This window comes from Camellia sinensis, chromosome 6 (genome assembly GCF_055761805.1).
Source record: "Camellia sinensis isolate YWXY chromosome 6, ASM5576180v1, whole genome shotgun sequence".
Taxonomy (NCBI): Eukaryota; Viridiplantae; Streptophyta; class Magnoliopsida; order Ericales; family Theaceae; genus Camellia; species Camellia sinensis.
In genome coordinates this window covers 19,111,287-19,183,375 of record NC_138966.1, presented here as the reverse complement: position 1 = coordinate 19,183,375, position 72,089 = coordinate 19,111,287, and the positions used below count along the sequence as shown (strand labels likewise).

The following is a 72,089-nucleotide window of genomic DNA, read 5'->3' as shown; positions in this document are numbered from 1 at the left end:
TTGGCTATGGAAGCTTGAAGAGCAATTTTTCTAACCCTTGTAGAGGAGGCCATCAGCTGGTTATATGGACAAAAAGAGGGTGTAAAGGTGGGGCAAAAAGGAGGGTAAAACTCCCCCACAAAATATCCCCCGGACACAGAAAATATCTGGGGGATATTGCCCCACAGCTGTAAAGTGCACAGTGCAAGGAACACGGCCGGCCTATCACTTTTTCTGCAAGTGGCCGGCCAGCCACACCCCCTAGCCGGCCAGCTACCCCTCCTAGCCGGCCAGCCACCCCTCCTAGCCGGCCAGCTAGGGGTCAAAAGGGTCAAGTTGAATTAATGGCCGGCCACCACTTTTTAGTGGCCTCCCATGTGTGTACATCACAAATATGTGGTTCAAAGTTTAAGAAAAAAGGTCCAAGGGGTTCAACATTAGCCCGGAAGAAAGGGGTCAAAAGGGTCAGGTGACCTTAATGGCCGGCCACCAACTTTTAGTGGCCTCTCAGGTGTGTAGATCACAGATATGTGGTTGAAAGTTGGCAACACTAACCCTAGGGTGTTCAACATTAGCCCGGAAGTGCGAAAAACGGGCGCCGGGAGGCTCCGGAGGAGAGATAACTGGTTGCTGCAACAATTACTAGCCTCCCACCCTTCAGTGACCTTCCCTGTGATAAAACAGAGGTACCTGCCAAAAATGAACGAAAACCGTTGCAAAACGAATGTTCCGGGGCCAAAACACGCAGTTCGGGGTCCCGAAAATGGGCTGTTAAACACCGAAAGTGGCGTTCGGCCACGAAGTGGGTTTCTCAGACCCCAGTGTCCCTCAAAAGGGAGAAAATAAGAAGTATGCCAAAAATCGGGGCAAACGGAGATGGTTAGGCGGTCCCGAACCGAGGCACACGGCCTGACGGCTCTGGAAACCGGAAACCGGACTCCGAAATGGGAAAAATGGCCTACGGCCACCAAATGTAGCCTACGGACATTGAGAGATGGTCCGCTGGACCTCTCCCTCCCCTCAGGAAAAGAAGCAGAGAAAACCGAGTATGGTTCGCAAACCGAGACAAGGCACAGAAGAGGGTTCGGAAGTCCGGAGGCAGGGCTCACGGCCGCGACTCTGAGACTTCTGAACGAGCACATCATGCAACATCACCAAGCGCTCAATCGGTGACGTCTGAGTCTTAAGGTCGGTCAAAAATGGGGTGTCTACAGTTGCCCCTCTTTGACAGAACTCGGAAGTCACAAGTGACGGGAGTGAATGTCAAAGCCCAGAGACGACCCATTTTTGACAAGGCCGAAGACTTAGACAAACATACAAAATAAAAAGGTGTGCCCGCAGGCATGCCCGCAGGCATGGGCAAAATGCAAAATGATATGGGAGAAGATTTTGAAGATTGGACTTATACGCTACGCGAAGCCGGTTTTTGAAAGTTGGACTTATACGCTACGCGAAGCCGATTTGAAAGTTGGAGATTCATGCAATGCACTGTAACGTAGTGGCCAAAACGCAATGTAATAGCTAAGAGGTAAAGGTACCTTAAAGGGGCAATTGGCAATGACTTACCTCATGCTGCTGGGGATCTTCCGCTTCTTCTTGGTTGAACTGCAGGTACTACTTTTCTCCCTGACTATGGTCGCAGCTTTCCCTATTCTCCAACAGGGTGACAGACTAGGTTGGATCAGTATCCAGAATTGAGGCGCATACAGATGCTATCTCAATCTATGGGGCTGCCATACAGATTTCAAGCCGAGGATATACCCCTGGGTATTTAAACCAGACTTTAGTCTCGGAAATCCCGAACCTTTGCGTTCTAGGCATAAGCCATTCAAACTCTAGTTTCCACCGTCTCAGTTGGTCTCCTAGGAACTCACCGCAAACACAGGCAGGTGGCTATACCAGACCACCGAAAGTCGTTCGGGCACGACAAACACCAAAGGAATTGCACCTTCAGAAGATTTAAGGTCTCCTAGACCAGGGGTGCTCAAGACAGTGCGAATAAAGATGCAGGATTTAAGGTCTCCGCAGACCGGAGGATTTAAGGTCTCCTAGACCAGGGGGTGCACAAGACAGTGCGATGCAGAGTGAATGCACAAAACAGTGCTAAACATATGCACAAAATAGTGCGATGCTAAAGGTGTACAAAACAGTACGAGCAAGGTGAATGCACAAAACAGTGCGATACCAATAAGGTGCGCAAGATAGCGCGATACAATGCACTAACAAGTACAGGTGAGATGCGCAAGATAGCGCGATGGAATGCATGCAAAATGCAAGTAAAGTGCACAAAACAGTGCAATGCGCAAGAAAGCGCGAGTGATTTGAAATGCACAGGACAGTGCGATACGCTAAACATCGCGATTGAAATGCACAAGACAGTGCGAGTGATTTGAAATGCACAAGAAAGTGCGATTGAGGTGCGTAAAATAGCGCGAAATGTAAACTGCGCAAAACAGCGCAATGCCCAAAATGGCGCGATTGAAATGCACTAAACAGTGCGATACGCTAAACAGCGCGATTGAAATGCACTAAACAGTGCGATACGCTAAACAGCGCGATTGATTTGAAATGCACTAGACAGTGCGATACGCTAAACAGCGCGATTGATTTGAAATGCACTAGACAGTGCGATACGCTGAACAGCGCGATTGATTTGAAATGCACTGGACAGTGCGATACGCTAAACAGCGCGATTGATTTGAAATGCACAAGACAGTGCGATACGCTAAACAGCGCGATTGATTTTGAAATGCACTAAACAGTGCGATACGCTAAACAGCGCGATTGATTTGAAATGCACAAGACAGTGCGATACGCTAAACAGCGCGATTGAAATGCACAAGACAGTGCGAGTGATTTGAAATGCACAAGAAAGTGCGATTGAGGTGCGTAAAATAGCGCGAAATGTAAACTGCGCAAAACAGCGCAATGCCCAAAATGGCGCGATTGAAATGCACTAAACAGTGCGATACGCTAAACAGCGCGATTGAAATGCACTAAACAGTGCGATACGCTAAACAGCGCGATTGATTTGAAATGCACTAGACAGTGCGATACGCTAAACAGCGCGATTGATTTGAAATGCACTAGACAGTGCGATACGCTGAACAGCGCGATTGATTTGAAATGCACTGGACAGTGCGATACGCTAAACAGCGCGATTGATTTGAAATGCACAAGACAGTGCGATACGCTAAACAGCGCGATTGATTTTGAAATGCACTAAACAGTGCGATACGCTAAACAGCGCGATTGATTTGAAATGCACAAGACAGTGCGATACGCTAAACAGCGCGATTGATTTGAAATGCACTAAACAGTGCGATACGCTAAACAGCGCGATTGATTTTGAAATGCACAAGACAGTGCGATGAGATACAACCACAAGATGCACAAGACAGTGCTAGTGAGATACAAAGTGTAAGTGCACAAGATAGTGCGAGTGAATGCATGTTCTATGCAAATGAGGTGCATTTTCTATGCAAGTATGGAAGAGTGCATTTTCTATGCAAAAGATATGAGCATTTTCTATGCAAGAAACAGGAGCATATTCTATGCAATATTGAAAGCAAATTCTATGCAGAATCGAGAGCAAAGCATATTCTATGCATGAATCATAACGATGTGTGGCACGCATGCAACAATAGTGTATATGAAAATTCACATTCTATGTAGTTAAGGAGTATCAAATATGTACTCTGATGCCTCTGATTTACCTCTTAGAAGACTTTGCAACACACTTAGCTCAAAGGGGCACACCCTGTTCATACTGGCGAGAGGTAACATCTGCTGCTGCTGCTTTAATTACCGTTCTGGCTTGAAGCATGCTTAAGCTTGGAGTAGAGGCACGCTCATTCTTCAGGGCATTGGCAAGGCCTGAAGAGGTACATATGGAATGCAATCTTAGAATTTTCTGAAGGTGAAACACACTCAGATGCTCAAAATTTTCCCTATTTTCTTTTGCTTCGCAGTCCGGAACTTATATAGCTTCGGATAGGTCCTTGTTTTGCTGTTCTGACATGACTTGGGCTGAACCCTGCGGTTTTATGAAAGAATGAATCTTGTTTTGCACCAATGTGGAGAATGGCACAGCACTCTGAGCACAAGATGATTTTTTTGGAAATTGAGAAATGAGTTCTTAACCGGGTATTGAGCCGACGACTGGCCACAGCCAAAACGACTCGACAAGGAAAAAAAACAAAGGTAAACAACCTAAACACATTGAGTAACACTCGAAGCGACTTAAAACAATAATCGAGACAGACAAAACAAAAGACACGACACACAGACGTGCACAGGGAGCCTGTTTCACCGGGTATTATTCCCACCCTTTCTTATTTGTGATTCTCACATCACTCGACTCTCAAGCTCTTTTTTTTTTTTTTTTTTCTCTCAAAACCCTTTTCTCGCTTTTTCTCTCAGCGCACATCTCTCTATTCTTTAATCTCTCGTTTTTCATCCCTCCCCTGGGTGGTTGATGGATAAACAGCAAATTGTGGGCTCGTGCCCTTAGCATTCCGCTAGATTCTTCTTCTTGTTCACAAGAGTGAGTTTCTCCCACAGAGGGGTTATGATCAGATCTGTCCAGATAAGGGAGTGGAATGTCTTGTCCCATTCCAGTTCGTGCTTCGCACTTAGCTTGATACCTCGTTGCTTGGAGGATGAGAGAGCTTTCAGCCCTTTGTTGTTAACTTCAGTTGTGCCCTCTTCTGGCAGGTAGAATGCCCTTCTTGGCAAGAATGCTGACAATGGGAAAGACAGGAAGCCTGACTCAACTGAGCCCCTAGTTCATCATTTTGACCATTTTTTGTTTTAGTTTTCTCCTAAAAAAATTTGACCAAAATGAGAGTTAGATTAATCATGCTTGTTCAATTTTCTGATTTAAAATCATGCAAGTTAGGCTATGAGCACTGAAAATTTTCCTCTTTTGGGTCCAAGAAATGGTCCAGTTTTGAAAATGGAATACTTTTCGAGAAGATTAGTCAACCTCAGTAAAAATTCTCAAAAACTATTTTCGTAAACGACCACTGCTCAACGAGCATGGGACCTACTCTTGAGATGCGCAACCTCGGATCCATGGCAATGGAAAATGGCCCCTTGTCTGAAGGACACTGCATGGCAACGGAATGTTGCCCCTTGTTTGAAATGGCACCGCGGCGTTCTGAATGGCAACGGAAAGTTGCCCCTTGTTTGGATAGCACCGCAGCGCATTGAATGGCAACGGAAAGTTGCCCCTTGTTTGAATAACACCGCGGTGCATTGAATGGCAACGGAAAGTTGCCCCTTGTCTGAATGGCACCGTAGTGTATTGTAGTCAGTCCTCCGAGCGACGAACGCAACCAGACTCTCAGATATAGTGAAGGCCAAGATTGTCAGAACCATTACATGGACATGATTGAGTTTGAAGTGTTTTACGGCTGGACTTCAGAATGAAGTTGCCTACGTATCCCAAAGATGGGAATCAAGCCTCACGTAGTTCGGGGTTAAGGTACACTCGGGTATTAACCTCTCCTTTTTAGGCTCTAACTTTTGCCAAGGCGCCCGTTACGGGTTTTCGACCTTGCGAGCTTTGTTCTTCTTTTCTTTTCAATTCTTTTCATTTCTTTTTCCTTTTTTTGATTTTTTTTCGTTCTTTTCTTTGCATCTTTCTTTTTTGTTCTCTTTTTTTCTTTTTTGCATTTTTTGCTTCTTCTTTTTTGTATTTTTCTCTTGCTCTAACTTTTGCCTGGGTCGCCCTTCCGGGTTTTCGGCCCAGCGAGCCTCTCAAGGGTAAAAGTATAACAAGTCCATGCCAAATGGTTTTGAGATCCTGGAGTCATCTGAATCCAGGAGAATGGCTGCTGCTTTGCTTTGTAAGCTTCTTCTGATGAGATCTGATCTTCTTGACCTGACTTTGGTGCCTCTTGTTCGAGGGCTGCTTCAAATCTAGCCACACAGGCCTCACATCGTAGTTGACCGTCGAACCTTCTGATTTCAAGTTCAAGGTTTGGAAGCGAAGGGGTTGAGTCTCAAGGCTGAGAGCGATCCTAGGCTGCACAATCTCAAGAGCGATTCCACACAGGTCTTCGCAAGACCGCGCAAAACATTTTGTTTTTGAAAGTTTTTAAGAAAGCGACAAATCGCTCGCGCTGAAGGTAGTGTGAAACCAGTCTGGATCAAGCCAGGGTCCTTCTCAGTACTCACGCTAACAAGCATGATTTCATTCATTAAGGGCTTAGCATGCCTCTCTTTCTCTCAAATGATCAAAGTTTTGCGAATCCCGAGGAATTCCTTCCTCTTCGTTTTCACCGCAGTGTTCAAAAAGTTTTGAAAAACTAAGGTCAATGCAATGATTTTGGGGTGCAGAAAAGTAAGCGAAAAAAGTACTGTCGTTTCATTCAAACTTTCTAGCACAACTGGCACATGGCAGAAGCAAATATGAGAGTGTGGAAATCACTGCTGTTTCATTCAAAATCTGTTGGTACAACTGGCTCCCTGGCAGAAACAGACCCAAAACAAAACGAAAAGACAAACACAAAACAAAATGATGATGCCCGAGGTAACACCCCCCGGGACCACCTGACTCCTATACAACAGGACTGACTCGATACAACAAGACAGACCCGAAACAAAAAGAGACTGACTCAAAACAAAAAGACAGACTCAAAACAAAACAACAAGACTGACCCAATACCCGAGTCAGAAACTGGCATTCGCAAATGCTCAAAACAGTGCATGCCCTTCCCACATCTGAAGTAAATCGAGTGCTGCCCGCAGGTGGTTCATCCCTCCAATCACATCACATTATCCCCCCAAGTTCACTGATCAAGCGCCGATAGACTTTGTAGGGCCTGGTGCGGGGATGACCCTATTGTCGATCAGATCTTGTATTTCGTGGCGGAGACGAAAGCACATGTTAGTGTCATGGCCAGCTTGCTGATGGAAGGCACAGTAGTCGACTGGGTTGTGCGAGAGAGGGAGGTTCTTTGGTAATGGCTGCGGCTCCAGGGGCTTCAAATCCCCCTCTCTAACCAAGATCCTAAAGGCCGCTGATAGAGACATGTATAGTGGTGCGAACACCCTCTGGCCTCGAGGTGGGTATTTTGAGGTTTGTGGATTTTTACTGGGTGCACCAGCAAAGGGATTGGCAGGTGCTGGCCTGGTTTGCCGATCTCTTCCGAGTAAGGGTTTAGAGCTGAAAGGAACATTCCTGGTACAGCGGCCCTTCTCCCGGATTGCCCCTTGATTCAGACTAATCTCATGCTGAGTGGCGAAAGTGTTATCTACAATTTCTGCAACAACTGCGAGTACTTGCTGCTTGTTCAGCCCTTCGGCTTTCAAAGCCTCAACAGCCAACAGAAGATGTTCATTGGGCTCCATGTCCGCCGCTATCTTGTTCCTCCCACTCACCTCCATTCCTCCAAGGGATTGGCTTTCCTCAAATGCAGCCTGTCCCAACATCGGGGAGTCTCTTGACATGAAGTTCTCGGTATGTGGTGTGGTCGATGATGGAGCCAATGTCCCGGAGGCCAGATCCGTCACGGTTTTTTGAAGATCTTTAATCATTCCCATCAACTCAGAAGTAGTGGGTTCACGGGTTTGAGATGGTTGAGGTTCGGGTGTACCCATCATGCATAAGTCCATACTTTCTGGGATAAACACCTCAGGCTTGGGTAGATGGGCCGGGGTGATGTATATGCTGGGGTCAAAGGTGGATGGCAGTATGTGGATGTGATTGAGGTAGGCAGGAGATGTTTGGTCATTGGGGTCCGAAGGTGGAGCTATCGTCCGGTTGTCGATGAGATTTTGGATCTCATGACGAAGGCGGTAGCAACGGTCGGTGCCATGACCGCGCTGCTGATGGTACACACAGTACTTGGCGGGGTTATGTCTGGCTGGGAGTGGGTTGGGAAGAGGTTGAGGATCGAGGGGTTTGAGATGCCCTTTTTCCATCAAGGCTTTTAGTGTGCTAGTCAAGCTCATATAGAGGGGGGTGAAAGTTCTACCCTGAGTTTGGACTGGGCCAGCTGTTTGTAGGCTCAGTTTGGCAAAAGGGTCGGCTGTGGTGACCGTATTGATTTCGGTGGGTTTGGGAATGCTACTACCAGCGTTGGTACTCCTTGAAATTACCTTCCTTGTCAGTTCCCTTGTCCTGGGAATGATCCCGCTGTTGAACGCATTCTCGACTTGAACCCCCAGTTCATGCAAATTTTTGAAAGTGAATAGTGGAACGACTATCAACTTTTGCAACATATCATGCTCGAGGTTTCGGACCATCATCTGCACTTGATCCTTCTCAGAAGGGCGACGATCTGTCATTTGTGCTGCCTTGGCTCTCCACCTTGCAATGAATTCCACAAAAGGCTCTGTTGGGTTCTGGCGGGTTGCTTCAAGCTCTTGGATGGTCATTTCAACTTGGGTATTGTAGGAATACTGATCGACAAAGGCCTCAGCCAGTTCTTCCCAGTTTTGCTTCACTGTATCCTCCAATTTGGTATACCAGGTGGCTGCTACACCCGACAGGGTTCTTCCATACAGAGAGAGTTTTTGTGGCTTAGTCAGACCCATCGGCTTCAGGACATCCAAAAAAAGTCGGATATGTACCATTGGATCTCCAGACCCGTCGAAACGGTCGATATATGGCATTTTGAATCTGTCTGGGAGCCGGATGGAAGCCTCGGTGTGCCCATCCTCAATGCCAGGAATGGAGTTAAGGCCCTGTGCCTTTTTGAATTGCTTCTCAAGGTTTGCAATTTTCACTGCGGTCAGATCGGGGTCATTAGCATCAAGGGGATAACACCTCTCATTAGGCTGCACCAGGGGTCTAAAAACTTGAGCTTGAGCCAACCCTTCTCGAGGATCTGGATCCTGCAAATCTTCAACTGGCGGAATTGGGTCAAAGTTCGGCTGGGGTCCCAAGGCTGGATGTGAGGCAGATGCCCCAGATGGGCGCTGCGTTTCAATACTGGTCTCAGCCTGCATGGCAGTTCCCTGACTTAGCGCTGCTGTCATAGCCGCAAACTCCTCCGAACCTTGTGCCATCATGGCCTGTTGAGTCTGAACAAAGGTGATGTGACTGGCGACTGACGGATTAGATGAACATATGAGCCCTGACCGGCTTTTCTTTACCTTGCCTCAGCGAAAGAACACTGATTACCCTTGAACTGAATCTCTGACCTGACAAAGTCTATAAGCACAAGTTCGATGAACCTCGGGGGATATCGGAGCCTTCTGAAGCGACAGTTCCAAGACTACCTAGCAAAAGAGAAAACAGACAGCACCTCAGCCTGATTTCACCTGAACAGATACGAGCATAGTTGAATGAGTGTGCCCTCTACTGAATTCTGCCCAAAATTCGGCCTCAAAATCTGAGTTTGAAACCCACGGGTAAAGCTGACTCCCAAACACTGATAGTAATGCCCGCAGGCCTGATGCCAAAATTCGCAAACTGGTGCCCGCAGGCCTGATGCCCAAACTCATATACTGATACATGCATTCCTGTAGAGACGCACTCTAAAGCACATAACAGATAAGTGAGAGCCAAAACACCCCTATGTTGGGGTAGGGTTTCCCTGTCCTATTTTGTCAGGAGCTAGGGTTTCATTACGCACACAGCGGCTTCAAACAACCTATAAACGGGTAAGCAACCTGTCCTAATTTGGAATGGTCACTATGGATCCGAATATGCACTAGGTCGAATGGTCAAAGAGAGTGCCCCGGTAAAACCGGGGTTTGTGTTCCCATACTGGCAGAGCCCACAACCGGTCAGCCTTATGGTCATGCCTTGACAAGACAAGCCTCTGGCAAACCGTTCAGGAATAGCAGATGGCAAACACGGTGTCCTAGGCGCACCAATGCAAATGCAATGCAAAGAAACACACAAGTGTAGTCAAAAACAGATATCAACAGTTCGAGTCAAGTTCTCTAAATCCCCAGCAGAGTCGCCAGAAACTGTAACAAGCCCGCGGGGGACCTCGCTACAGCTCGGACTCGACTTTCGCAGTCACGGTTCTTAATCTGAACCAAAGAGTCCAAATCCGGCAAATCGTTTTGAGAAAACAGATTTTTGAAAGAAGTGCCAAACATGGACTGCTTTGCCAGATACAGAGTCGCCACCTAAATATTTTATTTTGGGAAATTTAGGAAACCCTGACTCGGTGCCAAAAGGCCACGTGTCCGTCATCACCAAAGTTGCCTCGGCTCGGGAACTTGGGTACGATTGGGGAAGGTCACTTCGTGAGCACCCCCGCTCGCCCGGTCATAGACCGGCCTCTACTAATCATGATATCAATTTTTGAAAACATTGTGAATTCTTATTCCGGTTATTAGCCTAGGTCACTATGTGATGCTCGCAGCATATAAATATAGACTGGGTCGCCCGAATTGGAACAAAACATTTCATGTTTGTTTTTGAAAGTGGTTTGCTACCCGCAGGTAAGTTTAAAACATTTGATGATTTATTCCAATTTAAGTAACTCAGCCTTCACCCACAGGCATTCAGGCAGTTATATCACATAAGCACATAGCCTCATGGTAAGCATGCTATTCATGGCAACACTCACACGCATGCAAGGATGCTAAAGCATAAAACTCACCGAGTACTCCAAGCCAAAAACAGAAACTACATTAGAAATCATGCATGATCCTAAGTATACAAAAATGCTTAATGCAACACATGCAAAATGCAACTATAGTAGGCTCGGCTATTCTAAGATGGCATACGAAATGCTACAACTAACATGTATTCAACTTTGAAATTGAAAGTACAATGCAGTTAGTATGATGCGCCGAGCCCGGTGCATGTAATACAGATGAATGAATGCAAACATGCTGTCATACTGTATGCCAATTTAAATATGCCCTAATCTAACCATCGTAAGCGGATAAATAAAAGGGAGAAAGACGTGGGGTTGGAAGACATACATCACACTCACGCACACTTATTACAGTTGTGCCCTCACTCGGAGGGTCCGATTAAATAATACAGTCCAAATATTACAGTCCCCAAAATAAAAGAATATTACAGTCCAAAATATTACAGAATTCTAATTAATTAATGAATTAACTAGAAAGCAAATAAACTGGCGTGCAAGCCAGGGACTGTCTTGCTTCTGGTGGATGATGCATGTCCGGGTTGTCTTGCGCGGAAATCCACCGGAATGCCCCAATTAGCCTCTGTTTACATCTGTTCTTGAAATGCGTGCCAAGTCCTGAAAAATTGCTGATTCTTCGTCTTGCTGCAACAGAGAGCAGGAAAGGGGCATAGCAATGTATTTGCACATATATATGCATGTCTCGATCCTCGTGCCACCAATCACGTATACCGAGGCATGATGGCCGAAGAGTCGAAATGCACAACTCAATATAGGATGAATGCACATGAAGCTACAGCTAAAACCTAACTCCATCATGGATAATCCGGAGTGTTGGTGACTGGGGGAATTGAGACACATTCCGTCACTCGGAGTACGAAATGTACCTCGTTTCCCGTGCCCGGGCTAATTCCTATTCCGGACACGATGCAATATGCATGATATGCATGAAATGCAACTAAGATATAATCCTAACATACAGAATGCTATGGAAATGAGATGCCTCGAAATGCGTGCACACAGGCACGCAAACCGAGAAAGTGACGGGATGTTGAAAGTGAGATGCCTCGAAGTGCGTGCACACGGGCACGCAAACCGAGGCGGTGACAGATATAATGAAAATGAGATGTCTCGAAGTACGTGCACGCGGGCACGCAAACCGAGGCGATTGACAGAATGACAATGAAAATGAGATGCCTCGAAGTACGTGTACACGGGCACGCAAACCGAGGCGATGCTAGATGCACTGAAAGTGAGATGCCTCGAAGTACGTGCACACGGGCACGCAAACCGAGGCGATGACAGATGCACTGAAAATGAGATGCCTCAAAGTACGTGCACACGGGCACGCAAACCGAGGCGATGACAGATACAATGAGAATGAGATGCCTCGAAGTACGTGCACACGGGCACGCAAACCGAGGCGATGCTTGATGCACTAAAAATGAGATGCCTCGAAGTGCGTGCACACGGGCACGCAAACCGAGGCGATGCTAGATACAATGAGAATGAGATGCCTCGAAGTACGTGCACACGGGCACGCAAACCGAGGCGATGCTTGATGCACTGAAAATGAGATGCCTCGAAGTGCGTGCACACGGGCACGCAAACCGAGGCGATGCTTGATGCACTGAAAATGAGATGCCTCGAAGTGCGTGCACACGGGCACGCAAACCGAGGCAATGATAGAATGATGAAATGATAAATGGGCTTATACCAACATGAGTGAGCCTCAGCCACACTCACATCGGATGCCGTCGGATAAAAATGGAGCGCCTCGAAATGCGTGTACACGGGCACGCAAACCGAGGCGATGCTAAAATGACATGGAAATGACAAATGGGCTTATACCAACATGAGTGAGCCTCAGCCACACTCACATCGGATGCCGTCGGATAAAAAAGGAGTGCCTCGAAATGCGTGCACACGGGCACGCAAACCGAGGCAGTGATAAAATGCAATGAAATATGGCAAAAATGATATGCAAGCATGCCAATGGAATTTCAGCAACAAAATATGGGGGAAAACAGTCCCGAAATGAAGCGAAATGACATGAAATACAAGGAAATGTCCCGAAATGCAACATTAGGCACCCGAAATGGCCTATAGCTATGCTAAACATGCACAATATGGACATGCAATGCAAAGACAGAAGCTAGACAGTCCCAAAAGATGCACTTTCACAGTTATAAACATGGTCAAACTGCAAGTATGGGTAGGGGAAAAATAGCATGCAAGAATAGGGGCCAAAAGAGGGGTAATGAAGCAAGTGGTATAAGAAAAACCCAAACTGAAAAATTTCCTTCTACAACACTGAATATGGACCAAAAATATGAACATTTACAGTATATGGCAGCCTCAAAATCAGTATAAAAACATGCTAAAAATATGATGCAAAATGAGGCTCAAAAGGTGCTAAAACATGAAGTATACAAAATAATCACCAAACAGAAAAAAAGTGTGAATGAAACATGAATTATAGGCCAAAATAAGACCACTTTCAGTTCGGACCAAGGTCCAAAAACAGAAGCAAAGAGGGCTACCAATTTATGCAAAAATGGAGCCAAACAAGGGATATAACTACAAGTGACACATGGAGACACCAAACAATGTTGAGCCCTTCTCCAATGTTGAAGAGGGGCTCAAAATAAGCCTTACATCAGTTTATAACATGCTCAAAAACAGATTGCTCATGGGCCAAAAATAGCATGCAAAATCATGACATACAAGATGATCAATGAAGCAAGTATATTATGGAGGGCTCAAACAGGGTTGAGCCCTTAATGAGAAGTGAAGATGAGCTCAAAATATGGCCCTTTTCAGTTAGGGTCGGAGCTTGAAACCAAAAAGAAGTGGGGCTTAGAAATAGATCAAGGAAAAGGGTCAAAAGGATCAAAGTGTAACTTACCCTTGAAGATCCAAGCTTTTGTTGCTTCTTGGGTTGATTTGCAGCTTCTTTAGCCTTCAAGAATCCTCCCTTGCTGCTGGAAATGAGATGGTGGTGGTAGAGCTTGGTGGTGTAGAAGGAATGATGGTTAGGGAGTTAGGGTTTTTTGAAGAATTGAGAAGGAAGAAGATGGAGTTGGCTATGGAAGCTTGAAGAGCAATTTTTCTAACCCTTGTAGAGGAGGCCATCAGCTGGTTATATGGACAAAAAGAGGGTGTAAAGGTGGGGCAAAAAGGAGGGTAAAACTCCCCCACAAAATATCCCCCGGACACAGAAAATATCTGGGGGATATTGCCCCACAGCTGTAAAGTGCACAGTGCAAGGAACACGGCCGGCCTATCACTTTTTCTGCAAGTGGCCGGCCAGCCACACCCCCTAGCCGGCCAGCTACCCCTCCTAGCCGGCCAGCCACCCCTCCTAGCCGGCCAGCTAGGGGTCAAAAGGGTCAAGTTGAATTAATGGCCGGCCACCACTTTTTAGTGGCCTCCCATGTGTGTACATCACAAATATGTGGTTCAAAGTTTAAGAAAAAAGGTCCAAGGGGTTCAACATTAGCCCGGAAGAAAGGGGTCAAAAGGGTCAGGTGACCTTAATGGCCGGCCACCAACTTTTAGTGGCCTCTCAGGTGTGTAGATCACAGATATGTGGTTGAAAGTTGGCAACACTAACCCTAGGGTGTTCAACATTAGCCCGGAAGTGCGAAAAACGGGCGCCGGGAGGCTCCGGAGGAGAGATAACTGGTTGCTGCAACAATTACTAGCCTCCCACCCTTCAGTGACCTTCCCTGTGATAAAACAGAGGTACCTGCCAAAAATGAACGAAAACCGTTGCAAAACGAATGTTCCGGGGCCAAAACACGCAGTTCGGGGTCCCGAAAATGGGCTGTTAAACACCGAAAGTGGCGTTCGGCCACGAAGTGGGTTTCTCAGACCCCAGTGTCCCTCAAAAGGGAGAAAATAAGAAGTATGCCAAAAATCGGGGCAAACGGAGATGGTTAGGCGGTCCCGAACCGAGGCACACGGCCTGACGGCTCTGGAAACCGGAAACCGGACTCCGAAATGGGAAAAATGGCCTACGGCCACCAAATGTAGCCTACGGACATTGAGAGATGGTCCGCTGGACCTCTCCCTCCCCTCAGGAAAAGAAGCAGAGAAAACCGAGTATGGTTCGCAAACCGAGACAAGGCACAGAAGAGGGTTCGGAAGTCCGGAGGCAGGGCTCACGGCCGCGACTCTGAGACTTCTGAACGAGCACATCATGCAACATCACCAAGCGCTCAATCGGTGACGTCTGAGTCTTAAGGTCGGTCAAAAATGGGGTGTCTACACCTATGCATAACACGGGTGATAAGCTAGTATCTATCTATACTATATATTAAGCTAAAGGGAATTTTTAACCCCCAAGGCCTGTGGGAGCTTCAATGTCCCAATCTGAAATTTCTAAATTTTTTATTTTTTTAAAAAAAACTCAACATTTTCAAAATCTCCTGATCAGCATTTATTAATTTTTTTTCAATTAATCTTAAAAAACATAATTTATATATTAAAAAAAATCTAAAACAAATATAAATATTTATAATTATCCCGTGCATAGCACGGGTGATAGGCTAGTCTATACTATATATCAAGCAAAAGGGGGAAAAGATAAATACAAAACATGCAAAAATCCAAAGCACTTCAATTTACGACCCCTGCAGAACCTTCCTATTCTGACTATTGTCGGGGAAAAGATAAATGCAAAACATCTCTCTTTGGTCAATATGACATGCCAAGGTAACCATTTTTTTTAGTCCAATAGATGAGTACCACAATTTGCCTACAAAAATTTAGATGCAGCATGAGTTGTACAAGCTCAGGCCACTAAAGTAGAGCATCAAATATTTAACATTACATGATAACACAAAAAAGTAGAAACCTAAGTAGTGGTCTTCTGCTTAGGAACTGCGTCAACACTTGAGTAGGCAGGGTGGAGTAATGGCCTTCCTTGGGCTCAACATGCACCCACTTTCCTCCACTCAACTTATGCCGTTCAAACTTGACACAACCTTCCTTCATAGCATAGAGGGTGTGATCCTTCCCCATTCCGACATAGTTTCCTAGATGGAAGCGAGATCCTCTTTGGCGAACAATGATATTCCCAGGAATCACTCTCTGCACAATGATAAGAATATACTTAATGACGTGATAAAGGTTTATACGAATAGGAAAAATATGATATCAGTATTTGATTCACCTCTCCACCAAACTTCTTCACCCCAAGATTCTTTAGTTTTGAGTCTCGCCCATTCTTTGTGGATCCTGCTGCCTTTTTAGTAGCCCAGTGCCTGAATGTCAAACTCAATCCTCCTCCAGTAACATCTAAATTAAATGTAATAGAATGGTCAATAAAGCAACAAACCAACAATTTACAGAAATACCAAATTCTACGAAGTAATAGGAAATGTAACGCCCTCAAAATAAACCCATAATTTTATTTCATTTTAGATACTGAAAAGAGATATTATATTACAAACATTAGAGTATTCTTACAAAATGTATTACATGTTGACATCAAAAGTAAATGCCCTATGGGCTTACAACTTTCCAAGCCAACACTTGGTTACAACAAGAGAGTACTAACTCTACACAAAAATAAGCCCTTGGCTTGGTATACATGTAATACAACCACAAACACAAAAATGGTCCAACAATCTCAAGCCTCCCAAGTTACGTCCTTGGAGGTGGCATGCTACCTGTACCTGAAAATGATGTCCCATATAGGGTGAGCCACAGCCCAGTAGAAATATACTAAACCAAGCATAAACAATGACTAAAATAATAGCATTCAACAGATGGTCCACACCTATATTCCAACTTATATCATATTACGGTTTCATGACAATCATGTCCAAGTTACATTTCAGTTTCCATTTCTTATTCAACTTTAAATTTGAAAACAAGGCTCAGAACCTGGCCAAATAATTTAATGAGATTATAGCTCATTACCACAATACTTTCGAAATTCATGATGGATACACATTTTGGTGCTATATCAATAATACATAAAAATCACTTCCATACTTCACAATTGATACACATGGTAGTGCTGTATCAATATAACGAAACACTTCCATACTTCATAAATGATACACATTTTAGTGCTGTATCAATGTCAAACAATTTCCAGTTTAGAGGTCCATCCCCTATCTTCCCCTAAACCGTGGAGTACATCCCCTATCTCCTCCCACACAACACAATGTATATAAACACAGATCATATACATAATCAATCAATACATAAGGTTAATGTATTATTCCACAGTCATATTCGATGACACATTCAATTGATTAGTTTTAGTTTGCCTAATCATCATGCATTGTCTATAACAATCAAGACTATCCTCCACCGATAGCCCAAAGCAGTTATTTCTAAACAGAAAATAAATGCACCAAATGGATAAAATATCAACATTTTACCTAGGTGAGCGATAAATTAATCCAACTACACCCTTTAATCCCATACCTTTCCAATTTGAATATCTCCTATTCAATTTCTCGTTTCCCAAAATTAACTATACGAATTAATTTATCATAGCAATTAGGGCTTTTTCCCATATTCACAATACCAACCCTAAGGTTCCATTTTTCCATCAATAATCCAACACCAAGTCCATCTTCCAATGTATTACGTACATAAAGGTTTATATGTTTGAAACCCCATCTTTTGAGAATTACACAAAGACCCCAAAACCTTCTCAAAATTACCTAACAATCCCCAACATATCAAAATGCCAAAATTTAAAGACAAAACTCATAAGATGGAGTAGGATATCTCTACCTCAAAAGATGAAACCCAACGAAGGAGATGAAGAAAACGAAGATGCTTCAAATCCCAAAATTCTCGGATCAAAATGTAGCCCTCGACGATCAACACACTTTTTACAGAGGCCAAAGGGTTAAAGATTACTCTAACTAGATCAAACCATAGAGAGAAGTGGAGGTTTTAGTGAGAGAAGCTCTCCAATGGCTATTTTGAAAAGTAAGAGAGAGAAATGGAGTTGAAAAAGTGATCCAAAAAGGTAAATCTCTGAGTGATATACACGTCTCCCCGCTCGAGCGTGGAACTCCTCGCTCGAGCGTTAGACACAGACTCACGCTTGAGCCTCCAAACCCCAGCTCGAGCGCCGGATACACGCTTCCAGAACTTTTGCAGAACCAGGTCCCCGCTTGAGCGTAAAACTCCCCGCTCGAGCGTCGAAACTCCCGCTCAAGCGTCAAACACTGCAGAGGAAAGTATTGGGAGATGGAAATTTACGCTCGAGCGTCAAAACTCCCGCTCGAGCGGAGAAGTAACAATAAAGGGCCCGCTCGAGTGTCAAAATCCCCGCTCGAGCGTGAAGGCCAAATTCTGGGCAACTACTTTTGGTTTCAAAGCACAACCAACCTGTTTCAAACCTGCCCAACACTACCCAAGACTCAAATACGAAGAGTAAAGGATGGAAATGAGAATGAGACAACAACACATCCGCGGAACCGAGTCCGGAATACAATAAATAAAGAGAAGCAAACCAGGATCGCTATAGGAAAACTTTACCACTAGCAGAGTTGTAGATAGGAACATTTGCAACTAGAAATTGGAGGGTGTAATCAGTTTTCCTGTCTACTGAGGTTTCTAGTAGCCAAGGTTTTGTAGAAACAGGAGGGCTGATTAGTGGTTTTGCAAGGGTTCAGTGTAATGTGGGTGTTGTGTGTTGCTCTTTTCTTTCTTCTTTATCTTTTTTTTTAAGCTTTAAAACAATGTTGACCCTTATCTCCCCATGTGCATGTCTCTCCCTCTTTCTAACCTTTTTATTTATTTATTTATTATTATGTCTATCTCTTTTTCTTTTAGAGATTCTTTCTGTTAACCACTCAATTTCCTTTTGATCAATGCCCATCTGTGAGCTCCCTCAAATCATCATAATCTATATTCCATCTTTTGTTTATTTTTTTTTCCACCATCGAAACATCATCATGCATGTATTCTCTTCTTTTATTTATTTATTTTATTTATTTATTTATTTTTATTTTTTTGAGTCATTATAACCTATCCTCCTTAAAGAAATTTCGTTCTCGAAATTAACTCAAGTAATGTAATGCATTCTACAGTCACCCACAAACTATCTCAGGTACTTACCAATGCATCAACAAAAATTCTTCGACTATTACATGAGTCTTAACGAGTCACACTGGTAACGAATTAAACCATTACTTTTGCACTACAATTGGTTATAAAAACCCTTACTAGTATAAACCATCAAGTGATTCTTATATCCACATCAATACCCTAAAGTAACAAAAATAGGATCTAATCCCTTAAGCGTAGCACAAATTTTGACAAAACGTCTCCTCAAAATACTAAGACACCATACCTTATTGGTGATAACCCAACTTCAACTCAATAACATATACAATGTACATCCTAATATCAAAATAACATTTCTATCACGATTCCCAAACATCGATAAGAAGGTCCGGATACTTCTCACGGACTTTAGCCTCACGTTCCCAAGTTGCCTCCTCAACCCTGTGGTGTCTCCACAACATTTTCACCAAGGGACAAATACAAACAAAAGATGCACAGGCACATTTGAAGAATATGCCGTTACTGGCAAGGAATATTCTGTCTACGGACGTCAGTGAGCATATGCCGTTACTATGACGGAATATTCTGTTAGCTGACGCCATCGCGCGTAAGCAAAACATGCAAAAAGGAAATAAAACACGAATGTAGGGATACGAGGTTTTGAACCCCTGACCCCTGGCTTTGTCCCTTGGTCCCTCAACCATTGAGCCAAACCACTAAACCTAAGTCACTCTTGTGACCAGATATAGTCGAATAAATGTATATAATGAGTAAATATACAATATAGATACATATATGTATACAACTTTCCCGCTTCTCTCTATTCCTTCGAAAACTGCATCTGATACGCGGCCTTGCTTTTGTGTCAGTTGGCCGACAAAAGCAGACCTTCTCAATTTGTAAGCTTGCCTCGGCTCTCTCTCTCCCTCTTGTCTTCTTCTCTTCTGCATTCTTCTGAATCAGTATCTTCCCTCTTCTACTTATTCACTCATTTTTCCTTCTTCTTCATCATTCTCTTCCATTTCCTTCTTCTTCATCACTTTGCTTCTATTTCTTCTTCCTCATCGAGAGAAAAAGAGAGACTGAACAAAGGAGAAAAGTTGTCCCCAAACTCAGTCTATTCTCTACTATTTCTCTGAATCTCCTTTCTTTCTCTTTGCATCTCTCACTACACATGGCCTCATCTCGTCTTCTCACTCTCTTTCCAGACCTCAATGATCCAAGCTCTCCTGGACCGAGTGCCTCTGCTCCTACTCTTCCTAACCTTCCTGGACCGAGTGTCCCTGCTCCTACTCTTCTTAACTTTTCCATGATGTCAGTTGAACAAATCATGGCTGCTCAATCTGACATTGAGGCCAACCACTTCACACTGAGCTCTTGCATGGAAATAGTGACTGCGGTTACCAAATTATCTCACTGGTTATAGAATAGGACCAGTGAAGTACAACAGTTAAATTCCCAACTTTCTCTGCTCCAGTGCATGTACAAAGATGTGCGGGCAGAGATTTGTGCCCTGAAGGCGGAGAATAAGGAATTGAAACGAAAGACTACCGTCTTGACTCGATTCGGAGCACCTTCGTACTTCGCCTTTGACAACCAGCAGGGAGTCAACTCTCTCGGCAGTCCTGTACACACTAAGGCGGAGCCTTCAAGGGTCTCCCAAGGCGACAAAAAAAGGAAGAGCTCAGCGAGAGAGTCGAGTAAGTGAAGTCGGCATGTGACTGTTATCAAAAACAAGATCCCTCTCGCCTTTTTTTTTTTTTTGCCTATGTAATCGGGATGTCATCCTTGACTTCAATAAAATCAGTTTTCTCTTTTTTTTTTATTTATTTATAATCTAGTGCAATAATTTACTTAATATCCATCCAAAGTGATTATCTTAAGACTCTTAACCAATGAGAACACCCTCCCTTTAAAGACACAATTCAATGAATTATTTTTGAGACCCAAGCAAAATCTCAAATGAAGGCTTTCACATTTAAATACTAATTTAAATAATTATTATTTAATTTTTTTATTTAAATATAACTTTTCTTACTTTTCAAGATGCAAAATTACTAAATTTTTACAAATGAAAATTTTATAATATAATTTTTAGTTTATAATATTTTTAATTGATTTACTTCTATTCCTTTTTGGGGCAAGAATATTAATAAAAACTGTGAGAGAATGAATGCTCTAGGAGTGAAGAATATAACAACTTGTTTGAAGGCTGCGGTTCAACATAAGAAATTGAGGAAGGAAAAACAAATACCAATTGAGAAAAATGACGATGATCATCGACCGTCAGAGGCTGAAGATGGCAGTGACACTGAATCCTATGATTCATTTGAGTATGAGGTACTATACATTTATGCATTGTGAAATATATTCTTTCTTGTTACTTTCAATTCATACACACATAGACACGTATATCTTTCTACATATGTTCATATTTTATTATGTTATTCAGCTGTTAGAGATACCATCGAGAGCCCATTCACAATCTCATCATGAGGCATTGACCCACGCATCAGAAGAGGGGGATACCTCTTCATGTCCTGAGGTGGCTAGCCATCCACCATCACCTCTCAATGTGGAACCTCAACTTGAGGTGATTGCTGGAAATACTATTGGTAAGACACTCTTTATTTACATTGATTTGAGATCTTAATTAAATTTGTTCACATATTATTTCAATATTATGGCTTCACAATATCAGTTGCGAAGCGTGTTCGTGGCCCGACTCGAGGCAAAGAGGTTCAAGGCCTTGTTGATAGAGATGGAAAGTTTAGTGTGCCTATCCCTCCAGAATTTTGTGCACCAGTAGGGGACTATGCCTCAAAACTAGCCTCAAAGATTGGTGTAGAAGTGCGAACTCGTTTACCAGATCCAAGTGTTCGTAGGTGGAAGTATATTGATGCCTCCGTTAAGGAGGCGATGTTTCAACCCTTGAATGTAAGTTCGTTGTCTACTCTATTATAGGATATTTTACTCATTTTTATAATAGGTTAGAAATCTTAATTATTTATTGTAATTATTTTATTTTTTATAAGAATTATCTATGACTTATCTATTTTTTGCAGAATCAATTTGATTTACAAGAAGACCCTGTTGATATAGAGAAGGCAATGAACATAAAATTTGGTCGGAGATTGAGTAATCATACCTATAGGCTGCACAAACAATTCATGGAGCTGAAGGAGGCTAAAAGGGAGGAGTATGCAAGAAACCACCCACCGAAGAATGTTGATCCTGCCAAGTGGATAGATCTTATTGATAAAAACTGGAACACTAAAGAATTTCTGGTAACATTTTCATCTTTTTTATTATATCAGCGAAGAAAGAATTTGATTAGAATAGGGAGAGATTTTAAAAAAACTAGAAAGAACACAATCAATTTGCTGTGAAATTCCATGTCTTCTTTTCCCTTTATCTTCTAGGCATGTAAGTGGAACATAATAAAAACCAAATAAGTGGGAAAATGAGAAAGGGAAAATATTAAACATGGATTGGAAGGCTTACATAATCGGAGATTAATTTATGGTTCCTTAAAGTGCATCTTTCACATCATAGAATAAAGAACTAAGATTTCAATTTCTATGATTGTATTTTCTATTTGTTCTTGTGTTTGGTCTGAAGTTTCATGATAATGGTAAGCAACTAGTTAAGTAACTAATATAGGGTATTGAGACAGAACTTTAGATTTCATAGAGTTGTGGAAGAAAGAAAGGGTTTTGAGTTTGGCATTAGTAATTGTTCCATATCTTGTGAAATGTAAATGGATAATTTCACAATCTATCTTGTCCATGATTATATGCCCCCTATTTGTGAACGTTGTAAATTACTCGTTTTTCTTTTTTCACCCAGAAAAACTGTAACAACCCTCGTCACTATTTACCGATTAACCACTGATTACTGCTAAACTGAGACTGATTATGATTGGTAACTGAATTGATTGAAGTACTGAACTGACTGACTGAAATCTGGAACTGAATTGATTAAGTATATCTGTTTAATTGTATGTCTATCTGTTGACTGTTTGATTATCTATTCATGCCTTTGTATTTAAATTGCGAATTGAAGGCCTTATCGGCGGCTGAATCTGAAACTGATTGATGATTTGTGTTCATTGGAATTTATATGATTTTATGGTGTATTTATCTAAAATGTGATTTGGTATGATTAAATTGGATTAAAATGAGTTAAATTGTAATAGTTGGCTTAATTACCAACATGCCACTTAGTGGACCACTTAGGCAACATATTTGAGCTTTATTATACATTCAACACAACATTTCATCAGCCTCTTTCCTTGTTATTGCCGACCAAGAGAGGATAGTGAGAGGTTTGAAATGAATTCAACTTGATTTTGTGCATTAGCTTGAAGAATTTGAATATAGGTTGCAAATTAAGCTTCCTCACCTTGTATTGGAGACCTAGGTAAGGGAATTCAGCCTCTCATTGTTGTGTTTAAGCTTGTTCTTGCATGGTTTTTGAGCAAAGTTGAAGTCTAAAGCCAATTTATGGCTCAAATTGTTGTATTGGAGCTTAAGTGTTGCATGCATGTATATATATTGAAGTTTTGAGGTTGTAGTCCATAATTCCTCACATGCATGTCCATGTTTTGAGTGTAGACCATGATTTCATCTTGTCTTTGAAGATATTGACTCGTTAGAGCATGAAATTGAAGCTTTGAAATGGTTTAAATTCATGCATGTTATGTTTGAATTATGTTCATGAAAATTCGTTTCAAATTGAGTTGAATTGATATTCCTTTTGGGCCTTGATTTTACAAATTGAGCTTTGAATCATGTTATTCTATGTATTTACAAATGTTTTCCAGGGAAAAGGGCCCAAAGGAATTGGTTTTAATGCATTTGAACTTGGTTTGAGCTTGGAAGTTCAAATTTGGAAATTCCAAATTTTGAACTTCTGCTCGAGCGGGGGAAGTGGCGCTCGAGCGGGAAATTCATGCTCCCAGTACTTTGCACTGTTTTGATGTCCGCTTGAGCGGCTATCGAGCGCCCATCGAGCGTGATTTTCATACATCCAGTACTTTTGCCTTGTTTTGCAGAACGCTCGAGCGTGAAAGTCTACGCTCGAGCGGATACCTTTGTCTGCATGTCCGCTCGAGCGGGTAAACCTACGCTCGAGCGGGACCTCTGTTTTCTGAAAATTTTGAAAATGTTTTCTGAATGCATCTTTGCATCCTTATCCCATCCTAGGCATTCTTAGGCCTAGTTTAAGACATCTTAATGAGGATATAGATGTAGAACACACCGAGGCAAATTAGGGATTAAGTTACTATCTTTCCCAACTGTGTAGCTTAGTGTGTGTTCAATCTGTAACTGTATAGGGTTGGCGACTGGGGACGCGCTCTAGCTTTACTGTAGCCCAGAACTCTGTGAGTAACAACTGTGTAAAGATATGTTCAAAATGATTATCTTCTGAACAATTGAACTGTATTGCTTTCTGAACTGATACTGTTAATTGAATGAATGTATGTCCTATATTCTGAACTGTATTGTGGCATCCTTAGCAACTACTATTTACTGTTACTGTTTCAGAGATCTCTGTCGGTTCACTTGTTGGAACCACTACTGTTTACTGATTGATGGCCATCATTTACTGTTCGGTCCTTTAAGACCTACTGTTTACTGTACTGTTATGCTAATGGATGTACCACATATGACTGAATGACTTATATACTAAATTAACGAACTGTTTTCATTACTGTAAGGACATTCATTCTTAACCTCTTTACGCATTACGTTATTCACTGGGCTTTAGCTCACTGCTCATATATATATGTAGGTGTACAGGCACCAGACCGTGGCTGGAAGCTTTGGGGTAACTCCAGTTTTGTCAAGCCAACCACTGTGCCTCACTACGAGGTTCCGAGCCTGTCAAGTTATGGCTTAGGGGTGTTTTAATTTCCTCGTCTGTCTCTGTATCTATTTTGTATAACTGTATTGACTGAATGCTGTTGTACTGTACTGTATAACAGGGATTAAGTCCCTATCCTGATCGACTATAGATGTTATACATACTGTTCTATACTGTTCATGTATATGTGTATGAAAAATCTTTTTGCATACAGACTCACAGCCCATTGGACATTGTTTACTTACTGTATCGGCTTCCGCCAGCCCCTGTACTCTGTATTACTGTTCTACTGTTAAGCAGGCCTTTGGTAATCTCAGATTACTGGCCGGTTACGGTACTAAACCCATAGGGGCGGGTTTGGTTCGTGACAGAGTGGTATTAGAGCGATACTTACCACGAGTTATACCGTACACACGTGTCCAAATGAGCTATAGGATGTCCTAGAAAAGCGATTAAGGCATTACATGAGCATGATAAGTGTGCGTGGCTATGACATGACTGAATATATGCTAATGTGTTAATCTGTTTAAACAAATGACTGCTTATGTTGATAACTGTTATAACTGCCTATAGTGAAATGGATAATGCGAGAACTGCAAATGAATCTGAATCCTCATCCTTTGAGGCAAGAATGGCAAGACTAGAAAGAATGATGGAACTAATAACTGAAAGACTAGATCAACAACAGAATCAACATCCCCCACCTCCTCCTCCGGTATAGCCAGAACAGAATGTGAATGTTAATGATGGGGACATAATTGCTCTCACCCATAAGTTCAGCAAAATGAAACCGCCATCCTTCCAGGGAGGCCTTGAACCGTTAAAAGCTGAAGCATGGGTTCTCGAGACAGAAAAATTGTTTGAGGTTTTTCCGTGCTCCGAAGCACATAAAGTGCTATTGGCCACCTTAACAAGGCAAGAAGAAGCTAGAAGGTGGTGGATGCTTATCCGTGATGACAATACTGTTATGACTTGGGCTCAATTCAAAGTAGTTTTCTTTGAAAAGTACTTCCCTCAGTATGTTAGGGACAGAAAAGTAACTGAATTTGAACAGTTGAGACAGGGCACAATGTCCGTTACTGAATATGAAACGAAGTTCACCGAGCTTGCTAGATATGCACCACATATGGTTGACACTGACTACAAGAAGGCCAGAAAGTTTGAAGGCGGCCTTAATGTTGCAATACTCGACAAAATAAATGTTCTGAAATTACCGAATTATGTAAATGTTCTTGACCGAGCCTTGATGGCTGAATCGAACATCGAGGCACTGAAAACTGAAACACCAGCATCTGAATGGTGTGGTAAAAGGCAGGGTTTTAAATTCAAGAAAGGCAAGCATAACCCATTGAACAAGAAACAGAATACGGGGTCAACAACTAGCCTCATCCAAGGGAGTGGTTTCATACCACCTTGTTCTGAGTGTGGCAAGAAGCACAAAGGGGTCTGTTACAAAATATCTGGAGCCTGTTACAGGTGTGGCAAGGTGGGCCACATGGTTAAAGACTGCCCCTCCGCACCGCAGGCCAATAGTAAAGCTGCACCAAGCGTAGCAGCATCAACTGTTGCACCAAAACCGAACCCCAAAGCTACAGAGAAAGAGCCCATGAGGCAGGGCCGAGTGTTTGCCTTAGTACCAGGAGACGTGCAGAATACCGAGACCGTTGTGTCAGGTATCCTCTCTATTTGTTCTCAAAATGCTTATGTACTGATTGATTCGAGGTCTACGCATTCATATGTGTCGCATGCTTTTTCGCGAAAACTAAATAGACCATTAGAACCCATGAATTATCTGTTAGCTGTATCATCACCCATTGGAGGATCTATGACCTGTGCATATATGTACCCTGCTTGTGAAATTATTGTTAGAGATGCACATTTGTTTATTGACTTACTGTCTCTGAACATTGATCATTTTGATGTAATATTGGGATTGGACTGGTTAACGAAATACCATGCTACCATAGACTGTGTAACGAAACAAGTAGTTTTCCGCCCACCGGGTTTACCCGAATTTGTGTTTAATGGGGTTAGACTAGTACCTCCTCCGTATTTGATTTCATCTGTGAAAGCTGTTAAATTGATTAGAAAGGGGTGTAAGGGATATCTATGTTCTGTATTGACTGTATCTACTGATGATAATGCTAATGTGAATAGTATTCCTATAGTCAGAGAATTCCCAGATATTTTTCCAGATAATCTGCCAGGGGATTTGATTGACAGGGAGATTGAATTTACCGTTGATGTGATTCCGGGAACACAGCCAGTATCTAAAGCTCCTTACCGAATGGCTCCAACTGAACTGAAAGAATTGAAAGTGCAACTGCAAGAACTGTTAGATAAGAAGTTCATCAGGCCTAGCACTTCGCCATGGGGCGCTCCTGTTTTATTTGTGAAGAAAAAAGACGGCTCACTGAGACTGTGTATTGACTACCGTGAACTGAACAAGGTAACTGTGAAAAATAAATACCCATTGCCATGTATTGATGACTTATTTGATCAGTTACAGGGTGCTCAAGTGTTCTCTAAGATCGACCTCAGATCAGGATACCATCAGTTGAAAGTTAAACCAGAAGACATTGACAAAACTGCTTTTCGAACGAGGTATGGACATTACGAATTTTTAATTATGCCTTTCGGAGTTACCAATGCACCTGCTGCATTTATGGACCTCATGAACAGAATCTTTAAACCATACCTTGATGACTTTATTGTAGTATTCATTGATGACATACTGATTCACTCCAAAAGTATAGAAGAACATGAACATCATCTGAGACTTGTCCTACAGACCCTAAGAGAATAGAAACTTTATGCTAAATTGTCTAAATGTGAATTTTGGCTTGATCATGTTATGTTTTTGGGGCATGTTGTTAGCAAAGATGGAATTTCTGTTGATCCACAAAAAATTGAAGCTGTAGTAAACTGGCCTAGACCAACAAATGTGACCGACGTCCGAAGCTTTTTGGGTTTGGCTGGATATTACAGAAGATTTGTCAAAAATTTCTCCAAAATTGCCTTACCGTTGACTCAGTTAACTCAGAAGGGGATATCATTTGACTGGACTAACCAAAGGGAATCAGCATTCTAAGAATTGAAAACTCGACTTGTAACTGCACCGATTCTTACCTTACCTTCAGGTACGGATGGTTTTACTGTATTTAGTGATGCTTCTCATAAGGGTTTGAGATGTGTTTTAATGCAGAATGAGAGAGTTATTGCTTATGCTTCCCGACAACTGAGACCGCATGAAAAGAACTACCCGACCCATGATCTGGAACTTGCTGCAGTAGTATTTGCACTGAAAATCTGGCGTCACTATCTGTATGGGGCGACATGTGAAGTATATACAGACCACAAGAGTCTGAAATACTTCTTCACACAGAAAGAACTGAACATGAGACAGCGGAGATGGCTAGAACTGATTAAAGACTATGACTTACAGATTTTGTACCATCTAGAAAAAGCCAACACCGTTGCCGATGCATTGAGCCAGAAATCGATTGGAAATTTAGCCTGTTTGCTCACTGGGCAGAAAGAATTGCTTTGTGACCTTGAAAAATCTGAAATTAAAATTGTTTTGCGAGAACAAGGTGGAACAATAGCTGCTATTTCTGCTCAACTGGCACTGATTGAAGAAATTAAAGAGAAACAACAATCGGATGACTTCTTGAAGAAGATCATCGAAGAAAGGGAATCTAAACCGAGACCGGGTTTCAAATTTGAACATAATGTACTGAAATTTCAAGAAAGACTGTGTGTACCGAATGATTCTGAATTGAAAAGAAGAGTTCTGCAAGAGGGCCACAATTCAAAATTTTCTATCCATCCGGGGAATACGAAAATGTACCAAGACCTGAAACTGAATTTCTGGTGGCCAGGAATGAAGAAAGAAATTGTTAATTTTGTATCGAAATGTTTTTATTGCTAACAAGTTAAAGCCAAACATCAACGACCCGCAGGCTTATTGCAGCCCTTACCCATACCGGAGTGGAAATGGGAACATATCACCATGGATTTTGTTGTGGGATTGCCACGCTCCAGTAAAGGTATGGACTCAATTTGGGTTATTGTTGATAGACTGACTAAATCTGCTCACTTCTTACCTGTTAAGACAATTTATAATGCGGACAAATTGGTTATACTTTATATTGATGAAATTGTTAGACTGTATGGGGTGCCGTGTCCATTGTTTCTGACAGTGATTTGAAGTTTACATTGAGACTTTGGCAAAGCTTACAGACTACATTGGGTACTGAATTGAGACTGAGTAGTGCTTATCATCCTCAGACCGATGACCAGTCAGAAAGGACCATCTAAACTCTGGAAGATTTACTGAGAATGTGTGTCCTTGATTTTCAAGGAAACTGGGAAAGCCATTTGCCATTGGCTGAATTCGCCTACAACAACAGTTATCATTCAAGTATTGGTATGGCGCCTTTCGAGGCATTGTATGGCAGAAAATGTAGATCTCCGATTTGCTGGGTAGAAGTTGGAGATGGGCCTTTGCTTGGGCTCGAGATTGTATACAAAACGACTGAGAAAGTGAAACTGGTACAACAGAGACTGAAAACTGCGCAGAGCAGACAGAAAAGTTATGCTGATGTCAGAAGACGGGACAGAGAATATGAAGTAGGAATCACGTTTTTGTGAAAGTGACACCGATGAAAGGCCAGACTCGTTTTGGAGTCAAATGCAAGTTAGCGTCGAGATATATCGGACCGTATGAAATTATTGAGAAAATCAATCTGGTGGCGTATCAAGTTGCGCTTCCTCCTGAAATGGAGCATGTAAACAACGTCTTCCACATTTCTATGTTGAGGGACTACCTCCGGAATCCTTTCCACGTGATAGAGCCTACTCGTGTAGTGCTGAGTGATAACTACATTTACAAGGAACGGCCTATTCAGATTGTAAGCAGACGGATCAAGAAGTTGAGAAACAAAGAGATCCCGTTAGTGAAAGTTGACTGGCAAAACCATGGTGGCGTGTATGCCACTTGGGAGAGGGAAGATAACATGGCTAAAAGATATCCTAAACTGTTTCTACTGAATCCTGTTTTCTTCCAAAACGAAGGTAACTCGAGTTTAGAGGACTAAACTCTTTTAAGGAGGGGAGACTGTAACAACCCTAGTCACTGTTTACCGATTAACCACTGATTACTGCTAAATTGAGACTGATTATGATTGGTAACTGAATTGATTGAAGTACTGAACTGACTGACTGAAATCTAGAACTGAATTGATTAAGTATATCTATTTAATTGTATGTCTATCTGTTGACTGTTTGATTATCTGTTCATGCCTTTGTGTTTAAATTGCGAATTGAAGGCCTTATCGGCGGCCGAATCTGAAACTGATTGATGATTTGTGTTCATTGGAATTTATATGATTTTTTGGTGTATTTATCTAGAATGTGATTTGGTATGATTAAATTGGATTAAAATGAGTTAAATTACAATAATTGGCTTAATTACCAACATGCCACTTAGCGGACCACTTAGGCAACATATTTGAGCTTTATTATACATTCAACACAACATTTCATCAACTTCTTTCCTTGTATTGCCGACCAAGAGAGGAGAGTGAGAGGTTTGGAATGAATTCAACTTGATTTTGTGCATTGGCTTGAAGAATTTGAATATAGGTTGCAAATTAAGCTTCCTCACCTTGTATTGGAGACCTAGGTAAGGGAATTCAACCTCTCATTGTTGTGTTTAAGCTTGTTCTTGCATGGTTTTGAGCAAAGTTGAAGTCTAGAGCCAATTTATGGCTCAAATTGTTGTATTAGAGCTTAAGTGTTGCATGCATGTATATATATTGAAGTTTTGAGGTTGTAGTCCATAATTCCTCACATGCATGTCCATGTTTTGAGTGTAGACCATGATTTCATCTTGTCTTTGAAGATATTGACTCGTTAGAGCATGAAATTGAAGCTTTGAAATAGTTTAAATTCATGCATGTTATGTTTGAATTATGTTCATGAAAATTGGTTTCAAATTGAGTTGAATTGATCTTCCTTTTGGGCATTGATTTTACAAATTGAGCTTTGAATCATGTTATTCTATGTATTTACAAATGTTTTCCAGGGAAAAGGGCCCAAAGGAATTGGTTTTAATGCATTTGAACTTGGTTTGAGCTTGGAAGTTCAAATCTGGAAATTTCCAGATTTTGAACTCCCGCTCGAGCAGGGGAAGTGGCGCTCGAGCGGGAAATTCGTGCTCCCAATACTTTGCACTGTTTTGATGTCCGCTTAAGCAGAATAATTGACGCTCGAGCGGGACCTTGTGTCTCACGCTCGAGCGGCTATCGAGCGCCCATCGAGCGTGATTTTCACACATCCAGTACTTTTGCCCTGTTTTGCAGAACGCTCGAGTGTGAAAGTCTACGCTCGAGCGAGACATCTGTTTTCTGAAAATTTTGAAAATATTTTTTGAATGCATCTTTGCATCCTCATCCCATCCTAGGCATTCTCAGGCCTAGTTTAAGACATCTTAATGAGGATATAGATATAGAACACACCGTGGCAAATTAGGGATTAAGTTACTATCTTTCCCAACTGTGTAGCTTAGTGTGTGTTCAATCTGTAACTGTGTAGGATTGGCGACTGGGGACGCTCTCTAGCTTTACTGTAGCCCAGAACTCTGTGAGTAACAACTGTGTAAAGATATGTTCAAAATGATTATCTTCTGAACAATTGAACTGTACTGCTTTCTGAACTGATACTGTTAATTGAATGAATGTATGTCCTATATTCTGAACTGTATTGTGGCATCCTTAGCAACTACTGTTTACTGTTACTGTTACAGAGATCTCTGTCGGTTCCCTTGTTGAAACCACTGCTGTTTACTGATTAATGGCCATCATTTACTGTTCGGTCTTTTAAGACCTATTGTTTACTGTACTGTTATGCTAATGGATGTACCACATATGACTGAATGACTGATATACTACATTAACGAACTGTTTTCATTACTGTAAGGACATTCATTCTTAACCTCTTTACGCATTACGTTATTCACTGGGCTTTAGCTCACTGCTCATATATATATGTAGGTGTATAGGCACCAGACCGTGGTTAGAAGCGTTGGGGTAACTCCAGTTTTGTCAAGCCAACCACTGTGCCTCACTGCGAGGTTCCGAGCCTGTCAAGTTATGGCTTAGGGGTGTTTTAATTTCCTCGTCTGTCTCTGTATCTATTTTGTATAACTGTATTGACTGAATGTTGCTGTACTGTACTGTATAACAGGGATTAAGTCCCTGTCCTGATCGACTGTAGATGTTATACATACTGTTCTGTACTGTTCATGTATATGTGTATGAAAATTCTTTTTGCTTACAGACTCACAGCTCATTGGACATTGTTTACTTACTGTATTGGCTTCTGCCAGCCCCTGTACTTTGTATTACTGTTCTACTGTTAAGCAGGCCTTCGGTAATCTCGGATTACTGGCCAGTTACGGTACTAAACCCATAGGGGCGGGTTTAAGTCGTGACAAAAACCATCTTATGATGAAATCTCAACAAGTATTCTAATATATTTTTCAAAGAATTGAATGAAACTAGTGAATAATTTGAAATATCTTTTAAGTTGAAATGATACATAAGAAAATGATAGAGAGGAACAACGCAATTTCTTTATTATCAAGCATTAAATTTGTTTTACTAGTGATACATTTCATTGTTATATTGGTTCATTATTCCTTACAAGAACAATCAAAAGCCAACATATTTGTCTTACTAATGATACATTTCATTGTTATATTGGTCATTCTTCCTTATAAGAACAATCAAAGGGCAACATCGCGAACAGAGAAAGGATGTATACAAAACATAGATGTGGTTCTAGGTCAATCCCTGTTAGAGTAGAAAAACTGGTACGCATTCTTGCACTTTCAGAATTATATTAGATTCTTAGCTTTATTTATTGAATATTTGTGTAACGCCCTCAAAATAATAACATTAATCCCATCAAACAAGACATGCGTTGACGTATAAACAAACCACCTTCTATTATTCATTAGCGTCTCATTACATAAGTATTACATGTTAACATCATAACAAAATGCCCAACGGGCTTACAGCTTTCCAAGTTAACACTTGGTTACAACAAAGAGTACTAACTCGATACACATTAAGCCCTTGGCTTGAAGTTACATGTAATACATCAAAAGTAAAACAACAAAACATGTCCGCCTCTAGCCTCCCAGCTATGTCCTTGGAGGTGGCATGCTTCCTGTACCTGAAAATGATGTTCCCATATAGGGTGAGCCACAGCCCAGTAGAAATACACTAAACCAACCATGAACAATGACTAAAACATTAGCAATTGATAGATGGCTAACACTGATACAATCACATAAATTTCATATTTATGTCTTACAACTTATGAGTCTAAGTTACCTTTCATTTTCCCTTTTTCAACAGATAAGCATGTCAGCTCTATCATCCTTTCAACAGATATGTATAAAAACTATATCTCACATTCAGATAAGCATAAAAGCTGTATCCACATTCTACAACAGATATGTATATCAACAATATCCACAGATAAGCATACAAGCTGTATCCACACTTCACAAAGATAAGCATATGAGCTCTATCTTTACTTCTCTAGACAAGCATATGAGCTCTGTCTACGGAGTTCATCCCCTATCTCCTCCCAATACCTATCCGGTTTAGAGGTACATCCCCTATCTTCCCCTAAACCGCGGAGTACATCCCCTATCTCCTCCTCTACACATAACGTATACAAACACAAAGGTTCTATATACAATCACACAATACATATAATTAATGTATTCTATCAACCGTCAAGTTCCATGACACATTTCATTGATTAGTTTCAGTTTACTTAATCATCAAGCATTGTCTACAACAATCACGACTATCCTCCACCGATAGCCCAAAGCAGTTATTTCTAAATAGAAAATAAATGCACAATGGATATTCAATCAACATTTCATTCCTTCATTCCTCTCAATTAATTATCCCAATTAATTAAACAATGTAATTAGGTCAATTCTCATAATTAACATTTCAACCCTTAGGTCCCATTTTCATCAATGATTCAACATTAATTCCATTTTCCATGCCAAACATGCATCTAGGTTTATTATGAATAAAACCCCAACTTTTGTAAAATTACACAAAAGCCCCAAACTTTCACAAAATTACCAAACCAAGCCCAACATCTCAAAATACCAAAATTTAAAGACAAAACCCATAGAGAGGAGTAGGTTATCCCTACCTCAAATTCGGAGCCCCAAAGGAGATGAAGACCAAAACCAAAATGCTCCAAACCTCGAAATTTTCAGATCAAAAGGAAGCTCTCGACGATCAACACAACTTTTGTGAAGACACAAGGTGAGTAAACGATCCTTACTAGATCAAATCTAAGAGAGAAGGGCCGATTTAGAGTGAGAAGCTCTGAAAATGGCTTTTTGGAAAAGTAAGAGAGAGAAGAGAAAGCAAAAAGTGATTTGAAAAGGCACAAATTCGGGACTTTAACCCAGTCTCCCGCTCGAGCGTAAAACACCCCGCTCGAGCGGCCACTCACAGACTTACGCTCGAGCGGCCAACCTCCCGCTCGAGCGCAGAATGCACTTGCTCAGCACTCTTGCAGAACCAGACCTACGCTCGAGCTCCCAACCCTACGCTCGAGCGTACAACACTGCACAACAAAAAACTGGATGGGTGTATTCCACGCTCGAGCGCCAACATCTCCGCTCGAGCGGACAGGCCAAAGATCTGGGCAACTAGTTTTGGTTTCTAAACTCAACCAACCTGAAACAAACCCACCCAACACATCCCATAACTCAAATATGAAGTAAAGAGGATGCAAACAAGATGATAGTCAACTACCAACATCTACAGACACAAGTCTGGATCACTATACAACAAGGGTAAACCCGAGATCGCTATAACCTCCCCCCCTTAAAGAATTTCATCCCCGAAATTAAGCACCAGTTTTCAAAACAAGTTTTCTTCCATTTTAAACAATGTTATATTTTAACATTCAACAATTCGACCCATTACCGGTCATCCCATCCCTTAAACAAGAGACATATCACAATATGTAAACAACATATGTACTTTCAACATGCATCAACATTATGCATTATCCTTCCAATTTCAACAATATGTTCAACAGATATGATGTTACATTCAACTTCCATATGAGGCAAGTTCCAAAACATACTACCAATAATCAAAACATTCTCAATGTTTCACAACTTAAGACATATATAAAAGCTCTTAAGTTCAACAAAATGTAAAATTCAAATACAAGATTACATATCAATAAACAAGTCCGGATATTTCTCACGGACTTCCAACTCACGTTCCCAAGTGGCTTCCTCCACTCCGTGATGTTTCCACAAGACTTTCACCAAAGGAATGGTCTTGCCACGCAGGACCTGATCCCGCCTATCTAAGACCCGAACCGGTCTCTCCTCATACGAGGCATCCTCATCTACCTCTAAATCGCTCCAATCCAGCACATGTGATGGATCTGGCTCATACTTCCGAAGCATACTCACATGAAACACGTCATGCACCCCGGACAACTGCGGCGGTAAGGCTAACCGATAAGCAACCTCGCCAATCCTCTCAAGGATCTCAAAAGGACCAATAAACCGAGGGGATAATTTCCCACTCTTCCCAAACCTCATCAGGCCTCGCCTAGGTGATATTTTCAGAAAGACATGATCACCTACCTCAAACGCCAAAGGCCTCCTCCTACGGTCGGCATAACTCTTTTGTCGACTTTGGGCTGTAACAAGCCTCCTACGGATAAGTTCAACTTTCTCCGTCGTCTCCCTCACCAACTCCGGACCCAACAAAGGTGCATCACCCACCTCGGCCCAACAAACTGGAGACCTACACGGTCGGCCATACAAGGCCTCAAACGGTGCCATACCGATGCTAGACTGAAAACTGTTATTGTAGGCAAACTCCACCAAGGGTAAGTGCCTCTCCCACGTCCCACTGAAGTCCAGGACACAACCCCGAAGCATATCCTCGAGGATCTGAATAGTACGCTCGGACTGCCCGTCAGTCTGAGGATGATAAGCCGTACTAAAGGTCAACTTAGTGCCCAAGGCACTCTGCAAACTCTGCCACAACCTAGCAGTAAAACGAGGGTCTCTATCTGAGACAATCGTCACTGGGACCCCGTGCAATCTCACTACGTCCCGAACATACAAATCGGCAAGATTATCCACCGAATCTCTCACGCGCATAGGAATAAAGTGCGCCGACTTAGTCAACCGATCTACAACCACCCAAATAGCATCACTACCCCGTTGAGTCCTCGGAAGACCTACAACGAAGTCCATAGTGACATGCTCCCACTTCCACTCGGCAATAGGCAAGGGTTGCAACAAACCCGCTGGCCTCTGATGCTCGGCCTTCACTTGCTGGCAAGTAAGGCACTTCGATACGAAAACAGCCACATCTCTCTTCATACCCCGCCACCAAAACTGGCGACCCAAATCCTGATACATCTTAGTACCTCCCGGATGCACCGCAAGGCGCGAATGGTGAAACTCTCGGAGTACTTCCTCTCGGCAAGACTCCGGTACAAACAAACGGTCTTGGTATCTCACACTCAGGTCGGGATACACCGTCAAACCCTTCTCAACGTTCCCACTGGAGATCTTCTCTCGGAGGGATTCTACCTCAAGGTCACCTCTCTGTGCCTCTAACACTCTAATCACAAGTGTAGGCTGCGCAACAACAGAAAACAAGGCCGCAGCCTCGACAGATTCGCCCAGTAGCAAATCAAACTCGCCAAGCGCTTCCAACATCTCCCATTCCCGGATGGCTATACAAGCTACATCACTAATGGTTTTCCTACTAAGGGCATCGGCCACAACATTGGCCTTTCCCGGATGATAATGTAACTCAAAATCATAATCCTCGATGAACTCCATCCATCTCCTCTGCCTCAAATTCAAGTCTCTCTGTGTAAACAGATACTTCAAACTCTTGTGATCCGAGAATACCTCGAACCTCTCACCATAAAGGTAGTGCCTCCAGATTTTCAAGGCAAAGATCACAGCTGCTAATTCTAGGTCGTGTGTGGGGTAATTCTTCTCGTGTATTTTCAACTGACGTGAGCCATAAGCTACCACTTTCCCCTCTTGCATCAACACACAACCCAAACCCTCTCGTGAGGCATCACAATAAACCGCATAACCCAACCTTCTCTCCGGAATAATCAACACCGGAGCGGTGGTCAATCTAACTTTCAACTCTTGGAATGACCTTTCACAAGTCTCACTCCACACAAACTTGACTCCCTTCCGAGTCAGTCTAGTCAACGGTGACGCTAACCTGGAGAAATCTTTCACAAACCGACGGTAATACCCAGCTAATCCCAGAAAACTGCGGATCTCAAACACACTCTTAGGCTGTGCCCAATCTTGCACTGCCTCAACCTTGGATGTATCCACAGACACCCCTTCCCCGGATACCACGTGGCCTAAGAATTTGACTTCCCCCAGCCAGAACTCACACTTCCCAAACTTGGCATACAGCCTATGGGCTCTAAGTAACTCAAGCACCACTCTCAAGTGTGCCTCATGCTCCTCCTCAGAAGGCGAATAGATAAGGATGTCGTCCACGAAGACAACCACAAATCGGTCTAAGAACTCCCGGAAAATCCGGTTCATCAAGTCCATAAAGACTGCCGGTGCATTGGTAAGTCCAAATGGCATCACCAGAAACTCGTAATGGCCATACCGCGTACGGAATGCCGTTTTCGGAATATCCTCATCCCTGACCCTCAATTGGTGGTAACCCGATCTCAAGTCTATCTTAGAGAAACAACGGGAACCCTTCAACTGGTCAAACAAATCATCTATACGGGGCATAGGGTACTTATTCTTAACCGTAGCCCGATTCAACTTCCGATAGTCAATACACAATCTCAAGGCACCATCTTTCTTTTTAACAAAGAGGGCCGGCGCTCCCCACGGTGAAACGCTAGGGCGAACAAAGCCTTTATCTAGCAATTCCTGGAGCTGAACTTTCAACTCAACCAACTCTGCTGGAGCAAAACGGTAAGGTGCCATAGAAATCGGCGCCGTACCCGGCACTAAATCAATAGAGAATTCTATCTCCCGGTGAGGTGGCAAACTAACAAGTTCTTCGGGAAAAACATCCGAATACTCACAAACCACCCTCGGCAACACAATCCGAGTCTCAACACACTCGCTACTCTCAAAGCTAGCAAGTAAACCACTAAGCTCACTTCGCCCTCGCGAATCATACCCCGGTGGCAAAACACTACCAACCCGGTCTCCCAAGAAATGGAACCACTCCCCGCTCAAGGTACACAATGTAACCCTCTGGCGGTAGCAATCAATAACAGCCCGGTATGACGATAACCAGTCCATACCCAAAATAACATCAAAACCCTTCATGGGCATGACAACAAACGGAAAAGGAAGCCTATAGTCGGCGACCTCTATATCACAACCTCTAACACCCTGTTTCAGAATCAACTCACCACCCAAAGGCGATACCACACAAATAGGAGATGCTAACTGTGCTAACTCCAATTCCAAAACAGATGCAAATGCAGCAGATACAAAAGAATGAGATGCACCCGTGTCTATCAACACATTAGCAACCGAGTTGCAAAACAGAAAAGTACCTCTCACTACTGATGGAGCTGGTACTAAATCCTGCGCGGTAACAGCATACACGCGCCCCGTAGGCCCCTGGTCTACCTGCTCACCTCTCGGAGCAAAAGACTGCTGCACAGACTGGGATGACGAAGCTCCCGGATTGGCCCTCGAGGCCTGCACAGACTGAGCTGGCTGAAAACCCTGCGTCTGCCTAGAACCAGACGCTCCCGAAGTGGCACTCAACTGTGGGCAAAACCTCTTCATGTGCCCAGATTGTCCACACTGATAACAAGTCAAGAGCTGCCCCCTGCCCAAACTCTGACTCTGCGGTCTAGCTGAAAAAGAAGCAGCTTTCTGACCCCCACCCTTCTGCGGGCAAACTGAAACCTTGTGACCCAACTGGCCACACTTGTAACAGGTGAAATCCCCCTGACCACCTCTCCCGGAGCCTGCACTCGGCACTGGGAAGGTCGATCTAGCAACACCACCCTGCGACTGCTGAGGGTTAGAACCCCTCTGCCTCCTGCCATCACTCTGACTATCCTGGCTCCTCTTGGAGCCTCTCTGACCCTCATCCTCCTCCTGCATCATAAGCTCCATATGAGCTGCAGCATCCACTAGGTGTCTATACTCTCGAATATAAGACCCACCAATTCTCAACTTGAGGCCCCGCCTCAACTTCCGCTCAAACTCATAGCAACGGCGTTCCTCAGACGCCACCAGTTCCGGTGCAAACCTGGACAGACTGGTAAAAGTAGCCTCAAACTCGGCCACTGACAAGCCCTGCTGATTAAGCCGGCTAAACTGATCCCTCAGCTTCTCTCTAGCTACTGCAGACAAAAACCTCTCCTGAAAAGCATTCACAAATGCCTCCCAAGTCCCACCAACACGAGCCTTCTCGTATTTCCACCATTGACCCGCATCTCCCTTCAGCTGGAAGGATGCCAAGGTCACTTTCAATGCTCCGTCCTCGATGCCAAGCATCTCAAACGTCTTCGTTGTCTGTTCGAGCCATTCGTCTGCCTTAAGCGGCTCTTTAGGATCCCCGATAAACTCGTCCGGATTACACCGAAAGAACTCCCTCTTCAAGAAGGAAGGCCCTATCTCAGCTGCCTGATTCTCAGCCCTAAGAATACCCAAAGCTCCTGCTAACTCTCTGGCCAAGGCACCCATAGCCTGCTGACCTACTGGCTCGGCCACATTGGCCTGACCAACTCCCTCCTGCACTGCCGGAATCTCACCCTGTAACGGTGCTTCCTGCCTCGCAGGTCTACCACGTCTAGCACCCCTTCCTCGTCCTTACATCCTAATAAAGGCAACACAGAACGTTAACACATTCATAAGTGTGCCAAAACTAAACACTCACGTCCTCATGCATGGACAACTGTAATTCACTCCACGTAAGCACATAAACACATAAGCACTTACGAATTTCATTTCCGGATAATGATAGTCCCGAGACGTTACTAGAGTTCCGGTTAGAAACAGCATTGATCAAGTGCTTTTCCAACAAGACTTCCAGAAACTCCAGGATCCACTCAACATCCTAGAAATTAAATCCCATACCCACATAATCACATAAGCATGTTAGCATTTAAGCACATCACATACGATACTACATCTAAGTCTCTATCAAGCGAGACAAACCCATTGTGATACTAATCACTTCCCACGTACCCAAAGTATTCGAACCCGGTACGCTCTGATACCAAGTTGTAACGCCCTCAAAATAATAACATTAATCCCATCAAACAAGACATGCGTTGACGTATAAACAAACCACCTTCTATTATTCATTAGCGTCTCATTACATAAGTATTACATGTTAACATCATAACAAAATGCCCTACGGGCTTACAGCTTTCCAAGTTAACACTTGGTTACAACAAAGAGTACTAACTCGATACACATTAAGCCCTTGGCTTGAAGTTACATGTAATACATCAAAAGTAAAACAACAAAACATGTCCGCCTCTAGCCTCCCAGCTATGTCCTTGGAGGTGGCATGCTTCCTGTACCTGAAAATGATGTTCCCATATAGGGTGAGCCACAGCCCAGTAGAAATACACTAAACCAACCATGAACAATGACTAAAACATTAGCAATTGATAGATGGCTAACACTGATACAATCACATAAATTTCATATTTATGTCTTACAACTTATGAGTCTAAGTTACCTTTCATTTTCCCTTTTTCAACAGATAAGCATGTCAGCTCTATCATCCTTTCAACAGATATGTATAAAAACTATATCTCACATTCAGATAAGCATAAAAGCTGTATCCACATTCTACAACAGATATGTATATCAACAATATCCACAGATAAGCATACAAGCTGTATCCACACTTCACAAAGATAAGCATATGAGCTCTATCTTTACTTCTCTAGACAAGCATATGAGCTCTGTCTACGGAGTTCATCCCCTATCTCCTCCCAATACCTATCCGGTTTAGAGGTACATCCCCTATCTTCCCCTAAACCGCGGAGTACATCCCCTATCTCCTCCTCTACACATAACGTATACAAACACAAAGGTTCTATATACAATCACACAATACATATAATTAATGTATTCTATCAACCGTCAAGTTCCATGACACATTTCATTGATTAGTTTCAGTTTACTTAATCATCAAGCATTGTCTACAACAATCACGACTATCCTCCACCGATAGCCCAAAGCAGTTATTTCTAAATAGAAAATAAATGCACAATGGATATTCAATCAACATTTCATTCCTTCATTCCTCTCAATTAATTATCCCAATTAATTAAACAATGTAATTAGGTCAATTCTCATAATTAACATTTCAACCCTTAGGTCCCATTTTCATCAATGATTCAACATTAATTCCATTTTCCATGCCAAACATGCATCTAGGTTTATTATGAATAAAACCCCAACTTTTGTAAAATTACACAAAAGCCCCAAACTTTCACAAAATTACCAAACCAAGCCCAACATCTCAAAATACCAAAATTTAAAGACAAAACCCATAGAGAGGAGTAGGTTATCCCTACCTCAAATTCGGAGCCCCAAAGGAGATGAAGACCAAAACCAAAATGCTCCAAACCTCGAAATTTTCAGATCAAAAGGAAGCTCTCGACGATCAACACAACTTTTGTGAAGACACAAGGTGAGTAAACGATCCTTACTAGATCAAATCTAAGAGAGAAGGGCCGATTTAGAGTGAGAAGCTCTGAAAATGGCTTTTTGGAAAAGTAAGAGAGAGAAGAGAAAGCAAAAAGTGATTTGAAAAGGCACAAATTCGGGACTTTAACCCAGTCTCCCGCTCGAGCGTAAAACACCCCGCTCGAGCGGCCACTCACAGACTTACGCTCGAGCGGCCAACCTCCCGCTCGAGCGCAGAATGCACTTGCTCAGCACTCTTGCAGAACCAGACCTACGCTCGAGCTCCCAACCCTACGCTCGAGCGTACAACACTGCACAACAAAAAACTGGATGGGTGTATTCCACGCTCGAGCGCCAACATCTCCGCTCGAGCGGACAGGCCAAAGATCTGGGCAACTAGTTTTGGTTTCTAAACTCAACCAACCTGAAACAAACCCACCCAACACATCCCATAACTCAAATATGAAGTAAAGAGGATGCAAACAAGATGATAGTCAACTACCAACATCTACAGACACAAGTCTGGATCACTATACAACAAGGGTAAACCCAAGATCGCTATAATTTGGCCTATCAAATTAGGCACGAGAAAAGAAGATGCTACCTGATCTAGCAGAGTTGTACAAGGAAACTCACTATAATGAGAAAACACATGAGTGGATCTCATCTCAAGCTCAGTGTAATTATGTGAGTATATATTGCAATTTTTATTAACAAAATTTTAGAATACTATTTTTTATGATCTTATTTAATTTTCTAATAATTAATTAATTTTTTTATATTTGATAGGAAAATATGATACAGACACAGGCTGATCACCTCTCACAGCCGGGATCAACCCCTTTGACTGCAGAAGAGTTGTCAATCAAAGTCCTAATGCCAAGGTCTGGCTATGTAAATGGACTTGGTATGAGACCTTTATCCTCTATTAGGAAGACCACTACCATATATGCTGAAACAAATGATTATGTGAAGCGCGTTGAGATGCAAATAGAGACACAGAAGGAACAAATACAAATGCAGAACAATAAAATAGAAGATCTTGAAGAGGGTAAAAAGAAACAAGGGGAGATAATGGCTGATGTTGTCAACTTTTTGAGGACCAAAGGATTCACTGGACACTTTGAAAGTGGAGGAGACTCATCCACAAGTAGACATACTTTTTGGTAAAGTATATTAATTTTAATATAACAAATTTTATAAAAGAATATATGTTTGAAGAATTAGGAAGTAATGGAAACATGCATATGACATCCAATTTGTACAGGTGCACGGGATGTATTAATTGTGAATTAGTATAAAAAATATTTTTTTTCTCTATACTTAAAGCTTCAAAAAAGGCCGTCGAAATGCTAAATTATCACACAACTACAGATTTGTATAGAAACCAATAGAAACACCTTAGGAGGAACCAATATAAGTTGTATGAACTTACGACACATTAATGGGATGCATCATTTGTGAATTAGTCTTAAAATTAATTTTTTGTTCTCATAATCTCGAAAAAAGTCTGTTAGACGGATAAATTGTATAATTGATCTAATTGTAAATTGATGAGTTACTAATGTTTTTAATCTTTTGTATAATTGATTAATTACTAAAGCTTTTAATTTATTTTTTTGCAGATTGGATTGGAGAGGCATTTTTGACGTGCAACAATGATATAATTTGCTTGAATGTTCATTTTTGTTTGATAAGGATACACATACTTTGTGGAGTTGCACTAGTTATTGTTGGATGTTTGGTGGAATTGAACAAGTTATAACTTTTGGCTATTTTGTGGATATTTCACTATTTTGTTGTATTAGGATGAAATTATTTGTAACGATGAATGAATATTTTCATTTTGTTAATTCGTAAATGTGTTGATCACATGTTAGGTTAAGTTGTGATGAAATTGTTATATTCAACAGGTTTCAACATGAACATGGTTATATTTGTTGAACTAGAATTTAGCTTTTGATAAAATAGGTATATAATGTGGAAAAAAACATTATGGAATTATTGACAAAATTTTCCATCTCTAAAGAAGGTTTTTTTATCTCTTATTTGGCTTAGGTGGATGATTAATTTTGTCATGAATTCTTTATTTTATCGCTAAATGAATTTGTCATGACTAAAAATATTGTCACATTTTGTCACTATTACCCTCAATGTGTGACGAATTTTTTTTGACATTATTTCATCATTTTTAATGATGAATTTGTTTTCGTTTCTATTGGTAGCTTCTTTGACAAAAATTTTTTGTCTTCATTTATATTAAACGTGACAAAATTATTTCGTATCTATTTCTTATATTTATGAGAAAATACTTTTGTCTCTAATTTCTTCCTTTAATGACAAAATATTTTGTCGCTAATTACTTACAAGTATGTTCCCAATAGAGTGTATTGGAGACAAAAAAATTCGTCACAAATTTATCATTTTTAATAATGAATTTGTTTTTGTCTCTATTGGTAACTTATTTGACAAAAAAATTTCGTCTTTGTTTATATTAAACGTGACAAAATTATTTCGTCTCTATTTTTTATATTTATGAGAAAATACTTTTGTCTCTAATTTCTTCCTTTAATGACAAAATATTTTATCGCTAATTACTTATAAGTATGTTCCCAACAAAGTGTATTGGAGACAAAAAAATTCGTCACAAATTTATCATTTTTAATGATGAATTTGTTTTTATCTCTATTAATAACTTCTTTGACAAAAAATTTTCGTCTTCGTTTATATTAAATGTGATAAAATTATTTCTTCTCTATTTTTTATATTTATGACAAAATACTTTTGTCTCTAATTTCTTCCTTTAATAACAAAATATTTTGTCGCTAATTACTTGCAAGTATGTTCCCAACAGAGCGTATTGGAGACAACAAATTCGTCACAAATTTATCATTTTCAATGACGAAATTGTTTTTTCGTCTCTAAAACCCTTTAGCGATGAGGCTTTGGCGACAAAATGGGTGATAAAAAATTTTCGTCGTAATTAGTTTGGGTGATAAAATATATATATTTTGGGACAAATTTGTTTCGTCTTTAAATTTCAAATTTGTTGTAGTGTAAATTATTGTTATTATTTAGGATACAAAAATAATTTGCAAAATAGAGTCATTATTAAGAAATAAGAAGAATAGTTGGAATTTTGAGTTTGCACCTTTCAAAGATCTGATTGGTTTAATGTCCATAGGCTAACTCAGAATACTTTATATATCAAATAATAATAATAATAATAATGAAGAACAGTGTTGTAACATCTATTTTTTACCCATCAAACTTCATGTCTTGGTACAGTAAAAAAGTTAAAAATCCAATGTTCCACTTGATATCCTATAGCAGTAATTTAATTTACTAACTTATTAATATTTTATTATTTTTTTATAATAAATATATATATATATATACATATCTATCAAACTTTACTTTCTTAAAAGTTACACCAAATGTTATAGGTTAATATCTTTTATTAATTTTGGATTTATTATAAATTTTTTGGTGCATAAACTAAACCAATTAAAAAATAATTGCTTAAATTTTAATTTACAAAATTATTTGTTATTATTAATAAAATTTGGGTGTTTTGAGTTAGCTTTTCCAGTAATTTTTTTATAAAAAAAATTCAAAAGAACTTTAAACTTTTGAATTCTAATCAACTAGACGGACTAAAAAAAATGAACTAGTCCAAAAAGGATAAAAGAAAAAAGAAGAAGCAAAAAACAGTTGAATTTTTTTTTTACTTTTTTCTAGATTTTTTCAGCCTTTTTTTTTTTTTTTTGCCCTTTTTAGTTGTCTACAAACCTGAAAAGTAAAAATAAATAATTGATATAAGTTTGAAAAAAGCTCATTAAAGATAAAAATAAAAATAAAAAATTGAAAAAAATGTGTTTTTTAGTTGTATGCCAAACATCTAATTAATTATTATTTATTTATTTATACAAGAAGTAGAAATTTGAGATTTATTTCTCTCTTCCAGTCTTTAAATTGTGAGATTTTTCTCTCTCTTCCACTCTTTAAAGTGTGGTAGCGATTAGGAGTGGTAACTACGTGCAATTCAAATGTCTTTAAATTAGGTTGTACAATGCTTTGTGAAGTAACTTGTTAAATGGTTTATATAATTGTGAAGATAATGATTTAATGTAAATGTATATATTCATGTATTTATTTCTTTGTTCCAAGTCTTGTGCTTATCTATATGTACAATTTATTGGACAAACAAAATTTTATTACTTTATAATTTACTACACAAATGAAACATGAAGGCGACTTAGCAATGTTGGTGGTGCGATAGGGGCGGTACTGATGATGGTAGTAATAGTGTTGGTAATTGAGTGATGGTGATAATGACAACAATAACGATACTTATTGGATGATGACAACCAAATTAGTTGTAATAGTGGTGGGCAGTGATAATCATGGTAAGGGTGGCAATAATAATGGTACGTTGGAGGTGATTGTGAATGTGGTAAAATGGCAAAGTGGTGGTTGTGTGGTGGTGGTATAGTAGCGGATGTGGCAAAATGTAGGTTGTGTGGTGATGGCATTGTAGAGCAATGGTGGTCTACATTTTAGGGTTTAGGGTGAGTGTAATTTACTATTTACTTTTTCTTTTCAATTATTGAAACCAAAATAGAGGAGGGAAAATAGAGATGATTTCGTTTAACTTCAAGTAACTCTAAAAACACAAAAATGAATTTTCTTTAAATCCTTTCATTTCATTTACAAATGCAAAATCAAACAATGGGTTGCTTATGCAGTCACACTTCAACATATCTCATCATCTCACATGGAAGTATTGTTCGGTATCATGCAGTGCAATAATCATATACCTTTTGAATTTGAAGCTCAAAGAGATATATCAAAATAGAAGTGTCTTAAATATCATCTGCATCCAATATGAAATGTCAACACTTTGAACAAAAAGTTCAATTTCATATATATATATATATATATCTTTTCATGTGCTAAAATAAGTTCAATATCAAACCATACACTATATATATCTTTTCATGTGCTAAAATAAGTTCAATATCAAACCATACACTATATATATATATATATATATTAGGAGAACAGTAATATTGGGAACACAAAAATTAAACACAAAATGAAACACAAATACTAATAAAGGGTGGATCTCATGTATGACTCCCATATGATGCAGGCCCTACCCCTTATGAGACATTTGTATCACGTTTTGTATCCAGCTTATGTGCACTTAGACTTATTGTTTGGAGAAAACTTCTCTCCTGTCCAATCCATTTCCATGGTGGTCTGATTTCACAAATCACTGACCAAACAAGATACATTAGTACCACCTTCAATTTACTGATGCTGATCAATCAATAGGACTTGGATCCACAGAGACAAATGCAAGAAACTCTTGATCACCTACTAACATGTTCATCTCAGATTCATCCAATGTAATCCACACTTCAATCCCATCACCCTCTCTTGTTTCCAACATATGAACCAAATTCATGAACATTGGCCCACTTATCTTGTGACTGCTAAGCCACACAGGTTTTCCAAACCCAAAATCAGTCTCATAGATCCCAAACTTGGACCAACTTGTGAACCCATAGTAGTCCACCGGACCGCCGGAGCACAGATCAACCATCTCTTTCACATTCTCCGAAATCATCGACAACCCTTCTCCCCCTTGTAGTCTCTTCACGAAATCTCCATCGATATTCTTGATCGTTTCCCTCAATTTGCCAACCAAAGAAGGTAGCTCTATCACATCGTGGACTGCGCATTGTGTTCTTGGTATCCAAAGAAGATTCCCTATGGAGTATTCTTGCAATGGTGGCACCATTCTTCTACGTAAATCGACTGCGTGGGATAGTAAAGACGGCTTTTGAAAACCAGAGCTCGCTTTGGAAATGGCCATTGTGGATTTCCATACGAACGCGGTCACAACTTCAACACGAGACGGGTACTGCACGCCCGAGCCAATAGCAGCTTTACTCTTGAGGGTTGATATTGCTGAGGAATCGAAGACAAACCTCCTCGTCACACAATTACCCACTTTGATCATGGATTTTGCCAAGAAGGTTATCGAGTCCATTGGAAGTTGATCGTTTGGCGGGAAAAGAGAAGCCGCGTTGAAAGTAGGACGTACACTTTCAACGCAACCACGAGCACAAGCAGCCCAACCTTTGAGGAATGTACTAGTTGATATACCATCAAGAACTATATGCGAAAGGCACAAACCAATGACAATCCCGGAACAATCAAATACATTAACTTGAATCATAACCGGGTGAATTCTTGCATAGGGCTCGATTTTCGTGGGATGGCACGGGTAAAAATGATTCAACAAGTCGAGGTCAGGCTTTAGCAGGAAATTTGAGAGAAGACAATTAACCCGGGCTTCAGAGAAATACAAACCCTCATCGTTGCAATCAATGGATAGTTGGTCGTCATTGATTCTTCCCGCAAGGGGATAAAAGAGAGTTAAGGCCTTCGATAGGGATTGCTTTAACTCGGTGACCGCCTCGGAAACATCAAGGTTGTCCATGAGATAGAAGAGTCCTACATGACTAAAGATAGTAGGATGGAGCTGATCTAGGAAGGAAAGCTTGTGGGTTTTCAAGTGGTGTGGAGTTGGAGAAGATGGTTTGATAGTATCTGTAGAGATGACTGTGACTTCAATAGCCATGACTCAGGCAATAAAGCTACTGTATAAACTTTTATGGAAAATTGGTTTTGAATTATATAATTTGCTGCACCAAGACTATATAAATGAAGATGAACTTGTAAAAATGAAAGCTTGAATTTAATTAACGTACTAGGATCGAAGCCGAAAATTTGATATTAATGCCAGAATTTTAAGTTACTATGTAGAATTAATGCTAGAATTAAATTTAAGCTTAGGGATCACTCGTGTGCTCAATAATACGTTAATTAAATTGACTAGGGCTAAAAACTAATATGTTAACTTGTAACATAAATTCTGCGTTAATTAAATTTAGCCCCGCGCTTGACTGGGGCCAAGGGATTAATTAGCCCAGTTAATTTAATTCTGGCATTAATTAACGTATTAGTTTTTGGCCCCAGAGACCAACTTCTTGCCCCAGTCAGTTTTTAGCCCCACGCTTGACTTAAAGTTTGGCCCCAGAGACCAACTTCTTGCCCCAGTCAGTTTTTAGCCCCACGCTTGACTTAAAGTTTGGATTACTTTAATGCTGTGTTTGGTTAGGAAATTTGGGAAGGGATTTGGAAAGAAAAATAGAAAAGGTGTGTAAAACAATGTGAAATATAAGCATGTTTTATTCACATTTCACCTACCTTTTCCATTTTCCTTTCCAAATCCCTCTCCAAATCCCCCAACCAAACACAGCATAAAACGGAATTTATGTTACAAGCTATAATTAGACACGTCAAATAGGAGCAGTTGAATTTTTATTTTTCCCTTCAGTTTTTAGCCCCAGTCAATTTTAACACAAGTTGCAAATTAAAGCTGAAAGGGGGGTTTTGTTTGAATTTCAAAATTGTGACAATTTCAAAAATACCAATCATTTTCACATTTTTTTTTGGAAAAAAACAACTTTTTGGTGTTTGCTAAAAAATAGGCTATGATTTACAAACATAAAATTTAAACAAAAAACACATTCAAAATGATGTGTGAATGTCATTTGTAAAATAATGAAGACAATGGTAAGTGTTTTGATTAAAAATATAAAAATTGCAAAAAAAACCACCTCATTCTATATAAGAATAAAATTTGTAAGAAAATTCTGTTTGTATGTCATTTAATCAAATGTAAATACACATAAAATGTCTAAAAATATACTTTTTATTGAATTTAATAACTAAAATACCAATTTTTTTCATCGATTTACTTAATAAAAATAAATAAATAATTTAAATTGAAAACAAATTAAAATTTAAAAATTTAAATTGACTAAATTAAAAATTTTGAATTTAATTTGTTACAATGCTCAAAACTTGGAATTTTTTTAGGGTTTAAAAAAAAAAAAAAACTCAAAGTTTCGCTTATTTTTCAATTTAAATCCCAAAATTTCAATTTCAATTTCAACAAATTAAATCCTATAATTTCATCTGTGTTTCAATTTGGCCCCTCCGTTCATCTCTATCATATTAAATTAACGAAAATCTAGATAGAATTTCATATTCAAACGTACATGGTAAAACACTTATATCTCTCTCGTTGTAACTCTGTTTTGCCTCATTTTTGCATCATTGAATTCACCTCATGGCCTAGTTTTCATTCAATTTTCCATACACCTTGTTCTACATATTTTTACTTGCCGTCGGAGCTCTAAAAGTTGGCCAAAAATATAATTTCTCTTTTTGAGTAAAATTTTCAAATTCAAATTCACATATTCAAGCATTTATATCTCCCTCATCATAACTCCATTTTACCTCATTTTTGCACCATTAAATTCAACTCATAGCCTAATTTTCATTCCACCCCTCATATGCCTTGTTTCACCTCTTTTTATATGCCATCAGAGCTCCAAAAACTTAGCCAAAAATAAGGGGGCATTTTCCTAAATAAGCTAAAATAGTAAATCAATTCCCAAACTAAGTCTAGTTTTCAAAGAATTCCCAAAATAAGCTAACTCGCGGTTCACAATCGCGATTTCAACATATTCTACCTGTTTCGCGTGAAAGTTGGGAAATCTTAAATTCGTAGTTACGAAAAGCGATTTTGATTAAGAAATCGCGGTTACAAAACGCGATTTTAATTAATTTTTTTTTTCTTTTGAACTCGCTGTAACAAACCACGATTTCATCAAAAAAAAATTTTGTTCTGAACTCGCTGTTTTTAACCACGCTTTTAGGGAAAATTTTTTTTTTTGTGAACTCGTGGTTTGTAACCACGAGTTTAGAACACTGACACCCTACACATCACTCATACTTAATATATATATATATATATATATATTTTAATATATATTTATAATTTAATATATATATATATATATAAATTTTATTTCATAAAATTGAAACTAATATAAAATAATTATTTTTTTATTTTAATTCTTAATTTTTTTTTAATTTTACTGTTTAGGGATAAAATTTATTTTTTTTGATTTTTGGGTTTAAGGTTTAATTCTTAAAATTTATTTATTTTTATTTTAGGGTTTAGGATTTATAAAAAAAAATAAATTTTAAGAATTAAATTCTAAATTCTAAACCCTAAATTCTAATTGAAAAAAAAAATAAACCTTAAAAAAGTATAATTAATTAAAAAATTAATTAAACAAAATTAAAAAAAATAATTAAACAAAATTTATGACAGTGGGATCACACATATAATTTATGACAGTGGGATCACACATATAAATTTTTTTAATTATTTTTTTAATTAATTTTTTTTAATTATAATATGTGTGATCCCACTGTCATAAATAATAAGTATAAATATAAATATTTTAGATTTGAACAAACATATTTTTAGTTTATGTTTTAAAATTTTTTTAAACATTTTGTTCAAACCAAACACGTTTGTAATTTATGTTTTTCTAAAAATAAACAGAAACCAGTTTATAAAATTTTTGTAAACATAAACCAAAAACGTAAATGTTACCAACCCTACCTTAGTGTATAGAGATAAAATTTATTTATTTTTTATTTTAAGGTTTAGGGTTTAATTCTTAAAATTTATTTATTTTTATTTTAGAGTTTAGAATTTAGGGTTTAGAATTTAGAATTTAATTCTTAAAATTTATTTATTTTTATTTTAGAGTTTAGAATTTAGGGTTTTGAATTTAGAATTTAATTCTTAAAATTTATTTTTTTTATAAATCCTAAACCCTAAAATAAAAATAAATAAATTTTAAGAATTAAACCTTAAACCCAAAAATCAAAAAAAATAAATTTTATCCCTGAACAGTAAAATTAAAAAAAAATAAGAATTAAAATAAAAAAATAATTATTTTATATTAGTTTCAATTTTATGAAATAAAATTTATATATATATATATATATTAAATTATAAATATATATTAAAAAATATATATATATATATATTGAGTATGAGTGATGTGTAGGGTTTCAGTGTTCTAAACTCGTGGTTACAAACCACGAGTTCACAAAAAAAAATTTTTTCCCTAAAAGCATGGTTAAAAACAGCAAGTTCAGAACAAATATTTTTTTTGATGAAATCGTGGTTTGTAACAGCGAGTTCAAAAGAAAAAAAAATTAATTAAAATTGCGTTTTGTAACTGCGATTTCTTAATCAAAATCGCTTTTCGTAACCACGAATTTAAGATTTCCCAACTTTCACGCAAAACAGGCGGAATATGTTGAAATCGCGATTGTGAACCGCGAGTTAGCTTATTTTGGGAATTCTTTGAAAACTAGGCTTAATTTGGGAATTGATTTACTATTTTAGCTTATTTAAGGAAATGCCCCACTAGGGCCTTGTCTAGTTTGTTTTTCAGAAAAAATTTTAGAAAAAATTCTCTACAAACAAATTTTCAAGAATAATCAAACCAAACAAATTATTCTAAAAAAATCTCAAAATTTTGTTTGGTTACCTACTTTCCAAAATCACTCTCTCTCTCTCTCTCTCTCTCTCATACACATCAAATCAATCACTTTTTTTAAAACTCTCTCCCCAAAATAATTTTCCAAAACCATTTCTGAAAAGGACAAACCAAACAAGTTTTCGTACTTTTTATCTTAAAAACTACTCTATAAACACAAACCAAACACACCCAAGATTTTTCTATCCTTTTTTTTTTCCCCCCTCTTGCTGTTATTGCAACTTGATTCTTGGTAGTGAAAATGCAATAGATGATGCTTGATTGAAAACCAAGGCGCCCTAACATGCTCACCAACCCATTTGATTTTTTATTTTTGTGTAGTTGTATACCTATTACTACTCGATGCCACCGCCACCGCCACCGCCATCACCTCATCTTACAGATAATGATGATGAAGCAACATCAAGCCAAGAGGAGCCGTGGAGGAGGGAAAAAATAAATAAATAAATAAAGAGAAATAACTTATTTTTTTTTGCCAACTTTCAAAAATTCAACGGCATACAAAAGAGATAAAACAAGACATATAAGGATTCAAAAATCCGAAGGCATACGAAAAGAGGTGAAACAATACATATGAGTGGAATAAAAACTAGGCCATGAGTTAAATCTAAAGACGCAAAAAATGAGGTGAAATAAAGTTATACCGACGGAAATATAAATACTTAAATATGTAAATTTGAATTTGAAAATTTTGCTTAAAGAGAAAAAAATCTTATTTTTAGCCAACGTTCAGAACTCCGACGGCAAGTAAAAAGATGTGAAACAATGTGCATGAAGAGTGGAATAAAAACTAGATCATGAGATGAATCCAACGACGCAAAAATGAGACAAAACAAATTTACGACAGAGAAATACAAGTATTTAAACATGTTAGTTAGTTTAAATTTAAAATTCTACCCAAATTTTCGTTAATTTAATATGACAGAAATAGATAGAGAAGTCAGATTTGAAATACGGATGAAACTCTAAAGTTTAATTTGTCAAAATTAAAATTCTAGAATTTAAATTAAAAAACTCACGAAATCCTAAAATTTATTTTGTAGTAAACCCTATTTTCTTATAATTGTCCCGAACTAAAAGTTATTGTTTACATAAATTTCAAAAACTAAAAACAAAAACTTATTTGGTCTGTATTCATTTCCAAAAGATTAAAAAACCAGTACACAAAATTCCGGGAAAAAAAAAAGATAAAATAAAATTTCCCATTTGTTTCTAAACAAGTTTTCATTCTTTCCTCCCCCCGACTCCCTCCAGCCACCCCCCTCACTTGTATTGAAAACAAGTTTTTGGAAACGTGTTCACCAAACAAGTTTTTTTTTTTTTTTTTTTTTTTTTTTTTTTTGTATCAGAAAGAAACATAAACATAACTAATATTTTCTGTAAACAAAAGTAGTGAACTGCAAAAGTTACCAAAGGACAGTAAACGTTTGAAAGCAAAACTTCAACATTGGACGTGTCTTATAATACGAGTACTATCCAGAAATATTGAAATTAATATGAATGCCTGATCCCCAAACATGTAGATCAGCTATAACTTAAAATCACATTAAAAAAAAAACTCAAAATCTGATTTATACAAAGATTCTGAGTAATTGCAGAAAAACAAATTTCCTTACCGGCAAACTCCACTAGCCATATATCAATTACAATGATACCAGAAACCATCTTTGATCTTTAACCGCACAAGACGATTATGATTTCTCTGCAGACGATCTTTCACCCTCAAGTCGTTGACCAATATCAAAACGTAGAATCTCTATAAATTCCTGCAAGAGCTCAAACAAACAGTAGCAATTATAAACTGCAAAGCAACATGGAAAGAAAAGTACACTGTAATCTATATAATTAAACAAATCAGTTTGCGGGTTAAGATTGAATAAATCCAATGGTTATGAAAAATGTCATACGCAGCATGGTTGAGAGTTAAGATTGAATAAATCCAATGATTAGTGTTGTTTCCCAATAATGAACAAGGCCAAATATGTGGTGTGTGCACCCCTTTTGGTTACAATGCCAAATCCTTTTAAAGTTTTACGACTTGACCACATTGTTTGATGCGGCTGTTGCTGTAGTAACAAAGATCACAACACTCTGCATCGTGCACACCAGACTGACCCTAGAAACAATTGTTTTGGAACTGAAAACAGTAGCAGGCAGATAAATAGCACAACAGGATAAAATACTTACACTGGTGAGACCCTCATCACTGCACAATTCATCCACAAGATCTTCTGCACCACTGGCTTGGGCAGCACTTACAACTATAGAACGAAAAATTTCTCTAGGTTGATTCTGGTGTTCAATCCTCTGACCTACTTGTTGGAGGTCAACCTAAAGAGAAAGCGATCCCAGCAAGAAATTGTAAGTAATTTACTTCTAATTAAGCAATTATCAATTCATGATATTTGAGATCCAAATTTAACGAGCATATGTGTGAATAACACAAGCATTATTATTCAGAAAAAATGAGCAGCTTTAATTTTGAAAAACATAGGAGCAGTATCTAAGAAGTGGCATGAAGGGGGGGGGGGGGGGGTTTGTGGAAATTGCTTTATATGAGACAAAAAAAAGACGAAATATAGCAGAAGGTTTTCTTCAGAAATAGCTAGTGCACGATTGCAATGGAGATTTTGCTATATCGTTCTTTCAACAGCACTACATCTCTAAGGTGCTGGATGGTCGGCAAAATAATGCCATTTTTTTTAATATGTAGGGCATACAATTAAAAGAGGCAATTAAAACACATCTGCATGTGCAAACTCTACAGGAATAGAGGACAGGGGAGCCATCAACTTTCTAACCATAGCCAGAAAGTTAGCATAGGTAATAATCCCAAAGACGAGGAACAAGAACTCTCAAATATTTCAAAAAGGATAAAATGAAAGGTGAAATGATGATTAAAATGGGTAATGGTAATGAATGGATTAATTGGGTGAGAGGGAAGCTTTCCAAGAGGACCATTGTCCAGACAGGCATCTCAACACGATGTGCTCTATACAAAATGCCAATACTCCAACACATGAATTGAAAAACAGGGATGAGAGGATGCTTGAAGGCAAAATGAATTATGTGGAATTAAGCTCCATGTTTAAATGAAGCCCAAACTGACTACTGTGTTACGTTCCCAACAGGAGAACGGTTACTAATTGGGTTTATTTTAAAACAAATAGACCAAAAAGACCGTTCTATAATACAAATGACTCAAACAAGATGCATACATCATAATTAGGAAGGTGGGTCAGCACTGTTCATTAATCAATTAATGTTCAAAGGAATTATGGTACACAATTCACACAGGACTAGTCTGTGTGCACAAGTGCCTAGATTTTGTGTATGATACCAACCTGAGAATTTTGATCATTTGCTTTCTCATCTTTGCTTAATCTTCTCTCATTGTACTGTGGCTGGGGATCAGGTCTCGCAGCAGGTATTGATTGAGGGATTGCGGACCCACCACCAAGAACTTGAGAAACCATGGGCATCATCTGTTGAACCATACTTGTCAGATCAATGCCACCACCTTGGCCACTTCCAACACCTGAAAACATGTTTCCAAGATCTTGGCCGCCAAATTGTTGAGCAATTTGATTTACTGTATTCATCATATTGGGGTTTTGAGTAAGCTGTTCCAACATATTCCTGAAGACATTAGGAGAGCCAACACCAGTCTGCTCTGAAACCCCTGCCAATAGACCATTTAAAGCAGGATTATGAAGAAACTGAGACATAGCACTTGCTGCGTCAACCTGACCACTAGCACCTTGCCCTCCCATTTGTAAACTCTGCGTGAGATGCCCAAGGGCAGGAGGCATTTGTGCTGAGGACAGGGAATTTGTATTCCTCGTGTTCACGAGAGATTGCAAAAACTGTTGGGCATTTGCTCCTGTTTGTTGGTTTTGACTGGGAGAACTAGAAGTTGCACCATCACTACCCTTGCCTTGTGATCTTTGTTGCCTAATTCGCCTCTGATCTCATCAGTAATACACAATTTAGAAGAGAACAATGAGTAATAATATTTTTTTTCCTACCAACATATATAACTATGGAATGCAGAACCAAAAGGGTAAAACAAGAACCAGAGAATTAAATATAAGAGCTTCTATCCTAGTCCTCCTTAATGTTCATCAATGGAAAAGAAAACAGTGTTGATTGGAATTCACCAAAAGCACCAGTCAGACAGTTGAAGTACCAACTTAGTGGACAAGTAAAAGCTACAATGACTAGTGAGAAATCAAGTTCATGCAGAGTGGCAATACCAAGGTTGTTAAAATCGGGATCCTACGTTGGATCGTTGGAGGTGTTTATAGGATCGGATCGTAGAATCGGATCGAGGATCGTAAGATCCTACCGAAAAGGACAGATTACATAATAATTTAATTTAAATAAATATTTCTTATAAAGTATACACGAAATGAGCCTATATTCTATTAAAAAAAAGTGAATATATTATGAAAAATATAATACTCTATGTAAAATGTACATATAATATTATACAATAGAAAACTCGATGGCAAAAGTATTGTATTTCATCAAAAAAGAAGGTGAAGAAGAAGAAGAATTCTATAACAAAATACTTTACAATCTACAATAATGCATAAAAAGTGAAGAAAAAATATTTAACAAAGTTGGATATGAAAATATATTAAAAACTCAAAAGAATAACTTAACCGAATGATAAGGTTTGTCGTTAGCATTCCTGGTGGAGCGGATTCAAGTCACAAAAATAATCTCTCAAAAAATTGGGATAAAATTGCAATCATCTTACCCTCCTTAGACTCTGCTAAAGCTAAGTTTGTTTTTCCGACTATTTAATTTTTTTAAATTACCGCAATATTTGAATGTTTGTTTTCTAGTTTGTTTTTCTTAGTCTATTTGATTCAATACTACTTAATTTTTATTATTTATTTTGACCACATAAATTGGTATTTAGACAACAAACATAAAATTTATAATAAAATATGTCATACAATACAAAATAAGGCTTGTAAATTGGATCGGATAGGATCGGATTCGGATCGGGATTCTACGATCCTATAAGATCCCATTACCAGGATCGAAAGATCCTACCTATAAGGAGTTTTTTACATGATCCGGATCGATTGTATTTAAATAGATCGTAAGATCGTAGGATCGTAAGATCCGGATCGGGATTCTGATAACTATGGGCAATACCTTACTTGGTTCAATTCAAGCAAGAAGCCACAATGAGAGTGCTGACTATCCTTCTTTATGAAATCAGCTAAATAGGCCATCCATATCACCACTTAAAACAAAAAGATGTTTGGAACACGTATGACTTACCTATAACAAAACATTGATAGTACAACTGATTTAATGGTTCAATTAATCGCGTATCTGTTTGATCGATTCTTCTCATAATATAACAAATAACTAGAACGAACTTGACACACATCTCATAAGAAGTACAGTCATTACAATTCAAGTATTAGAGACCACAGGCGCACTTACCAAACCTCTACAATTAAAACTTTAGATGTCCTCAAGTGAAAACTATAAGTAATGCAGACCACCCTCCGCCTCATTTTGCTCCAAATTTAGAGTGTTGCACCCCTTTCAGGTGTTTCAGATTGATCCAGGTGAAAATGTTGACCTCCACTTATGAAGATAGGTGCAAACATAACAATTAAAGGTCCCTCAAGTAGTCTACATTTAGGTTATCTTTGTTCGCATATTTCATTTTTATTTGTAATATATATATATATATATACTATATTTATAAATAGATATTATGTTATAGTGGTAACGCAGAAATAATTTACCAACACATTCCACCAAACAAGTACTTCCACTAGAGAAAAGCCAAATGCCACCCAAACAGAACTTGTGATAATGATCCCAACAAAACAGATTTCAAATTATGGCATAGTCTAGAAGTAAAAATCAGCCCACCTTAGGTTGCAAACCTCCCAGCCCTAGTCCAAGTGGAACAGCTGTGGCACGCTCTGGATTACCATTCCCCTGACCAGATCGCGGAGCAAATTCTGAATCGTCCCCCAACTTTGGTGTAGTTTCTCCTTTTGAATGGTTAATAGAGCCTACAGCTGAGCTACTAGAAGGTACATCTTTTGAACTCAACCGACTTTCTGTGTCATTATTACTAGATTGGTGGCGTTCAGGATGTACCTGGAAGTAATTCAGTTAACCAGTTACAGTTTCTAATCAACAATTGATACAAACTTAAAGAGCAATGAGAACACTGGCACGAATAATACCTACTTTCTGACCATCCCTCTCAGGCACACTACCAGGGAAAATAGACTCACCTCTCCAGCTCCATTGTCAGCCAGATTTCTAAGCTGACTGTTCCCTTCATTGATACCATCACCAGGTCTGACAGATGGATTCTGATCAGTTGAACTCTCTGATTGGCCTACATAATGTCAAACAGCAGTTCAGTGAACTGTAGCAATATTATAACTCAGGCCCTCACATATTTTATGGTTTCCCACCTGATGGAGACTGGTTTTCACTCTGCATGTTCTCAACAAAGTTTCTAATTTGTGAATTGACTTCAGCTATAACTGTGGATAGCGGAACGGAATCAGGAGGCGGCTGTAAAACAGAAACACCATTTTGAGAAGCACTGGAAACTATAAAAGAGGATTGAGATGGAACAGCAGCTGCAATAAAAGTTCTCACAGGCAGTACCTGTGTTTGACCTGAGTCACCAGGACCAGTTCGATTAACATGTTCTCCCTGCGCCCCTTCTGCATTAGATGCCCTGGGACCAACAGCTGAAACAATAGGTGCAAGTGAGGGTCCGTGTAATAAAAGGTATTGTGTTGTCTCATATAAAAGGAACATAATGTGTGTTAAATTGTAATCCCCTTACCGGTATGTATATGAATGTTTACATGTCTTGGAACAGCTCCAATGCCAATAGGACCAAAAGTACCAGGATTTGATGGGCCAGCAGCAGAACCACCAAACAGCAAGCTGGATTGAAGAGGAAAAGGCTGCATAAAAACATAAGTATGAATCATTCAGATCCGAGAAGTGCAACCTTGGTGAGCAGCAAACACTGGAAATAAGAACAGGGGCAGAGCCAGGACGACTCCATTGGGGGGGGTGGGGGTGGCGATTGGAAGGAAGGTATGGAGAAAATTTTGCAGGACAGTTGGTGAATTGAGCTAGGTTTTAGTAGATTAAAAAATAATTAAAATATTACTTAATATAGGCCAATTGACCTAACCAATAACTATAGGAGACTAGTCTCAATTTAGACATGTTCTTCACTTCTCGTAAACTTATCTAACTATTTGAATATTAGTCAATGTTCTTAGGCCCATAAAGATTTGCAAGTGGTTCAATTGAAAAGCAACAGGAATCCACATAAGAAACCAATCTATTTTCTTTAACAAATTTTAACTGCTTTTAGCAAATATGTCTTTGTTTAATATGATTTCACATCAATCAAGCAAACTATATTTTTAATTACCAAAATTAAAAAGAGTAGACTATGGTTGCGTTTGGTAGAGTTTTTTAAATATGATTTGAGAGTATGAGTTGTATTTTGAGTTTGTGAGTTGTGAAATTATGATTTGAGTATAGAAAATTTGTTTGGTTATAGTTTTTGAATAGAGTGTTGAATTGAGTTTTAAATTGAGTGTGGAATTGAGTTTTGAAATTTTGATTTGACATGTGAAGTAAGAAAATTTGTTTGGTTATGAGTTTTGAAAAAAAATTTCAAAACTTAATTCAAATTGTTATAACTCATAACAAAACACACTACTTTTATACTATTGAAAATTTTGATAAACACTCATAACCAAACTCTTTTTAAAATTCAATTAAAAAAAATTATTATTAACAAAAAATAACATTAATCAATTTTTTAATTGAAAATACTACAAAGGAAATAATTTTTTTTCAAAATCAATATTCAAAAAATTTAAATCATAAATATTTAAGTAATTTAAATAATCTAAAAAATTTAATAAGTAAAAAATTAAAATAAATATTCAAAAAATTTAAATAATTTAAAATGTTAATATTTTAAATTTAAAAAGAACTTTACACTCAAATCGTAACCAAACACATAAAACAAAACTCAATTAAAAAATTATTTTTAAAACTCATAACCAAACACATAACTCGAAACTCCAAACTATTTTCACAACTCTACACTCAAATCGTAACCAAATACATAACAAAAAAATTAAAATATTTAAAAATATTTTTATAAAATAGAGTTTGAATTTATTTTTATAAAACATTTTAAAATTAAAAAAATAAAATCGTAATATTTTGAAATTAAAATATTTAAAAATATTCAAAAAATTAAAAAAATTGTAACATATTTAAATATTAAAATATTTAAAATCTTAACAAAATTAAAATATTTTTAAAATATTTAAATATTTAAAATATTTAAAAAATTAAAATATTGATTTGAATTAAGTTTTAAAAGGAGTTTTGAATTATGTGTTTGGTTATGAGTTTTGAAAAGTAATGATTATGTTTTGAATTGAGTTTTGAGAAATGGGTGTAGAATTATGATTTGAAAGCTCAAAACAAACAACACACTCAAATCAATGGGTGAAACTATAATTTGAGATCGTAACCAAACGGAGCCCATATTTCTTGCTTATTGGAAGATTTTTTTAATATGAGCTTACCATTGGCTTTTTAATAAGAGGCCAAATTAATTTTTTTGGGATCATTACATAGGACATTAAATTTTGAAGTACAACCCTTGTACAGAGTTGGTCAGGAAAAAAAAAAAAAAACCCTTGTACAGAAACTCTTAGACATACAAATCTCAAATAAACAAAGGAAAAACGACTCAAGCTTATTATAGCACTTTCTATTTACATAATATTTATTTATACTTGATAATCACAATTTGTAGTTGACATTAATTTCAAATATTTATTTATATTTTAAAATATATTTTACAAGTAGAAAAAAGAAATGTTAGAATATATTTTTATATAAAATATATACACGTTCCCATAGGGGCTACCTATGAAGCAAAGGTACGGGTACGAGTACTGGTACTGGTACGATACGGGTACGTCGATACAGTAAAATTAAAAAAAAATAGGGTAAGGGTACGGGTACGGGTACGGCTTGGGCTTGGTACGCTTGTAAAAAAATATTTATTTTTAATTTAGAATAATGCAAAAATTAATTAAATGATTTAATTTGTTAAGGTCCAACCTATAATTAACATTTAATGCCAAAATGAAAAGTATAAATCAAAATTAAATGTCAATATATTAAATAACTTACAAACCATGGTTTAATTTTAAAATTATGCTAAGTATAAAACAAAAATTAAAAAAGAAATCTAGTGAAATGAGTTTTATCTCTGTAATAGAAGGAAAATATTGTTTCAACTAAGGTACGGTACGGTACGGCACGGTACGGCTTAAATATATACTAGGTGCGTCAAAAATTAAGAAGAAAAAACTTGGGTACATATTTCGTGTACCTGGTATGTATGTAAAAGTACCATATGAGGTATGGTACGCCGGTAAATACCCGGTACGGGTACAGCATGTTTTTCGAAGTACCCATGCTTCATAGGGGGCTACCAACCTTAAAAACTTTTATATGCCCCCTGCTTCGTGCAACAAAGTGCTGAATTTAATTTGGGCAGCCCATTATATAGAATACAATAATTTTTGGAGGATTGAATATGTAAAAAAATGATCACCAGCCGTCATGTTTTCAGACCAAATTCCCTAAAGGCACTATGGCACCTCATGGGGTGGCATATTGTCAAAAGAGAAATAAATCCTGAACTGTTTTCAAGAGGTGCCAAATCTTGATCAAACAAACCTGCACGGAAAAAACATGCATGCCACTTCATAGTGTACAAATTTCTCATGTAACTAGTGGAGAGACACCGTATAAGCTCACTGGTGTCTGGAAAGACAACAGTAAAGGTTCAGAGGGTTAATTAACACTAGAACAAAAAGTTCCCTCTCCCTTTGTCACCAAGAATTTTAGTATCTCTAACCGTTCCATCAACAAACTTCAAGTAGTAAGAACTCTTTAGCACTACAATGAATTTACTAACAAATTCAAATTACAGAGGTACTCTCCACACCTACAAGCCAACGGATATCTCTGTTTCCTTTGTAAATAGCAAAGGTGCCACTTACTAGTCTTTATTCAACACTCAAGGCAGCTTGTACAAGTAATAGATATAACTTTTGGTGTTCTACACTACAACTTCAGTCCCGCTAATACAATTTGGTCATCTAAAATGGTACTTTTGGACCATGGTTCGATACCACACAAAATGTTTCCAGCTTCAAAAGTATCTAATTGATTAATGCTATGAACGGAAAATGGAATGTCTAAAACTATTAACAAACCTGAACCATTATAGGATTTGGCCCGGATGAAGATATATAAACTGCAGGCCCGGAATTCACATAGGACTCGGCCTGCAACATGCATTAAAAAAGTTGCAAGTGAAATTCATTCAAAACCTGAACCATAGTACAGAGGATGAACAAGAACCTACAGGAGATTGTCCCATACGCAGTGTCAAAATTGTCCGCCCAAGCTCTAGCAGAAGAGCACCTAAATGTTGCATCGCAAGTCCTACTTGTAATGATTCTGCTTGAATTTGACTCCTTACTGTAAGATCAGTAGAACCCCCCTCCTGCTCCAGGTGTCCTGCAATATTCTACGGAGTTGCAGCAGATTACAAATAACGTAGTATCAGCTAATAAGTAAAAGGTTAAGAAATGTAATGTTTATTTTGATTAAGATAATGACCCTTTTTGTTTTCTTCTTTTTTTTTTTGGGGGGGGGGGGAATTCTAGAACAGGCAGGACCAATATCATGTTCCTCTTTAATACTGTTTGCACCTACAGAATAAGTATTAGATGCTGGATTTTCTTTCAATCTTGTTATTCAAAACCAGCATTTAGTCACTTTGACCGGAATCTTGAACAAAGACATGAAATAAATAGGAATTCCACTCAACACTGTCTTAACCAAGGTATACCTATCCCCACGGGACAATAAGGCCCTACTCCACCCTTCTAACCTCTTACCTATCCTATCCACCACTGGATTCCAAAACATATCACCTCTTGGATTACCTCCCAGTGGTAGGCCTAAATACTTCATAGGAAATGTCTCAATCCCGCAACCAATCAAATCGGCCACACTTTGAATCAGTCTAGGGTCAGCATTAATACCCGCGGTCAGCATTAATACCCGCCACCCTACTCTTTTCTAAATTAACCTTAAGCCCTGAAATCACCCCAAAAAGCCTTACCATAGAAAAAAGATTTGCCACTTGGCACTCGTCCCCCATAGAGAAGAAAATAGTGTCATCCGCGAATTGCAAATGCGACACACTCAATCTATCTCTACCAATCTATAAGCCTTCAAACAAGCCCACCTCTATAGCTCTGTCAATCATCCTACCTAACACATCCACTACCAAAATGAAAAGAAAAGGAGATAAAGGATCTCCCTGTCTCAACCCTCGCGTGGCCTTAAAACACTTCCCTGGCTTACCGTTAACTATTACCGACATATTACAAGACACCAAACAACCCCTAATCCAAGATCTCCATCTCTCACCATACCCTTTCTTATTCATCACGAAATCCAAAAAACGCCAATCTACATGATCATACGCTTTCTCAAAATCTGCCTTGAACACAATGCCTACCTTCCCCGACTTCCTATACTCCTCAACCACCTCATTTGCCACCAAAACCACATCTAGAATCTATCTACCTTGCACAAAAGCCCCCTGTGTATGAGAAATTGTATCCCCTACAGAACATCTCAACCTTTTTGACAATACCTTACCCAAAATCTTGTAAAGAGATGTAGTCAAACTAATTGGTCTAAAGTCTCCCATTCAAATGGCTCCATCCCTCTTAGGAATCAAACAGATAAAAGTGGCATTTGTGCATAAATTCACCACCCTTGTCTCATAAAATTCCATGAAAACTCTTACCAAATCCCCCTTCACCACCTCCCAGCAATCTTGAAAAACAGCCATGGAAAACCCATCTGGACCCGGAGCCTTATCCCTATCACACTCAAAAACTGCCTCCCTAATCTCACTTTCCTCAAAGGTCGCTCTAACCACGTTGCAATTTCCTGATTAATAGGCTGCCACTCAAGCCCATCTATCCCCGGCCTAATAATATCATCCGCCGAAAACAAATTAGAATAAAAATCAAAAATCCCCTGAACTATTTGTTCTTCTCTATCCACCACTACACCTGGCCTAACTTCCAATCGTTTAATGAATTTCTTCTTCCTTTTCCCCTCCGCAATTTTATAAAAAAATTTTGAACTAACATCCCCTTCCTTAAGCCATTTCACCTTTGCTTTTTGTGCCCAAAAATCTGCTCCCTAAGAGTCAACTCTTCCAATTTCAAACCTAACTCCCTCCTCTCTCCCCTCAATGTCTCAATCTCACTCCCTTGCATCTCCAAAGTATCTATCTCCTCAATCCTACGCAAAGTCTGATATTTATTTGATTCCAAGTTTCCGAAAACCTCCCTATTCCACTGTTTCACATTACCAAAGGAGAAAGGGGGATTGGCAATTGGTAATATATTGGCTAGAAATATGGCTTTATTGGGCAAGTGGTTATGGAGATTCCCAATTGAGCGTGATTCATTATGGCATGCAGTTGTCAAAAGCAAATATGGGTTGCATGTTAATGGTAAGGACTCTCAGGTGGTTTCTAGGAGTAATGGGCGTGCTCCGTGGAAGTCTATCTCTCATATCTATCCAATTTGGTCCCAATTCATTTCTGTGAGGGTGGGTAAGGGGGATTCGGTTAGATTTTGGGAAGATGTTTGGGTGGGTTCTTTGTCCTTTGCTGAATCTTATCCGCTTCTGTATAGAATTTCTCAATCTCATAATTGTTCTGTTGAGTCTGTGGCTGTTTCTTTGTTGGCCTCTTGTTCGTGGAATTTTAATTTTTCTCGGAATCTTCATGATAGGGAAATTCCTGAGTTGATATCTTTATTGTCAAGGCTTGAAAATGTTTCTTTGTCTCCAATTTTGGAGGATCAATGGTTTTGGAATATTCATTCGTCAGGGTCTTTTACTTGTAAATCTTTCTTGGGTAAAATCATTGATATTCCGCATGTACCTCAGTTTTTGTTTCATAAGAAGATTTGGAAGGCATGTGTTCCTCTTAAGGTGAAAGTGTTCATGTGGATCTTGGTTCATGGGGGTACTTTGACAAATGATTCATTGCAAAAGAGGAGACCTTCATGGTATCTTAATCCTCAATGGTGCACAATGTGTTGTAAAAGTGGAGAATCATTAGATCATCTCTTCTTGCATTGTTCGGTGGCAAGGTTGTTATGAAATAGGGCGTTCGGTTTGGGCAATGTACAGTGGGTGGCTCCTAAAGGTATTGCTCAAATATTATTATTTGATTTTCAAGTTTTTGGAAGGTCAAAGAGGGCTAAAGTTCTTTGGAGCAGTGTGGTTTTTGCAATCTCCTGGGTCATTTGGTTGGAGAGGAATGGGCGTATTTTTGAAGGAAGGAATAGGGATATAGACTATTTATGGGATAGAGTGAGATACTTGGCATCTTTTTGGGCTTCGGCGAGTCCTGTGTTCCGTGGGATCCCTTTGTTTTTGATCGCTTCAGATTGGGTGTCGGTTTGCTTTGAATAATTTGTGGTTGATGGCTTTTTGTTTTTTGTTTTGTTTTTTGGATGTATTTTTCCTTTTTCCTGTTTGGGGATGCCTCAACCTCTTGGCCTTGTGCCTTAATAAAATTTTCTTTTTTGTTGCTGATCAAAAAAAAAAAAAAAAAAACCAGCATTTAGTCTCCAATTTGAAGTTTCTTTGAGAAAAGCAACTAAGTAAGCACTTGATACTATATCATTCCAACACTAGATAATTATATCAATACATGTTACACAAAGCCTCGTATAAACTGCACATGGATAGAGTAGGCACATCCCTTAATTTGGCTGGAGGCCCATTAACAGCTTTGGAAGCCTTCCATCAGTGTAATAGGCAGATTATTATTATAAATATTTTAGCTAGAATTAAATACATAAATTTAAGTAGAATATTTTCATTATGTTTCCAAATAATATTAGGATTTAGTTTACTAATTTAATTAGGGTTATTAACCCATATAGTAGATAATAAGGTTCTCATTTTATTATTCTATTTGGTTTAATGGTATTATGACTGTTCAGGGTGTGGCAACTTTGTGTATCCTTCTCTCTTTTCCTACTGTGTTCTACATCACGGCATGATAACCATCTCCTCTCTGATTGATGAAATTTTATAATACATTAAAGTACTCTAAAGTCAGATATTCACTGAATTTTACAAGACAATGCAAACAAGCCAAAGTAGAGTTGTATGAGTGTAGTGCATACAGATAGTGCAGCAACAGTCGGACCACTGAGAAGACGTTGTGCATGTCGCAGAACAATGCTCAATGTTTCAGGTGTTGACAATCCACGTGCATTGGAAGGCAGTTCCACCGTTGGTAGATCTCCAATGTTGGTTAGTGATTGATTTGGCTGATGCCCTACATATGAATATGTACATAAACATTATTCAGCAAACTACTGTACAACAAAATAATGAGACTACTATTTTTGAAATTATAACCATTCTGTAGTGCCAGCTCCACACGGTTCATGAACTCAGAAAGTGTGTGCAAAGAATCAGGAATTGGCTGAAAATCAGAGAAAAAAAATGTATACATGAGAAAGAACCAGATGATATTTAAGCAAAAACTTAAACACCCCCCCCCCCCCCCCAAAAACAAAAAAAAAACAAAGACAGAAAAAAGAAGGTGAAATTTTTCTACCGCATTAAGAGAAGGAACAGGTATTGCTGCTCCCAGTGGGATTTGCAGAACCTGGGGTAAGTTTTGACTTGGTAATGCCTGTCCAGGCTGTGTTTGATTTCCTGCTTGGCTCTGACCGCTAGTGTTATTCCGTGCTCCTTCTGTTTCATTTCCTTGAGGAGCTTGACCTGGAGAATTGAACTGTCAAGAAAGAACCAACAAATTAAATCAGGCAACTGATACATAGATAGAAAGCAATCACAAAACACATAAAAGGGATCCATATCCCTCAAACCACTTTTAATAACTCTAAGGGAGTGTTTGTTTGGGGGGATTAGAGTGTGAGATAGGACTCCATGTCCATTGCATGCGGCAGTCCGACGTTTGGTTCAAAACATATAAGCTGGACTAATAGTCCAACCAGAGTATCAATCCCTTATTTGTGAGATTATTGTGTCCCCATGGGAGGGTGTGGGATAAAAAGGGTGGGATAACTCCTCCGGATTGGAATTTTAAAATGACATTTTTGGCCCTCAATTTTTTATTTATATTATTTTTAATTATACTTTGTAAAGTAAAATAAAATTTAAAAATCTCAACTAAAATAAAATAAAATTAACAATCTAATCCCCCTTTAAAAGTTCAATTTATTTAATTAAAAATAAAATTAAAAGTTCAATTTATTTAAAAGTTCAAATTAAAACAAAATTAAAAAATCTCAACTAAAAATTAAAATAAATTTATATAATTTTTATTGATGTTCTATCTATTTAATTTTTTGTAAGTTCTAGTAAAAAAATTAAATAAAATAGGATATCCATCGAATTCAATAGAATAGTCCGATCCAAACATCTAATCTTATGACTAAACAAACATAGGATTCAATAGAATAATTCAATCCAGGTATCAAATCCCATGATTAAACAAACATAAGATATAAATCCAATCCAATCAAATAGTCCAAGACAATGTATTACAAGGGATTGTTTGGAATGATCTAAATAAGTGCGCTTTTTGACTTTTATAAAATATGGGTTGGGTTTGGGTTGGGTTTGAAGTGATGTGTTAGAGAGGTGATGTGACTTAAATAAGAAGATGTGACTTAAATAGGACAGTGACTTTTTGACTTTTTGTCTTTTTCAAGACATGCCAAACTTGGCCTAACAGTCCAGTGGATTGCAATGCCTCTATCCACAACACTGCTAGAACAAATTCCCTATTGTCTCATAAAATCTAATTTCAACTCAATCAAACAGTTGCAATCATCAATTTCACATTCGCATCAATCAACTGATTGATTGAAAGATGGTCATAAAAGAAATCGAAACAAAATTAAAAAGGCAAATAAGAAAAAAATTAACCTGCACAGTGGGTTGCACACCCCCCATAACACCAGTTGCAGTCTGGCTCCCAATTCCAATAGAATTTAAAACTGCCCCAATAACCTGAAACCAGGCGAAAAAGCATAAAATATTACTGCCATAATACAGAGATATAATCTAAACATAATACCCTCAACGTATAACAGAAAAGACAAAAGAGGCCTAAAAACATACCCGAGTTAGATCTGGCACAATGCCCTCGCCTTGTTCCCCAACATTAAGAGTACCAAGTACTACACTCTGTGATATTTGTCCAATGCGATTATGTGGACCAGCAGCATTCGCATTGTGTCCTGACAAATTGTATGAGAAAGAAAAAAAAAAAAAAAAAATCTTAGTTTGACCTCACTGATATCTCCTGTAAAAATAAAGCTCATGGCCAGGTAAACAGCTTAGCCAGTGAACCAATACCTCTAGTGCCATTATCTGCACTTGTCTCTCCAGAACTTATACTAGGAGGCTGTGATTCAGAAGGCTGCCTGGCAACTAAATGCAAAGTATGCCCATTTTCAACATCTAAGCACAGTCAAGGTTTATATCACAAAAAATAACAACACGATGAGGAATAACATAGAATGAACCTACAAGATCAAGATTGCTGCACTTTCTTGGAAAGGAAACTACCTTCTTGATAGAAAGAATAAAGGAGTGGGTGGGGACATATACTACTCCAACCAACTGTGCCTCTATGCAATTCAAAATTTCCAACCAACCATCTTGAAATCAGTACGGACCTGACCTTTTTCCTTTGTGGACATATACTACTCCAAAAGCTACATAAACTCCCCTAAATTTGACACCCCATAATTTAACCTAACCAAATAAGGATTCTGTGGGTCAAAAAACAAAAGGAAGAAAAAAGATAAAGAGTTGTTATCTGTAATCAAAAGTCTTAAATTAATGTGATGGCCTCTACATAGTCATAAAACCAAATTAGTCAATCACTTAGAATCAACAATGCTCATCCTAGTTGACCCTTGTTTGTAAGCATATATGCATAATCTTGGAAATTCCATTGTTCCCTTTACTACTAGTACTGCACATGCATTATTTCCATGTGGAATGTCTTCATGACAGGATAATAGAAAAAGGTAGAGGGCGGGTGGAAGGGAATGTTATATAGACTAAAGAACTCCAATTTTTAGTCAATAGCAAAATCTTTATAGAAATACATCACAAACATATGCAATGGTAGGATACGATATTCGGAAAGCAGGTGATCATCCTTCAACACTTTTCCCCTAAAAATTAGCCGTTGCTGCCCAACTGGAAGACCAATTTGACTAGCTATTTTCTCCTTAAACAGTGAGACTGGCATCTGAAATTTTTTAAAGATCAAGAATACAAGCCAATAAGTATAACTTATTGGAAAGGTTAACTACATGTACTATAAATGCAAGTTCAACAATGTTCAAGTCTGTATAATGGATGTTTCACTAATTTCAGTAATTATGAAAAGCTTCAGATACGAGTAACTTGAAGCAACTCAATTACAATCCGTGAATGGTGCAGAAATAAAACAATAATTGCAAAAGAATCCACATGAACAAGTAGTAAGTAATCAACGCAAATTAAAAACCCATATATATATATAAAGAAAACTGTGTAAATTACATTTTTATCCACTTGAAAGCTATAGATCTGCGAATCTAAAGTCTTGATATTGAGCTCCACCATTGATTCTGAGCTTTCACCACCAACATCACTCATACTGGAAGCTTCAACTGAATGCTGATCTGCCATGTATTTTGAAAATGAATCTGACAGCTAAAGAGCAATTCATGTAATGTATCAGAACCAACAAGAGTTTGTGACCAGGGTCTAATCAATTTAAACTCAAAAGTGATTGGGCAAAGACATGTTTGTACAAACCAAAATAACAGATTAAGATACCAAGCTGTTCAACTTTCACAAATTCAAAAACACCTAATACCAACAATGTCATGTATATATAAAAACTTGCCAAAAACTATGACATCTTCATGATATTTCATTTCACCAAAAACAAATATTCTAGAGAGGACATCAAAAGTGCTCATACGCTATATTCTTCCATTTGGATCGCAGGGCGAGAAAAGAAAAGAAATTGTTGTGGCCTATGATTGTATTTTCTCACCATCATATTTGGATGAGGGCGAAAGCAAAAGCATGTGACAGACGGATATTCTTCCTTTTTGTATTTTAAAGGTCAATCTTGGTATTATAAATATTTTATAACCAAGCAATCAACTTGTTTCGGGAGCTTCTATTTGCACACCACTTATTCTCTCAATTCACACCATTATCCTAATTTTTTTAATTACCATTATATCCTTTAATTAAATTACCTACACACCCCTCCTTCCCTCTCAACTCACGACCGCCGGCTGCCACCTCCTCCCAACCCCACCAGCACCGGTTGCCACCCCTCACCTCCAATAGCACCATTCCCACTACCGCCGATTGCCATCTCCCCCACTTCCACTACCGGTTGCCATCTACCCCACTTCCACCGCCTCCCCCGCTGCCCCCTACCTCTGGTACCATCTTCCCTCTGCAACAACTCTCAAGCGCCCCCTTTGGTGAACCCCTCTCATCGCGACCTCTTCCTCTCTTCTTCGCTTGCTCGCTCTCTCTCTCTCTCTCTATTTGATTGATCATTCATCGATCTTAGTCAATCGCAAGGGTTGGGGGTGGCGGTCACTAAGGATGCGGTAATGGAGAGGTGTGGTTGTGGAGGTGTCGGAGTGGGGCGGAGTTGAGGCAAGGAAGCGTTGAAGGAGTCTGGGGGAGGGATGGTGGCAGTCGGGATGGGTTGTGGAGGGTGGATGGGGACAGTGATGGGTCGCCGGATCTGGTGGTGGCTGGGTTGGGGGTAGGTAGGGTTAGGGTATTTTGGGAATAAACGGTGTGAATTGAGAAAATAATAAAAAATGAAGATGGTGTGGAGGTGTGAACTAGAAATGGAGTGTATTGAGGCAAACTATGGTGTGTGAATAGAAGCTCCCACTTGTTTCTCACCAAATCACACCATTAGTAAGATAGTCTCTTTCTCACCATTTCTCACCATTTCTTACAGAACTTACAAATCAAGCATGAAAAAAGTGTTATCTTTCTCCTTGTTTCTTATCATTTCTCACTAAATCACCCCATCCAAACAGAAAAACTCAATCAAATCAAGATAGATAAACTAAAAACAATAGATACATAGACATGCACGCACAGTACAGAAACGAAAAGGAAAAAATCGAATAGCTAAGCAGAGATTCGGATTAAAAACAGGTATAAAAACGAAATTTCTTGCTTGAACCAATCTGTATTAGAAGAAAAAACAAAGCTCAATTCACGAGACCGAGAAAACGAAATTCATCTTACCCCAGCTTGGATAGAAGTGAGGAAATCGGAGCTTAGAAAACCTTAATCGGAGAGTGAAGAAGAAGCTGAGAGATTGAAAGAGTGATCGACGAAGCCAATGCACCCAAAGTATCTATGATTTTTGATTCGTGAATGGGATGTGATGAAGATCTGATGCTAAACGCTTTTTCCGACAGATTAAGTAAATTTTAAAAAATTGAAAGTGAAATTGTATCATAGACCATCCCTCTGATTATCAACCGTACCGTTCGAGAAGAACCTAGATTTCACTGGAAATTACGTGCAAGCAATTGTAGCAACGACGTCGTATTTTTCCTCTTGAGAAATTTGAATTACAAAACATTTTGACTTGATTTTTTCAATTTTTTTTTTTTTTTGGTTTTTTCATTCAGCACCTAATCAATATTTGGTATTAATTTAAAGACAACTAAAATATATTTGTTGATTTAAGAATATTAAACTTTTATGGACAAAACTATCCTTTCATTATTCCACTACCTTTAACTACCGTTGATATCTCCGACCACTATTTATAACCATTGCCGACCACCTCTAGTAGTTGGTAACAATTTTTCCATGGCTATTTTTCAACGAAATTTCACTGATTTAGCATAATTAAATTATCTGTGACTCTTTGACAAAATGAATTTTCAGTGTTTAAAAAAAATCAATTAATTGCAAAAAGCACAAATGAAATTTCACTATGCTAAATCAGTGTTAGTGAAATTTCTCTAACCAATACTAGTGAAAGTGCACAAAAAAAATTGCACAAGCTTAAAGAAATTTCATGGACTTATAATTTCA

The 72,089-nt window shown here is 38.8% G+C and overlaps 2 protein-coding genes, 1 long non-coding RNA gene and 1 pseudogene across 6 annotated transcripts; 1 reads left to right on the top strand and 3 right to left on the bottom strand.

The window, feature by feature from the left end:
• Nucleotides 1–15,411: 15,411 nt before the first annotated feature.
• LOC114304364 (uncharacterized) lies at nucleotides 15,412–18,411 on the bottom strand (annotated as a pseudogene).
• A 13,723-nt stretch (nucleotides 18,412–32,134) lies between these two features.
• LOC145792244 (uncharacterized) lies at nucleotides 32,135–42,099 on the top strand. The gene is made up of 3 exons (XR_014331629.1): nucleotides 32,135–32,343; nucleotides 41,824–41,928; nucleotides 42,031–42,099. It is a non-coding gene; the product is annotated as an uncharacterized LOC145792244 (long non-coding RNA).
• Nucleotides 42,100–46,143: 4,044 nt separating this feature from the next.
• On the bottom strand, nucleotides 46,144–48,343 carry LOC114267871 (epi-neemfruitin B 7-O-acetyltransferse L7AT). Its single transcript, XM_028208946.2, has one exon. The coding sequence runs from the start codon at nucleotides 47,894–47,896 to the stop codon at nucleotides 46,571–46,573; it is 1,326 nt and encodes a 441-aa protein (XP_028064747.2). The 5' UTR covers nucleotides 47,897–48,343; the 3' UTR covers nucleotides 46,144–46,570.
• Nucleotides 48,344–53,181: 4,838 nt separating this feature from the next.
• LOC114267870 (ubiquitin-like domain-containing protein CIP73) lies at nucleotides 53,182–71,603 on the bottom strand. Of its 4 annotated transcripts, none has more exons than XM_028208943.2 (19): nucleotides 71,286–71,603; nucleotides 69,546–69,667; nucleotides 69,132–69,249; nucleotides 68,343–68,447; nucleotides 68,106–68,224; nucleotides 67,911–67,994; nucleotides 66,571–66,750; nucleotides 66,369–66,435; nucleotides 66,131–66,285; nucleotides 62,257–62,421; nucleotides 62,105–62,176; nucleotides 58,609–58,732; nucleotides 58,425–58,510; nucleotides 58,226–58,328; nucleotides 58,040–58,146; nucleotides 57,666–57,899; nucleotides 55,100–55,720; nucleotides 53,943–54,086; nucleotides 53,182–53,521 (listed from the first exon to the last, which is right to left on the bottom strand). In XM_028208943.2, the coding sequence occupies exons 2-19, from the start codon at nucleotides 69,639–69,641 to the stop codon at nucleotides 53,447–53,449; spliced, it is 2,655 nt and encodes an 884-aa protein (XP_028064744.2). In that variant the 5' UTR covers nucleotides 69,642–69,667; nucleotides 71,286–71,603; the 3' UTR covers nucleotides 53,182–53,446. The 4 variants fall into 4 exon arrangements, with proteins under 4 accessions (XP_028064744.2, XP_028064741.2, XP_028064742.2 ...); XM_028208940.2 differs by having other exon boundaries at nucleotides 69,546–69,698; nucleotides 71,286–71,576; XM_028208941.2 differs by having other exon boundaries at nucleotides 69,546–69,691; nucleotides 71,286–71,568.
• Between the last annotated feature and the right edge of the window lie 486 nt (nucleotides 71,604–72,089).

Coding starts and splice junctions, on each gene's coding strand:
- LOC114267870 (XM_028208940.2), bottom strand. CDS start 69,674: ATGGCAGATCAGCATTCAGTTGAAGCTTCCAGTATGAGTGATGTTGGT. Junction 66,751..67,910: donor GTGTGCAACCCACTGTGCAG/GTTAATTTTTTT, acceptor CTTTCTTGACAG/TTCAATTCTCCAGGTCAAGC. Junction 66,286..66,368: donor GGAGCTGGCACTACAGAATG/GTTATAATTTCA, acceptor ATTCATATGTAG/GGCATCAGCCAAATCAATCA.
- LOC114267871 (XM_028208946.2), bottom strand. CDS start 47,896: ATGGCTATTGAAGTCACAGTCATCTCTACAGATACTATCAAACCATCT.